The sequence below is a fragment of the Choloepus didactylus genome, chromosome Y (genome assembly GCF_015220235.1).
Source record: "Choloepus didactylus isolate mChoDid1 chromosome Y, mChoDid1.pri, whole genome shotgun sequence".
Classification (NCBI taxonomy): domain Eukaryota; kingdom Metazoa; phylum Chordata; class Mammalia; order Pilosa; family Megalonychidae; genus Choloepus; species Choloepus didactylus.
This window is the reverse complement of record NC_051335.1, coordinates 6,934,988-7,007,076: the sequence shown is the minus strand read 5'-3', so window position 1 is coordinate 7,007,076 and position 72,089 is coordinate 6,934,988. Positions and strand designations below refer to the sequence as shown.

At 39.5% G+C, this 72,089-nt stretch overlaps 1 protein-coding gene, 1 non-coding gene and 1 pseudogene across 2 annotated transcripts; all 3 read right to left on the bottom strand.

The window, feature by feature from the left end:
- Positions 1-8,809: 8,809 nt before the first annotated feature.
- Positions 8,810-25,524, bottom strand: LOC119523997 (B-cell CLL/lymphoma 7 protein family member A-like). Its single transcript, XM_037822690.1, has 4 exons — positions 25,429-25,524; positions 24,369-24,461; positions 15,608-15,776; positions 8,810-9,405 (listed from the first exon to the last, which is right to left on the bottom strand). Exons 1-4 carry the CDS (start codon positions 25,522-25,524, stop codon positions 8,810-8,812), a joined length of 954 nt encoding a protein of 317 aa, XP_037678618.1.
- Positions 14,454-14,556, bottom strand: LOC119524339. The gene has a single exon (XR_005214792.1). It is a non-coding gene; the product is annotated as a U6 spliceosomal RNA (small nuclear RNA).
- Positions 25,525-45,979: 20,455 nt separating the features above from the next.
- LOC119523996 lies at positions 45,980-46,723 on the bottom strand (annotated as a pseudogene).
- Positions 46,724-72,089: the final 25,366 nt, after the last annotated feature.

Genomic DNA, 72,089 nt, shown 5'->3' with positions numbered 1-72,089 from the left:
ATCACATGATTCTTCTTCTCTTTCCCCCTACCATAATTTGTATCTCCCTTTTCCCACAGTGAGAACCCTGACTCCCTGCAACATCATTTGCTCAGTCCCATAATACACACAAAATAGCTTCAGAATTGCTATGGTAATGTTCAAGATTTCTTTGCTATTCTTTTATATCTATATAATATATCCCACAGAGGGTGTACAGTGAGAGTACTATATCAAAAAATTATTTAATTAGTTCTTTTTATCCTGCTGTATGTTAATTTTTTCCATTTGTATTGACTTTTCATTTTGTTCTTCCTTGTTGGTTTAATTTTCTTTTTGAATATGTAAAATATTAATGTGCTCTAAAGACAAAATATATATAAAAAATATTCCTTATCCCTTGCATCCCATTCTCACCTATCCCCTTTAGGTAGCCAATGTCCTTAATTTCTGGTTTATTCTTCCTGCAAAATATGTTTTGCAGATATTTGCCCATACATATTTCCCCTCATTTCTTACACAAAAGGTAGCATACTATATATAGTATAATATTGCATCTTGCCTTTTTCATTTAACACAATATGGTGTTTGCTGATTTTAAACAAGCTTACTAGAAAGTCCTTTTTAGATTGGTCTGTTATCTCCATTTCCTCAGTTATTACATGTACTGACCACTTTTCATGATGCTCAACTTCACCACACGTTTTATAGTTTTGTTTGGTTGCTAATCTTCTGTGGGGATTTTCTTCTGTATGATCTTTCCTGGGGAGGTGGTTTCCCAGTTTGTGGGAAACTGAGTCTTCCATGTTGCCTGAGGCATATCTGGGGTGGTGACTTGGAATGCTGAGCCGCAGGCCTGCATAGAATGCCATGCAGGCCCACCCTGTAAAGAGGCGTGTCTTGTGGCTACCATTATCGTAAACCTAGATTGGATACATCTGATCTTCTGAAATAAATAGCTGGAGCAAGGCTGCATTGTCGTCCACTTAGCACGAGATGCAAGTGGGCCCCCTGCTCCCTTAATTCTTAGCTTTGTGTCCGTGTCTCATTCCTGCGTCGCCCTGTCAGCAATACCAGTTGCCTTACTCATGGGTCCTCATGTTGCCAGCAGCTCGGCTCCAAGCTTCTTCCTTCCTGTACCCACATGTTATGAATCCAAGGATAGGTCTCATGTTTGAGTTCTCTGCTTCAGTTGTCACCTCAGGCCACAAGGGGATCATGGTCCAACCCTGGTGGGCAGGCAGAACTCTTTCAGCCACTGCTTCCAGGCAGAAAGCGTGGTCTTAGGTCCTGGCTTCAGACTGGGAACCTGGTTCCAGTCCCCTACCATACACTGAGGTTTGTTTGGCCCCATTCCCCGTTGGGCTTGAGGCCCTGTTCCCAACTGCTCATGGTTTACCACGGTAGTTTCTCTCTCTGTTTTGGTCCATGCCAGTTTTCCTCACATTTGATGTTATGTACTTCCAAACAGATTTTTTGAAGACTTTATAGATCTTTCCTATGTGTTTAAAATAGAGTGGGAAGAATTATACATATGCTCACTTCACCATCTTGACATGGAAATTTTCATTCATTTATTCAACAAATAATTTCTGAGACCTATTATGTGCCAAGCACTGGTCTAGTTTCTTAGGATACCCAAATAAAAAAATTTTTAAAGCAGTTTTATTGACATACATTACAATCCAGCCAACATGTACAATCAATGGCTCTCAGTATCATTCATTCTTTCAACACATATTTATCAAGCAACTGCTCTGTGTTCAGCACTGTGCTGGAGAGTGAAGACACGAGCAAACAAGACAGATGTAGTCCTTGTCCTTTTAAAATAAATAGATGCTCAATAAATATTCACTGAATGATTGTTTGGGGAGCCTGTTTGTTTGGCACAGGTTATTTCTTTGGTTTGCTTTGATACCCAAATAAATTAAAGACATTGTCATAGCTAGTCAAAGCTCAAGTTTCTTTCTCTTTTTGCTTTGTTTATTAAAATTGTGCAATTCACCTTCATAATACAATTAAACCTTTAAAACATATTAGAATTGCTAGGCTATCTTGAAGGGGTGTCTACCTTGCCCACTTCCCCCTTCCCCCACTTCTAGCTGGATATGTACTCCCAAATAAAAGATTCTTTTCTATAGAAAATAAAAGCTCACTCCTAAAAGAATGCTTTTCTTTTATTCCTTTAATCCTTCCCTTCAATTGCTCTGTTTTAAGTTTTAAGTGCTAAAGTAGACAATACGTAACTGCTTCTAGAAAAAAATCCTGCCACCTACTCCACACTCTGTATTACTCCCTAGGACCTCTTCTTGTGTAGATGGAAGCCTTGAATTTTTTTATGCGAAATTATTTTAAAGAATTCACTTGTGATGATGAGTTCTGGTTTCCGCGGAGACCTCTCACTTCTGCTGCCACCCTCCTGGCATTTCTCCTCTGACAAACGTGTACTTAGGCTGTGCATAACATTTGTCCTGATTATTGTGTTTCATATCTTTTTATCCTCCTCTGGAAATGCTAAAATAAGATGCATTTTCAGTCCCTGGTTCAATGCTTAGGCAAAAGTCCTCCTCTGCTCTTTGGTATTTAGCAGGCTGATGTGCTCAGTAATTCTGCAGTAGCTTTCCCTATTAGTTCAGTTGTTAAATATAGCCATGGCCATGGTTTCTGATAAAAGTAAGTTAATTAAACATTGCTTTTTATCCATTAATGTTTCAGTTATTCACTGCTTAAAAACAAACAATAAAGTTATAGGAAAAGTAATTCAAAACAAAAGCACATACGAAGTCAGAATATTTAAATATAATATTCAACCATTTTTCTGTTGCTTCAGAACTGAAAGCCACTGATAACTGTAAAACTTTTTTTTTTAAATGAGGTCATACACATCCTAGGTTTAATGTTCCCATTTTAGAATTATGGGAGCTGAGGAAGGCCAGAGAGAACTAGCTATCTTAGGCTTTGAAAGTTTGTTCTCTTTGGGGTTAAATTATTTTAATGTAATTATTTTCTTAGTCCAGATAGCCACATGCAGACTTCTACCATATATGTTCATGGTACTAATATTCACAGCTCCTCTTGGCCTGAGTTAAAGTTGTTCTTGGAGCCAGCTGAATATTAACAGCAGTTGAATTCTAAAGAACTAGATAATTCATGGTGATTACTGACGAATGATTTGGGCAATACTGAACAAAGGTGGAGGCAAATGAATCCTTGACATGTTTTCCAGACTGGAATGATTCAGTAGTGAGAGCCATTTTTGGTGAAGAGCTGTAGAGGTTAGGCATTTATTTGGGAATGGTGTAAGAAGTGCTTCTCTATTAAACTTTTTATGATGTTAAGTAGGAAGCAGAACATAATGAATGAAATTACCATCAGTTTCAGGAATCACTTTTTCTTTTCTGCTCCCCCCACAAAAAAAAAAATCTCTTAGCCTAACTAGAACTTAGTTAATTGCTGTGAATTCAATGCACATGTAAAAGTTGTAATTCTGTTTGCTTGTTTTTTTAACAAGGCAGGAATAAAGAAATAAATAATTGTTGTCAACATTTGTTGACCACCATGTGCCTGGAGTTGTTTTAAATGCTTTACATGTATGAGCTCATTCCACCATTATAGCAATTCTATGAAGGAGGTACTATATTAACCCCATTTTATAGATGAGGAAACTAAAGCCTCAGAGGGGTTAAGCAACTTGCCAAAGGTCACACAGTTATTTTTTTTTTAATCATCATTTTATTGAGATATATTCACATACCACGCAGTCATACAAAACAAATTGTACTTTCGATTGTTTACAGTACCATTACATAGTTGTACATTCATCACCTAAATCAATCCCTGACACCTTCATTAGCACACACACAAAAATAACAAGAATAATAATTAGAGTGAAAAAGAGCAATTGAAGTAAAAAAGAACACTAGGTACCTTTGTCTGTTTGTTTGCTTCCCCTACTTTTCTACACATCCATCCATAAACTAGACAAAGAGGTCACACAGTTATTAAGAGGGGTAGATGGTATTTCAGCCCAGGCACTCGGACTCCATTATGCTTGAATAGACAAACTTCTCATATATATGTTCCTGACCACTGCATGTTAAAAATTTTAACAGAGACATTGAATCATGATTTGTCATTGAATTACATAATTGTTTGGGGAAATTTTTGACTAGAGATTGGTGAGATTCCCTTTTCCCTGCCACTTTTTTTTTTTATGGTGAAACATACATAACATAAAATTTGCCATTTTAATCATTTTTAAGTGTACAGTTCAGGGACATTAATCACATTCATAATATTGTGCTACCATCACCATCTATGATAAAAATTTTCATCACTCCAAAAAGAAACTCTGTACTCATTAAGCAACAACTCCCATTTCATCCCTCCCCCAGCCCTGGTATCCTGTAATCTATTTTTTGTCTCTGTGAATTACCCTATTTTGGATATTTCATATGAGTGGAATTATACAATATTTGTCTCTTTGTGTATAGCTTATTTCATTCAACATTATGTCTTCAAGGTTCATCCACATCATAGCATGTATCAGAACTTCATGCCTTCTTATGGCTGAATAATATTCCATTGTATGTATATAACACATTTTGTTTATCCATTCATCAGTTGATGGACACTGGGTGTGTTCCCACCTTTTGGCAATTGTGAATAATGCTGCTATAAACATTGTCTCTACCTCTTTTTATAAGTCAGTGAATGGAAGATTCAGAACTCTAAGAGAGACCACAGCCAGAAGGGGTTCTCAATAGACAGAGCACCTTTATTTTCTACTCAGGATAACATTTAGTGATCATTAGATAGGACCTACTATTAGTAGGTTTCTGCCCTAATTACTGAACTGTTTCAAAGGTCTAAGCAGATTTCAGAAGCCAACCCCCTCCTCCATGCTCCCCCAACCTATCCACCAATGGCCAGAATACAAGAGGCGTGTCCACAACCAAACACTGAAGCACCACTTGGTCACTGCTTCTCCTCCTTGAGAAGACTTGTTTCTATCTTTTATACCCAAAAGGCTGGACACTGATGATATCTGTGAAGCCATGTTTTTTTAATCCACTCTGTGGGTGCAGACCTATTGTGGGTGGGACCTTTTGATTAGGTTGTTTCCATGGAAATGTGACCTAGCCCATTCAAAGTGGGTCTTAGTTCCCTTGCTGGAGTCATTTATGAGAGGATAAAAGGCAGAGACATTTTGGAGAGAGTTCACAGAAGCTAAGATATGTAATCCAGAGTTTCCCCTGGGAGAAGCTAAGAGAGAAGCTACAAGAATCCCAGAGACATTTTAGAGAAAGCCATGGAAATGAGACGCTAACCCTGGGAGAGGCCCAGCAGACTACAGCCCTGTGCCTTCCCATGTGACAGAGGAACCCCAGATGCCAATGGCCTTTCATCAGAGAAGGTATCATCCTGTTGATTTAATTGGGACATTTTCATGGCCTTAGAACTGCAAATTTGTGAACCAATAAACCCCCATTGTAAAAGCCAATCTATTTCTGGTATGTTGCATTTCAACAGCTTTAGCAAATGAAAGAACATCCAATTACAACTTTTCATTTTTCATTTGTGGTATTGAGTTTCAGGCTTGCTCTCTTCTTCCTAGAGGTATTACAGCATTCTCATGACACCACAAAAGATACAAAGACTAGAGAACACTGTGAGCTTGCTTTCCTTCCCCTTGTTTTATTCTAGGAAAATTATCTTTTGCAAATGGGGCATTCCTAAGCCCTGCCATACCAGGTCCCCGCTAGTGACAGCCTGCTTCCAGAGGAATATCCAGGGACCCTGACCCCATAATCAACTGGTAAATGAATTAGTAAATATTTATTCAGTTACTACAATATGCCCAGCACTGTCTGCTGTGGAAAACAGAGGCAGTATAAAGGCAAAACTTCCAGTAGCTTTTTTTTTTTCATTATTTGATTTTTTTATTTTCTGAAATGGAACCATTGCACATTGTACAAACCATATCTACTGACGGAATATATAACTGAAAAATTATATGCTGTACAACATACCAAAAAAAAAAAAAACCGTAAGAGAAAAAAAATTTTGGTAAAAGTGAAAAAAGGTCTTTATATCTCTACCAGGTCCTTAGTGACGATGAACATTCCAAACCATTACACTGCTCAATAATGAGCCTGACCACCCTCCATGAACCAATCGACTGCCTTTCTTGTCATGGGTGGAAATGCCAGCATGTTGTGGAACATAGTAGCCACAGCTTCCCCAGTGTCAGACGCATGGGAGGGCCTTTGCCCTGGGAGCCCTTTTGGCCATGGGGCCTGGTGTTCGCGGAAGGCATTCGCTGGGGTCCCCTGCCCCTGGCTAGGCTGGCTGGGAGGTCTCAGATTCTGTGGTAAGGAGGCAGCGAGGGGAGCAGCCTGAGGTCCAGTGGATCCGAGAAGGGGACAGTGTCAGAGAAGGAAGCACGTGTGGGAATTTGCAGTCTCATCATTCTGTGTGGACAGTCTTCTAGACCAGCACTGAGTGCAGGGCCATGGACACTTTGCCTGGCGTGGCCAGGGCAGGGGTCAGTGGGGCCTGACCACTGGCCCAGTCCTACCTTCAGGCACTTCAGAGAAAAACTGACGGTCTTGGTACTGTGGGTGGCGGCATCATCCTCAACCGTGTCAACTCCCCTTGCCTGTCCACAGAGGCCACCCCAGGTGACCCTTGGTGACATTCTCTTTCTGTGGACATGTGTATTAGATTCTCCTTCAGCTCTCTAGGTTGCAACTTCTGGTTTCCCAAAAAGAAAAGGAAATAAATATCCAAATTCAGCTCTCATCAATTAGAGTTTTGCTGCAAAGAAAAGATCCTCTAGCACTACAGAATCTGGAGATAAAGCCACCTGGAGATGTGTCAAGAGGTAATGCATCTGTGTGGTGTTTGTCCTCGTCAAGGCGCAGGACAGTTCTCAACAGAACTGACTGCTGGGGGTGGGGGTGGGGGATTTATAAGTACAAAGATTTGTTGTTGTTGTTTAAGACAGAAACTTTCAGCATTTCAACATTAAGATTTTCAAAGTTCTTTGTTTGTTTGTTTTTCTTTCCCTTATTTTGGGAGATGTTTTGCATGAAGTATTTGAAATTCAGGAATATTTTGATTCTTCTTACAGTGCAGGAAATATTTAGGCTCCCTTCTGAAAAAAGAGCCTCACCCCCAGAAACTCTTAGAAATTGAAAATGGAATCTGCCAGACACTTCCAGCAGTGGTCAGGAGAAAGAGCCATATGTTCAAGCTGTTACCTGAATAATTCACCAATTAGCCAAAAAACAAAAACAAAATTAAAAAAAAAGCAAAAAACCAAAAATCTCCCAAACACAATGAAACCTACAACCCCCCTCAATAACACACAACTGAAAGGGAGTTAGAACTCCAGTGCAGTAAAGAATGCTTGGGGAAAGTTTTAAGGACCAAGGAGTCCATATATTAATTAAGAGCAAACCAGGCTCAGAACCACAGCTGGGCAGCTCATCCAGGAGGCATCTCCATTCTACTAAGAAGTTGTCCCAGCACAGGAGGGGATGGTGGTAGGTGTGTCAGGGTGGAGTTGGGGGGGGGGGTAGAGGTGGGACCCTAGCACCTCCCAAGAATGAGACTCAATCCATTTTTTTTGGCTCTGAGAGTCAGAAACTAAGCAAACCCAAGTTGATCTCCACCACCTGCCATCTTGGCAGGCAGAGTGCAGCATGTCACTTTGGATCTGAAATCCAAGCAACGTCCTATGACAGTTTAGCACCAGCGACTCCTGCAATGGACTCCTCCCACCCCCACCCCCAGCCCTGCATCCTTAGAAGGAGGCCAATTTGCAATCAGCCACAAGAGCTGTTGCTTCTTCGGAGGTCTGAGAGAAAGGGGTGACAAAGGTAGTGGTGATGGCCGGGGTGGAGGGTGGGAGTGCCAGAAGAAATCTCAGGGCTCTGCATGAAGATCCGGGCAGCTGTGGACTTGGAGACCCCAGCTGCCCACACCCCGAGGACGTGAGGGCATATTGAATGCTCAGCCTGAACCAAGACCAGCCCTTGACGACTACTCCCTGACATCCAGGATACCTTGGACCCTGGAGGCTGGGACTGACTCCCCACCACCACCACCCACCAGGGCTCCAGGCAGGCTGAGCCCCACCCCCACCCCAGTCCCCAGATCCAGGCAGGCCAAGAAATTCCTGCTCTTCAAAGGCACCTCCCTTCTCCCCGTCTGCTCTGCTCCATTGGAAGTCCTGGGGCAGGGAGGAGAGAGATGCAAGGGAGCTGTTGCCGCCTGAACAAAACTGAGAAGGCACTTCACAAAGGGAGATGCAAAACAACCAGGAAAACATGCCAGAGGGCACCTCAAAAGCACAAGGCACAAAAAAAGAAAGCAGACGGAATTGGTGAACAGTGAAAAAGCCTTGAGGAAAAACCAATTCCTGATTGGTACCACCCTCCAATAGCTTATATTGTTAAATGGAGAAGTGGAAAAAAAATAGAGCAGCAACACAAATGGGATCTTGGCTTCTGAGGCAGTGTGCAGACACTCCTGAACTGTCGATTCCCCAATCCCTGGACGGGAACTTAAATGTTCGAGTATTTTGCTTTACAACAGAACGTTCTTCAGTGTCTGAGAAGTTATGTTGTTCTAGGTCTTCTTGGATTTGCACTTGGTAAACTCGCCAAGTTAGTAGTTCTGTCAGCACCCGAGAGGCACTGCTCTGGCCAGATTGTTCTAGAGTTATACCTGCTGACGTACCTCCCATAAACATGGATCCAGGGTTTTAACTAGTGTCTACATCTTTTCGGAATTTTGTTGAGAAGCCTCCAGTTTCATCTCTTTAGACGGCGGCACTCCGAAATCCTGAGATTGACGGCATCTCTGCAGCTAGACCCGCATCTCCAGATGACTGCTTTTCTACTTTCTCTGAACTCTTCGAGTTTTGCATCGAAGACTGTGAATTCTGCTCGTCATTAGCGTCCGCAGCCCCGGGGTGGTCCTTCCCATCGGCCTGGACCTCGTCCACCTTGGCTTTGGAGGGTGCAGCTGAGGTGGGCTCCGGGGCCGGGCTCGAGTTGCTGCTGTTCTGTTTGATGGGGGAGGCGTCTGCGATGGAGCTCTGGTTGCTGTTACCGTCCTGCCTGTCCACCGTTCCCGGGGAGGAGCTGTTCTCCGAAGTGATCACCTCTGAGCTGCATTTCTCATCTTTGCCCTTTTTCTTGTTCTTATTTTTATCGTCAACCTTTGGCTCCGTTACTGGGACCCACTTGTAGATTCGCAGGGATGTGTCACCCACGGTCACCCATTTCTTCTCCCATTTGCACACGTTCTCGATAGGCGCCATGACCTTCTTGATTTCATCTTTGGCCCGGCTGGCTCCTGATCTCTGCTCAAACCGACGAACCCACGTGGTGCCGGTGGATCGGGAGAGAGAGGCTGGGGGAGAGCGGCCACACTCTCCCTCGCTCACTCACTCACACAGACATTCACACACACACACACACACACACACACACACACACACACACACACACACACACACACACACACACACACACACACACACACACACCTTCCAGTGGCTTTTAAAGCAGAATGAAATTCAAATCTCCTGCCGTGGCCTACAAAGCCTTGTAGTTCTTACCAGTCTCCTCCTCTTCCCTATGCCCCAGTCACACTGGCCTTTCCTCATTGAACAAAGCTTGCTTCCACTGCAGGGCCTTTGTATTCTCTTTTCCCTTTGCCTAGAACAGTCTTCCCCCACATCTTCATTTGGCTGGCTCCATGTCATCAAGTAGTCAGTAACCACCCTACCTAACGTAGCATCCACTTCTATGTCACTAGCATATGATCTTGTTTTTATATTTCATAATACTTGTAGCTGTAAGAACTGATCTTGTTTATTGTTTACTTATCTCTTTTTCCCATTAGAATGTAAGCTTCACAAGGGATTTTTGCCTCTTTTATTCCCTGTGCTACCCCAAGTGCCTAAAAGAGCACCCATCACCTAGTAAGTGCTCAAGTAAGTATTTATCGAATGAATGAATACGTTGCTAAACTTACTTGTTTACCTGGGCATATAGGCAAATCCAAGAAGGGGAGAGAAATGAAAGAAAATTTTATGAAGAAGGTCAGACCTGAACTAGGAGATAGGTAAAACCTGATATTTCAGAACACATTTCATTGATTTAAATGTTATTGATCTTTATTTAGCTGTGGCTCCTTTAGTTCCTCCCTCAGTTAATTATATTTAAAAAGTCTAAATACATCAACGGGGATGCCATTAGAGCAAAAAAAAAAAATCCTTTTATAATTTAGAATCATCAGCCCTTCCCTAACTTTATCTGTTTTATAAAGAATACTCTTGGCGTTTGATTCAAAACACATTTAGAAATTGATCATTAATCAGCTGTGAGTTACTTTGGGCAGTAATGATTTCTTCAAACCTCAGTCTCAAAACCCCAGGATGGGATTGCACTAGCTCAGGAGTCACAGACTAAAAGGCCTCCTGGGGCCAAGAAGATCATACAACTGAAGGAAATGGACCAGAGGAGAACCTTGGCAAACTGGGGTGTCCATGTCCCCAACATGAGCCATGCTGTACTTTGGGCCTGAGGAAGCCAGATTTACCCAATTTTCCAAGGAAATCCAGAAATCCAGATTTTTTTTTTATGTGAAACCGCCTGATTTTTAGATCTTGGCAACAAATTTAAATAGTTTAAAAATACCATAGGGGCCAAATAAAACATGTCTACAGGCTGAACTTGGCTCATGGACCTCTGCCCTGACTTTTAAGGTTCTGGCCAACTTCTCAAATGCCTTGAGTCTATGAAATTTCTTTTTTAAAAGCTGACACAAAACTTGGGTAAACATTTTAAAACCCTGATTAGCATAGAAACCTTTTTTAAGATCAAAAGAAAATATTGTTTCAAGGAAAATAAATTAATTTTCCCTGGGTGCTTGAGTTCTGACCAATATGTTAGATTTACTGAGAAAATTTTCACCATTCAATTAAGTGTAAGGCAAGAGTAACCACCAATATAAAGGGAGGAGGGTATGCTAGCTGTGATGGTTTAAGGCCAAGATGGAGAAGAAATGGAAGGATTAACTTCTCTAAGTGAGGGATTTGGTATGAATTTACCTAGTACAAAAGCCAAAATTCATCCAGGACTTTAACAACACAGTCCTGATGTTGGTTGTTCAGAAACATTCCAATTCATTGGGTCCAATCTTTTGTTCATTAAAGAAAGGGAGAGATTATCAACAGCAACCAGAAACTCTGTGTACTTTAGAGAAAGAACTGTAACAATAGAAATATCCACTCACCCAAAAAGCATATTAAATACTTTAGCTATTATCAGACAGTTTTCTGGAAAAACCAAAGTAAGCAGTTTCACATTAACTTTTTTCAGATAGGGTGGGATTGGCTTGGAATTTTTTATGATCATGTTAAATCCATTAGTGAAGTAAATTGTTTCCACATTACCAAAACATATTAATGGGATAACTTTTTAAGTTTATTATGGTGCAGGCCATTTTAAAATATTGGGACCCCTGAAAAAACAACCTAAGAATATTAACAATCTTTGTTGTTAATATTCCTTTTATTTGAAAGGTTATGGTCACAATCTGAAATGAAATTTAAAAAACAATTATATTTCCAATAGCACAAAAATAAAATAGAATAAAAGATTTTAAAAATATAAAATAGAAAAATATTTTTAAATGAGGTGCAAAACTTACACTCTGAGAATTAAAAAAAAACATTGTGCACTAATGGCAACAATACATAGGAGAAAGTGAGGACTGCTCCCAAAGAGGTACCAGATGTTACGACGGGGGAAAGAGTTTTTCTTAATGGAGGAGATGTTATTTGGGGCTTTGAAGGATAATTGGATTTTGACAGGTATGGTGCCATGAGAAAGGCATCTTAGCTATGTGTAAGGGTAAGGGCAGGGTTGGGAGTAACAACGCACAGCAGAAACAATGGCTGCAAAATGAAAATCACCTATTTTGGCTGGGAAATGTCAAGTACCCATTTGGCCTGGGGGGGAAGACTGTGGTATAGTGACCTCCTGAGGCAGGTTAAGCTAGATCCTGGAGTGCACTGAATGACATGAGGAGTTTAGACTTCCCTCTCTAGGCAAGAGAAGAGCAAGAAGGTTTTCAAGGAGGGGAGTTACATGATCAGAACCGTGCTTTAGTCACACAATGACCACAAATCTCGTCCTCAAAGCAAGAGATCTGAATAAATAGACCAGAGAGGCTCTTGATTTAAAGACATCAGACACAGAAGAAGCTGAAATATCAGAGCAACAGGGATTAAGAGAAGGTCCTGAAATCTTTCAGAAAGTCAGGCACATATAATAAAAAGGAGAATCAGAACAATATCAGATTTCTCAAGAGCAACACTACATGCTAGAAGATACCCAGCAATGCCATAAAAAATCTGAGGGAAAATAATTTTCAACCCAGAATTCTATTTCCAGCTAAACTACTAATCAAATGTGACGACAAAGACATGCAAGTGGTCATGAATTTGGACATGTAAGGGGTCATAATTTTTTTCTCTCAAGCATCCTTTCTTAGACAACTGTTGGAGGATATGTACTAGCAAATTGAGGGAGCAAAACAAGATGGAGAAGACATGGCATTCAGAAAACTGGATCCAACACAGAATAGTGGCATGTGTGGCACGTCTAAAGAACCAGTCTAGATTGGAGCAGGAAGATGGTAGACCTCCTTCCTCCTTAGGAACAAAAAGGATGTGGTAGAATATCTAACATTATGGAGAAGTTATAAAGAATTTAGGATAGGTAGATGAAAGATAAGGCGAGAGAAAATAAAAGGTGATTAGAAATCCCAGGAAAAATATATTACAAGAAAGGAAAAACAATGATAGTATTTTACTTGACTCCACAATAAACAATGGTACCAGAGTTGCAATAGTGTAAACCACTATTGTTTTATTTTAAAATAAAATTAAGATGTGATACAACTGTATTGGGAGAATAAGAGTGGAAGATTGTTAGATCTTCATCTATTTAGTGTTCTGCTAGTATAACAAGAAGTCAATAGATGATGTGTGAAACTGATGAATCTAGCAATATGAATAAAATCATAGTAACGACTTCTGGCTGTAACTACTGGAAGAAACAGCTGAAAATAAGCGGTTGCTTCTGCAGAGCAGAATTAGATGGTGGTTTTTTCATTATATGTCTTCTGGTATTGAATGATTTGGGTATTTTTTCATTTTTTATTGTGGAATATAACATGTACATAAAAGTGATAACATTCAAAGTGTGATTGAACAAGTAGAGAGCGAATTTCAAACAATTGTTATGGGTTCCATTTCCACAGTTTCAGTTGTTTCTTTATTGTGAAATATAAAATATGCACAGAAAGGTGAAGACTTTCAAGGTAAAATTTAACTAGTAGTTATACAGGAAATTTCAAAGAATGCTATAGGTTATAGTAACATAGTTTCAGTTATTTCCTTATTGTGATATATAAAATATATACAGAAAAGTGATAACTTTCAAAGTATGAGTTATAGAGAAAACAAGTAGTTATAGAGAAAACTTTAAAGAATATTATAGGTTACAACTCCACCATTTCAATTCTTTCCTTCTAGCTATTCTAATATCCTAGCAATTAAGAAAAAATATATAAAGATACAGTATTCATAATCATTTCTTAAATTCTGTCTTGTCTGTTGCTACCCCTTCCTCTAGTTTAATCACTTTTCTGATCTTCCGGGATGTCTAGGCAGTGACCACCCTAACTTGTTCATGTTGAAAAGGGATGTTGACATTATGGTGAAGGGGGCTGCATCTGGTTGATGTTCTTGAAGAGGCTGTTGCTCTGGGTTTGGGGACTTATTTGGCATAAAAATACTCTGGAGGTTTTAAGTTTCTGAAAAATAAACTTAGTGAGTGAAACTTTTTATAGAGTCTCAGATAGGAACCAGGGTATTCTATAGGGTTTTCAGAACTACTGTTGATTTCAGCTTGGCATACTGTGTGGCCATTTGGCATATCTGGCTGAAGCTTGCATAGGAGTAAGCTCCAAGACAGCCTCTGGACTCTTTGAATCTCTTACCCACTGAATCCTTATTTTGTTGCCTTTCTTTCCCCCCTTTTTGGTCAAAAAGGCATTCTCAATCCCTCAATGCCAGCATCAGGCTCATTCCTGGGATCCGTTTCCCACATCACCAGGGAGACTCACCCACCTGGGAGTCTTGTCCCACATTAGAGGGAGGGTGATGAATTTATCCACAGAGTTGGGCTTAGAGAGAGAAAGGCCACACATGAGCGAAAAAAGAGGTTCTCTGGAGGTAACACTTAGGCACAATTATTAGTAGGCTTAGCTTCTCCTTTACAGCCATAAGTTTTACAAGAGCAAGCCTCAAGATAAACGGATTGACTTATTAAGTAGTTGAGTTCCTAATTTCATATAGCATACATTCTGTCCAAGATAAACACAAAAATACGGAACATTTCATGAATTTGCATGTCATTCTTGCACAGGGGCCATGCAAATCTTCTCTGTATCATTCCGATATTAGTATATGTGCTGCCAAAGCAAGCAGGTGAATGATTTGTTTTTAATACTGTTAATATATGTAATACTGATACATATTTTTAATTGCATAATTATATAAAAAAAGAAATCCAATTCTGGATATGCTGTGAAGGTTGACCTGGAGAGGGTAGGAAATTAATAAGAAGGATAGTGCAATAGTCCTGATAAGAGCTAATGAGGGAGGAAGAGATAAGATGGTGGCATAGAGATGCATGGAATTTAATTAGTCCCCTGAAACAACTAATAAACAACAAGGAACAACTAGTAAATAATCTGGAACAACTGCTGGGGAACAACCGTGACAGTACACACATTGTACACCAACCTGGATTGGGTGGAAAGGCTGAGATTGCAGCATAAAATCTGTAAGTAAAAACATGGAACCGTGCCGGGAGCCCCCTCCCCCCATGGGAGGCTGAGCTACAAGCCCTCACTGTAGGAGAAAGCAGCATTCCCCAAGTGAGTGAATATAGCACAACCTAGTTCCACTAGGTTTTTAATTGTTTTAATTAACAAATGTACACTGCTGAATACAAGCTACAAACACAGACAAGCACAAAGTAACCTGAAGTTGCTCCCAGTGGAGAGGAGGTGGGGCTGATGGAAAGGAAAAAAATTAATTAAAAAAATAAAAAAATACTGAGTTTTAGAGACTGACCTTAGGGAGCCATAAAACACCTGTGCCATGAGAGGGGGAGCCCAGAAGAGCAGGTGCTCTATCTGACTGATAGGCAAATTTGGGGGGCTTGGACTGGTTCTGAAAGGGGGCTTTCTCTCCTTTTTTCTCTGTCTCAACTGACTGGCCTCAGACATTTTCAGTTCACAGTGCCATGACCCAGACAGGGGTGGAGCTGACAGAGCCAGAGAGACAAAGAAACTATTGAAATGCAGAAGATAGCTCCCTAGGGGGTGTATCTTCCCTAAGAGAAAGGAGGTGGGACCCAGCTCAAGGGCATGCCTCCCCTCAGAACTCAGACCCCAGGGCCTGGGGGAAAACAGTCAAAACAGAAACAAACTAAGCTAAAAATTAAAGGGGCCGCAGTCCGGCCCATACCCCTCCCCACCGGCTCCCTGAGGCCCTGCCAGGTCAGGCTGCAGGTGGCTGGCCACGGACTGCCGGACAGACAGGCACCGGCAAGGACAGATGCACAGATGCACGGAGGGCCATGGTACACACGGCCCAGGCCAGTGCTCCGAGGCCCGCTCTGGAGGGCTGGAGAGCCCTGCTCAGAGTCACAGATACTGCTTATACTACAATGGTTTGTTGCCTACATTCAACTTTGAAGAAAAAGATAATTTTCATTTAGAAGTTAGTGACAATAAAGAGAATTTTGATTGGCTGCTACCCTGAAATATAGGCCCTAAAAATGCCTGCTTGTTTGGACTTACAAGATGACCTCAGTAAATGATAAAAATTAAGAAAGACATTTTGATTTTCTTATTTTCCATTGGCATATGCTTCTGGAATAATATTCATCATGGTTTTGGATGACCTTCCAAACTTAGAAGACATCTATACTTCCTTGGGTCCATAAACAGTAGAAGACTCAGAGACGGAATTTGACTCTGGACTAAAAGATGATGACACAAAAAGTGACAGTATTTTGGAGGATTCCACAATCTTTTTGGCATTCAAAGGAAATATAGATGATAAAGACTTCAAATGGAAATTGGACACAATATTGGAGATTGTGCCCAATTTGTTACACATGGAATCCAGCAAGTTAAAGGTGCAGAAGGTGGAGCCCTGGAGCAGTGTGCATGTGACATTCAGCATCCCCCAGGAAGCAGCAGAGCGGCTGAGGATCCTGGCTCAGAGCAACAACCAGCAACTTTGGGATCTGGGGATTCTCTCCGTTCAGATTGAAGGTCTTTATTTTGCCATGTGCCCATCTGGACTGAAATTATAACAACAATAGATTATAGCATGATTTCCTATGCTGCTTGTTCTGTTCTTTTCTCTTGTTACAGAATACCAGGTGACTTACATAACCTGTGCTTCACATTGCAGCACCTTTGGATAAAGAGGAATTCAGGCTATTAAGGCTGTTACTGAGTCCTGATGCTCTTAAGCATCTGTAGTCTCAGACTCCATACCTTCCTTGGCTGATTTTGGCCATCTGTCTGTCAGATTTTGATTTTACTGGCATCTTGACCAGGAACTGATTTGTCTTTCAAAAAATACCCAATTTCAATTGCTTCCTTCCACCAAGTAAGCCTTAGTACATTTTTCTTTATTCATCTAATGGAGATCAAGAGGCCCTGAGCAGTCCTCTTAAAGCAATTATTCATTTTTTCGAACACTTTTAGCCACACTGATTTTTTCAGAATGAAAATCAGCTCAACATACATTTGCACATCTGCATCCAGCTTAAAATCCTGATATTGCTTGCCATTGTTCACAGGATAAAGACCATAAGCCATACATGGTCTGACTTCTGCCTTCCTCATCTTGCCCTATCTTGCACAACTCAACTCCCTTGCTGTCTGTGGTCCAGCCTTTCCACAATTCTTTTGGTTTCTTGATCATGCAATTCTTCCTTCTGCCACCGGGATCTTTGCATTGATGTCTTCTCTATATAGAATGCTTTCCCCTACTTAACTTCTACTCAGTCTTCAAATATCAGCTTAAATGTTCTGGAGGATACATTTTCTGAGCCTTCAAGCTTAGTCAGAGTCCTTTGTTATACATGCCCACAAAATTCTGTTTCTTTCCCTCACATCATTTATCTCACATTTTTAGTAGAGCAATTATTTGATTATTGGTTTATTCTCTCAATAGACTGTAAGCTTCAGTAGGTCTAGGACCATGTCTGGTTTTGCTTTCTTTGTGTCCGTGGCTTGCCTGGTACCTGTTATGTTCTTAGTAAACATCTGTTGAATGAAAGGAAGGGAAACACATGTATAATTATACTGCTCTGCTTCAGCACTTGGAATACAAAGATGAATAAAATATGGTCCTTGCCTTTATGAATTCAAAAGGAGATCATGACCTTGTGAAAAATGTAAGTACCTAGTGTGGGGATACAAAAAAAGGCGTTCTATCTTTGGGAGCCCAGAGAGCTTGAACCCCCATACCCCCTCTTGTGTTGATGCAGAAAATGTGTCAACCAGGGATTCCAGCCTTCCCTTTCACTGGTGGTCTAAGCCTTCCTGACCCTGTGCTTACTTGGATTCCAAGTGTGCCACAAAACTCGGCAGAAGAGGAGGTTATCATTTCACATATAGGAGTGAGACAAATTTTATGCAGTCTAGGATTATAGGTGGCTGTACCCCCAAAGGGGCAATATAAATAGATAAGTACTTACTTATTTGTTTATTTAGAAGAGTTACAGGTAGTTTGAGAATGGAGTTAAATCTTTCGAAAACAAGAGACTGGTGGCTTAAACAATCACTAGTTTATTATAAAGAATTTGTGTGATCTAAAAGGTTGATATAAAAACATAAAATTAATCCATAATAATCCATAGGACGAACTGTTGGAAAAAGTGGGAACCAAACAATTATTGGATAAAATAGCAACATACAGGCTGTTTATACTTTTTGTAACATACAAGTGGTTTCTTTAAAACCCCAGATGTTTAATAGACTTCATTAATTACTTAACCGAGTTAAAAGGGATTTGGGACCTTAATTGGAAGGTGTTTTCAGTTGGAGGAAGGAATCACCCAATTTCTTCTCTTAATCAGACCTGCTTCCTCCAAGTTCTTAAAAGAGTTAAATGTCATTTCCCCTTTATTGTTACAGCTATAAATTAAAACATAAGTACCAGTGAGGAAGCAAAATAGATAGCATTTTAAGAAATTATAAAATTCACATATGACAGTGATAATCACAATACATTAAGAGGTTTTTTGTTGTTGTTTGTTTTTTTAACTTTTAGGATATACACATCTCTCCCAGGAGATCTCCTTTTCTCTCTCTCCACACAGGAGTGAAAGTGGTGACAGCAGCTGTTGTTTTGTGAAAGTGGTGATAGGCTGGCACCTTTGTAAGGTGTTTCCACTGTCATATCCGCTGCAAGGGAGGAAGGACAGGTTCCCCCAATGTTTTGTTCTTCATTGAAGAAGATTTCCTGTACCTTTCCTTTTTTGAGTTTTGGTCAGGGAGTTGGGGACACATCTTTTTTGAGGACATTTTGTGACCTTTCAGTAAAATCATGGAAATTTGAAGCATAGGTCTGCAAACTTTTTCAGTAAAGGGCCACATAGTAAATATTTTTGACTTTTTTGGGGCCATAGATTCTCAGTTACAAATACTCATCTCTGCCATTACAGAGTAGAAACAGCCATAGACAGTACATAAATGAATGTGCATGGATGTGTTCCAGTTAAACTTCATATAAACAGCAAGCAAGCTGGACTTGGCCCACTGACCATAGTTTGCTTTGTCCTAATTGGCAAGTTTGGGAGCTAATACAACGTTCTCTATAATGTCTCTTTGGCACCAATTAGCTTATATGCAGTTGCTAAATAAGGGACTGATATCAGTATAATGTGGAAATTGTGTTTGTCCATTTGTGCTTTCCTTGGCAGGGGGATCAGGAATAGTGGGAATAGAATTATAATTATCAAAGAAAAAGCTTTTTGCTCAGCTACTGAATAGGTGGTAATTCTTTTCAGCTCTATTTTAAGAAAATTAAGAGTGACAACTTGTGCTCAGGTACCTTCTTCAGTTACCTTCCCAGCCTTGTGTAGCTCTCATTTTGTGACAGGTTGCACTTCCTCCTGTGCCCACCTTAATGGCAGCCCCACTGGCTCAAAGTTCCACTGCATCTGCATTGTCTCAGCACTTTAACCAGCCATTTCCACTTTATTCCTTCAGGATTTGTTGCCTCCACCAATTATTGTTTATGTTAGTGCTCTGGTTACAAAGCTGTGTAGGTTTTGAATCTGCCACAGTGCTGTTTTTCTCATAAAGCCTACTATTTCAAGTGTGGGATATTACAGATTGTGAGGTTTTTCAGGAATGCATTTCTCATTTAGAAAAATACCTGTGATTATTTATGATAATATGAGTATTCATCAAATAGTCCATAAATAGCTAGGGGAGCCTACCATGTGCCATCACTATTCTATGTATAAAGAATATATTTAGAATTGTCATGTGATTTATCCTCTAATTAAGACACTTCAGAGAGTGAAAGGGGTGCTAATAATAATTACATGGGGCAACATGTGTAAACCAGGCTGTCCTAGGAAGACTAAGGCAGACTGTACTTACCTGGTAGTGATGGGGGAGGTAGACAAAACAAGTGAATGAATAAGGAATTACAAAATGGAATGCACTGAATAAAATAACAACATGATCTCATAAGGGTGACCTAACCTTGGATCAGAGTTTTTTGGGTATGTGACACTTAAGCAAGCTTACATGAAATTTAAGAGGTTAGCTATGTGACGAGTGCAGGAGAACTGTTCTAGGGAGAGGAAGCAACATGTGCCAAGGCCTTGAGGTAAGAAGCAACTTTATGTACCTAAGAAACTAAAAAATGTAACTGAGTCTGAATCCTTGTTAATGAGGGAGAAAATAACATGAGATAAGGTTGGCAAGGTAGGCAAAGGCTAAATCTGCCCTGTCCAGTATGATAGCCCTGAGCTGCATGTGGCTATGAGCACTGGAAATGTGGCCAGTCCAAAATGATAAGCACTGTATGTGTAAAATATATACTTAGTATCCCCCCCAAAGAATGTAAAATATCTCATTAATGATTTTATATTAATTGCATGTTGAAATAATATATTGGTTGTATTGGATTAAATAAAATATACATGTTGCAATTGAAAAAAAAAAAGAATTAAAGGGGCCACACCTCCTTACACCAGCAAACAGGCTGACAGGCACCACCTGCTGCGCAGGTAATGAAAAGCACAATGGCTAGAGGCCTCACAGAGAAGTCTGTCAATCTTCTAAGACACACCCTCCAGGAAACTTGACTCTGAATATAGCCCCACTCTGAGACCTGAACCCAGTCTGGTCTGGGAAAATCTGATTGGTGTAACAAAGGAAACCAGATGCCTAGACAACAGAAAACTACAAATTACATTAGGAAAAATTAAGATATGGCCCAGTCAAAGGAACACACTAACACCTCAGTTGAGATACAGTGGAGATATTGTTTCACTTTAAGGAAACAATCAATTAAAGATCTTCAGATAAATATGGTAAATCAATTGAAAACCTAAGTCAATGAGTTCAGTGAAGATGTGGTAAAAGAGATGAAGGATATAAAGAAAACACTGGGTGAACATAAGGTAGAAATTGAAAGTTTGAAAAAACTACTGACAGAATCTATGGAAATGAAAGACAAGAGATGAAAGACACAATGGATACATACAACAGCAGAGTTCAGGAGGCAGAAGAAAACACTCAGAAACTGGAGAATAAGACACCTGAAATCCTACACACAAAAGGACAGAGAGGAAAAAGAATGGAAAAATATGAGCAATGCCTCAAGGAATTGAATGATAACATGAAATGTATGAATGTACGGGCCATGGGTGTCCCAGAAGGCAAAGAGAAGGGAAAAGGGGCAGAAGCAATAATGGAGGAAATAATCAATGAAAATTTCCCATCTCTTATGAAAGATATAAAATTACAGATCCAAAAAGCACAGCATACCCCAAACAGAATAAATCTGAATAGACCTATGCCAAGACAATAATCAGATTATCAAACATCAAAGATAAAGAGAGAATCCTGAAAGCAGCAAAAGAAAAATGATCAATCACATAGAGAGGAAGCTTGATAAGACTATGTGTGGATTTCTCAGTAGAAATCATGGAGACAAGAAGGAATTGGAGTGATATATTTAAGATACTGAAAGAGAAAAACCGCCAACCAAGAATCCTGTATCTGTTCTTCTTTTCTGGAATAATGGATGCACAGCTGAATGATGATACTGTGGGCAATTGATTGTGCCCACTGGATGATTGTATGGTATGTGAACAATCTCAAATATGAGGGAGAGCTTAAAATATTCTCTGACAAACAGACAATGACAGAGTTTGTGAACAAGATACCTGCTCTACAGGAAACACTAAAGAGAGCACTAAAAGACAGATAGCAAAAGACAGGAGTGAGAGGTTTGGAACACAGTTTTGAGTGATGGTAGTTCAGCAATGTAAGTACACTGAACAAAGATAACTGTGAGTATGGTTGAAAGAGAAAGGTTAGGAGCATGTGAGACACCAGAAGGAAAGAGGAAAGATAAAGATTGGCACTGGATAACTCAGTGAAACCTGCAGTGCTCAACAATTGTGCTAAAATGTACAAATATGTTTTTACATGAGGGAGAACAGATGAATGTCAACCTAGCAAGGTGTTAAAAATGGGGTGGTATTGGGGAAAAAAATACAATCGATGCAAACTAGAGACTATAGTTAACAGAAACATTGTATTATGCTTTCTTTAATGTAACAAAAGCAATATACCAAAGCTAAATGCAAATAAGAGGGGGACATAAGGGAGGGGTATGGTTTTCTTGGCATTGGTGGTGTTGTCTGACTCTTTTGTTCTACTTTAGCTTAATTCTATCTTTCCTTTTGTTGCCTTTTAGCTGCCATGTTTTTTTTTTAATTTCTTTCTTTTTCTTTTTCTTTTGTCTCTCTACCTTCTTTGACTCTTCTTCCTCCTTTGTGAAAGTAATAGAAATGTCCTTATATAGATAGTGATGATGGTGGTGAATGCATAAATATGTGATTATACAGGGAACCATCAATTGTTTACTAAGGATGGTGGGTGAACAAAACTGTCTTAAAAAAAACAAAAATAAAACACGGGATGATGACGAAACCTTGAGTGCACTATATTGAGTGAAATAAGTCATACACAAAAGGACAAATATTGTATGGACTCACTGATATGGACTAATTGTAATAGTAAACTCATAGTCATGAAATATAAGTTCAGGATATAGAAAAAGGCTAAAGAATGGGAAGCAGTTGCATATTATGAGCAGAATGTTTAACTAGGTTGAACGTAAGTGTTTAGAAATGGACAGAAGTGATGGTAGCACGTTGTTGTGAGAATAACTAACAGTGCTGAATGGTGTGTGAATGTGGTGGAAAGGGGAAGCTTAGAGTCATGTAGGTCACCAGAAGGAAAGTTGAAGGTTAAAGATGGGAATGTATAAAACAGTGAGTCTTGTGGAGGACAATGTCCATGATTAACTGTACAAATATTAGAAATCTCTTTCATGAACTAGAACCAATGTATGACACTATAACTAGAAGTTAATAATAGAGGAGTATATAGGGAAAAACATACCTATTGCAAAGTATGTACTACAGTTATCAGTATTTTAACATTCTTTCATCAACAATAACATGTACTATACCAATACCATCAGTCAATAATGGAGGGTGGCTGGTTAGGGGTATGGGAGGATTTGAGTTTTCATTTATGTTTTTCTTTCTTTTCTGGAATAACGGATGCACAGCTGTATGATGATACTGTGGGCAATTGATTGTGCCCACTGGATGATTGTATGGTATGTGAACAATCTCAATAAAATTGAATTAAAAAAAGAGCTAATGAGGGTCTGAACTAGGCTGGTCAGTTTTTTAAAAAACTTATGTGAGCCAGAATAGTATCAACTGTTTTATTGCTTAAGAGGTGCTCCAAAAAGCATCATATATTCAACCAGATTTATTCCATTCACATTTATGGAGGCATCTTTCCGTTAGGAGTCTCATAAGAATTTAATCTCCTTCAGAGCAGGACCTTGTCTATTTTGTTAACTGCTGTATCCCCAACACCTAGCACAGTGTCTGGCACCTAGCAGAAGCTTGATAAATATTTGAGTGAATTAATGAATAATCTTAGCACATTTCCGTGAGGCCAAATTGCATTCTTTCTGATTTCTAAGGTAATTCATTTATAAAATGAATTCTTCCTTAGATGGCAGCAAACAATAGCCAAATAATTCTTGTCTCTCCTTTACCAAAAAAGACAGAATAGTGTGAGACCCACTTAATGTTATGGAAAAATGGGGTGATAACTCACTTCAGAAGCACAGACAACATCTGGAATGCTACTGCCCATATTCACAGGTAAAGAGTTGGAGGAGATGGTGGGCAGGGCTTGTTTTATTTGAACCTAAGAGTTTACAGATTTCAAAGATTCCACCCTCTTTATTTTTTCAGAAATAGACCCTAATGAAATGTATATAGTTGAAAACCAAAATCTGAATATTTTCAAACAAGGTGTTTAACATCAGGACTTTGAACAGAATTGCCACAGGCTTAGTTGGAATTTGAGAAAGCAATAGTTCAAGGGGCTAAGTGCCCAAGAAGTATTATAGCAAGCTATTATACAACTGTCTATAAGCAGAGCTAAAGGATTTCTGAATCAACATATTGGAAAATGAGAAGGAGATATCAGTTACTTACTAGATGAAAACAACTGAACATATATTAATTTGCAAGCCCGCTTCCTGAATCCTCTTGGAACTCTAGAGATTTAGCTTTTAAGTCAATGTTCAAGTGGTAAAGGACACAATCAAGGCTAGATTCTATATAAACCTGCCATCTCAGCAACTGCCAGGTAGGTTATACACAAAATAATTCATCCATACATAGCAGTTGCACTCCCTAGACATTTAAGTGTAGGGTCTAAATATTTAATATTACATAATATTGGATCCATAAAATAAGAAAAACTGGTTAACTGCATGAAGATATGTTAACAAGACAAGAAACCAGATGCAGAGGAAGAAAAGAACCATGTTAGTGGAAGTGCAGTGCAAAGTGGGAACTTGACTTAGTCCCCATACCTCCCTTCCCATATCCCCAACCAGATGCATACCACTATACCTTCAGCAGCTGTTCCTCCTCAAAGAGCACCTCCTTCAAAATATGGGACTCTTCCAGTTTGCTCCAACTTGTAAGAGTTAACCCTGTTAATTCCTGTTAACCATTGGAATTTAAAGCTGGTCAATATAGCCTGTATTATATGATTGATTTAGTTGCTACTTTTATAACATGAAACAAGCTTTTAAAATTAATAGTTGGGAGAGTGCTGGAACACAGGCCATTTGCATTTTCACAGTGCACACAAGGATTTAAATATTTTCTCAACATTGCAGCTGCTAAGTAACACAAATACTTTTCCAGTCTCCTCAACATTTACTTATGCACTTCTACATTCCTATGATACCATTCAAAAGCTGTGCTTAAGTCCTCTGTGATTTAAGTGCACAACAGGAATTGGAAAGATAACTTCTTATTTATCCTTATTCCTTTAGAATCAGCAGCCAATACCATGGCAATTCTAGATTAGAGAGTTAAAAACAGGCAGTGTGTATGCAGGAAGTGGGGACCCAGGCATTTTGTCTTAAACACAAAAGCAATGCTATGTCATTCATCCAGTACCAGGGCCTGTACTGGGTACTGGGGACATGGAAGTGAACAAGACAGCCCTCATGGAGTTCACAGTCTAGTAGGGAAAGCCAGGCTATAAATAAGAAAACAGGAGCATTGCAGGTTGTGATTACTGCAATGATGGAAATAAACCAAGTGGTGGGGTTAAGAATCACTGAGAAATGTTATAAAATGATAACAATAATTATCATTATTTTTAATAACAATAAAACATTTTTCATACGAATAAAGTAGCCTTGCCCTCAGGAGTTTTCAGTCTAGAGAGGGAGACAGACTAAAAACAAGTGGATAGATCCTGCCCCAGTCAAGATGTTAGAATGAGACAGATGCTTCAGGGCTGTTTCCCCCACACACAGAAGCTTTGAACAACCAGCAAGAACTAGTAGAAACATCTTCCCCAAAGTTCCAGAAAATAGTTAAAGGACTGCGGGAACAGAAAGAGTGCTAAATCAAGAAAAAGGCTACTTAAAAGTGGTAGGATCTACCCCCTTACCCATCCCCTCATTGGTTCAGCATGGAACTGTCCCATGCTTCCAGTGCAGGTACCTGGTCCTGGATCTAGCAGGAGCAAAGTAACCCTTGGGCGCATACTGGGAGCATGCATGTCTGGGCCCAATCTGTCTAGGGGTGGCCCAAGGGACTCGCTGTCCTAGAGCTTGCCCTCTGTGTATAAGGTAGCTCACAGAGCTCTCCTACAGAACAATGCGGACAAAGTAGTTCTTCCTGGGGCAAGGGATTGCTGGCTGTAGAACATACAGTTCAGTGCTCAGGACTATCAGGAAATGGTCTCCTAGGGAAGAGGGGTCATTTGGAACCATGTAAATAGGAGAATTCCTAGGGTGACATGTGCATGCCCAAGATAAGCCTCATGCACAGAAAGGATCAGGGAGACTCCTACACTTTAGCCTGGAGCTATTTTCTAAACTCATTGTATGGATAACCCCTGAAGGAGAGCACTTGTATAAGTCAATCTACAAAGACTGGGAAAGGTATTTTCTTTTTTTCTTCTTTTTTTTTTGTTAGCTCTTATCATTTAAGGAAAGCTCTGTCATAACACTAGTTGCATACAAGCTTAAGGAACACATGTCTCAGAGCCTCAATTCCAGTGATAACACATTAAAATATCAAAATGTCCAGGTTTCAACAAAAGGTTATAAAACATACAAAGAAACAGGAAGTGATGGCCCAGACAAAGGGCAAGATTAAAACGTGAGAAACCATCAATAAGGAGTATCAGACTTGGGACATACCAGATAAAGATTTGTTTAAAAATTTGTCCTAAATATGCTCAATGAGCTAAAAGGAAACATGGACAAGGAACTAAAGAAAGTCAGGAAAATGATAGATGAACACAGCATTTCAATAGAGAGATGGAAATTATGAAAAGGAACAAATCAGAGATGAAGAACAGAGTAGCAGAAATTTAAAATTCCCTAGAGGGGTTCAACATCAGAATGGGGCTGGCAGAAGAAGGAATCAGTGAACTTGAAGTTAAGACATTTGAAATTATTCAGTCTGAGGAGCAGAAGGAAGAAAGACTGAAGAAAATTTACATAGCCTAAGGAAGCTATGGGACACCAACAAGTGGACCAATATATACATTGTAGGAATTCCAGAAGGAGAAGAACAAGAGAAAGGGGCAGACTACTTTGCCCACAATGTTCTGTAGGAGAGCTCTGTGAGCTGCCTTATATGCAGAGGGCAAGTTGTGGGACAGTGATTAAAAGGCAACTAAAAGGCAAAAGCACAAAATGTAACAATATTTTGAGAATATTTGAAGAAATAATGACTGAAAAACTTCCCAAATTTAACAAAAGACAGGCATATATACATCCAAGACACTCAACGAACTCCAAACAGAATAAATTCAAATAGACTCCTCCAACAACATATTATAGTCAAACTATTGAATGCCAAAGATTGAGAATTCTGAAAGCTGCAAGAGAGAAGCAACATGTTATGCACAAGGAAACCTCAATAAGATTAAGTGCCAATTTCTTACAGGAAACCACAGAAGCAAGAAGGCAGTGGGATGACACATATAAAGTGCCAAAAGCAAAATACTGCCAATCAAGAATCCTGTACCAGGCAAAACTGTCTTTCAAAACTAAGGGAGAGATTAAGACATTCCCACACAAAAGAAAGCCAAAGGAGTTCATCAACACTAAATCAGCCCCACAAGAGATGCTAAAGAGAGTTCTGCAGGTTGAAGGGAAAGGACAATAGACAGCAGATCAAAGCTGCATGAAGAAATAAAAATCTCTGGTAAGGGTAATGACTTGGGAAAATATAAATCTCAGCACTATTGTCTTGTATTTTTGGTTTGCAGCTCCACTATTTACTTCCTACAGCAACTAAAAGACAAAAGCACAAAATGTAATGATGAATCAGTGGCTTTGAACTCATGTATAAAAATGTGATTTGTGTCAAGAGCTACATAAAGTTAGGGGGTGGAGGGGTATAGGAACTCATTTTTTTGTATACTATTGAAGTTAAGTTGGTATCAAAGCAAAGGAGATTTTTATAGGTTTAAGATGTTAAATTTAAGCCACATGGAACTACAAAGAAAATATCAGAGAATATGTGAGTTCATAGAGACAGAAATTAGAGTACAGATTTCCAGGGGTGGGGACAGGGGGAATTGGGAGTTAATGCTTAGTGAGTATAGGATTTCTGTTTGGCGACATGGGAAAGTTTCAGTAAGCAAAGGTAGTGACAGTACTGAAATATTGTGAATGTGATTAATCCCATGGAATGGTATGATTGGAGTGGTTGAGATGGGAAAGTTTATGTTGTTTACATGTTCCCACAATTGAACAAAAAGAAAGAGAAACTAAAGAGACAATGGCAGTTAAATGCAGTATGTGTTTCTGGATGGGTTCTAGTAAGGGAGGAGAAAGATTCTAAAGGGCATTATTCAGACATAAAAAATTGAAATGTAGACTGTAAGCTTTATATCAATGTTAAATTTCTTGAACTTGATAACTGCACTTAAGGTGGTTACATAACTGAATGTCCTGTTTTTAGGAAATGGACATGTCAATATTAAGTGTCAAAGGAGCATGATATATACAACATACACTCAAGGGTTCAGAAAATGGATTGATAAATGGATAGATAGCTGGATGGATGGATGGATGGATGGGTGGATACATTGATGGACAGAATTATATGGTATGGCAAATGTGACCAAAGGTTAAACTTGATGGATCGGGATATCCTGGGACTGAGCATAGGTATATTGGAGTTCTCTGTATGCAGTTTGTATTATTTTATTGCTGTCCTGTAACTCTGAAAGTATTTTAAAATAACAAGTAAACACACAAACAGCCAACAACAACAAAAAACCCCAAGTAGACAAATAAATTACCTAATGTCATATTATGATGAAAGAAACAAATAAAGGGTGATCAGAAAATGCCTACCCCAGGAGGTGCTATTTCAGGGAGGCCTCATAGATGAGAAGCCCAGGGCTGGAGAAGGAGCATTCTAAGAGATGGGAACAGAAAATCTAAAGTCCTTAAGATGGAAAAATGCTGGACATGTCTACTGTGCCACAGTGAACAAGAGGGAGAATAGAAAGAAATGAAAGAGGTTGGAGAGATAGACAAGGGCCTGCTCCTATTGAGCCTTCCAACCCGTGGTGAGGAGAGTGATTCTTATTCTAAGCACTGAGAAAATGACAAAGTTGTTTACAATCTGCTGTTCCTTGGTCTTCTCTTTCAGAATGGCTTCTCTCTGTAAACTCTCATTGGAAAGATGGGTATGGGATGTCAGGGAGAAATTTCTGAAAGCATAATAAATTAACTTCGGCTTTAAACATTTCAGAGATATTCAACTGAATATTTGAATACAATAGTTATATGTAGGCCCATTCTTGAAGATTGTGACAGCCAAGTAAACTGGTAAGACAAGTGGTGCTTGAGTCTATTCCTGCTTCACTTTCTCAAAAATGATTAACATGGAAAGAGTTATAAGGTTTCCAACATGGGGTCTTATTTGTTATGTTCACACTACATTCCTCTGTTAGTAAAATAAGTAACTAAGGTACTGGTTTAATCTGTTATGTCCTGCCTACTTCCAAAGAGGGTGTGAAGTGGGTCACATAAACCCATGAGATATAACAGGATAAAAAATACTCAATAGATAAAAATCATGACCAACATGAGTAGGAAAATAAAATGAAACAAGATGTAGAGTTAAAACAATATGCTGAAATGCTACAGGTGAGTCAAAAATCTGGCTCTGGGATTCCTAGTGGCCAAAGGGAAGGGAAAAAAAAAAGGCCAAGTTCATGTTTTCTTATGCTGAAACACGGTTTTTTGAAACTCAGAGCTACAGCTCAGTAGCTATGAATGTCAGTATTACCTCATATAGCAACTGTTTAAAAAGCTGAAAAAGAGTTCAGACTTCAATTAGAGATACGAATGAAGCAGATCTGGTTAAGACTAGGGCAAATCAGGCCAAAGGGTAGAGGTTGAGACTGTGTGTTAAAACTTCAACTTCCATGTGAGACCAAGGGAAGAGATGTTTATTTGGTGCAGGATCTATATTTTCTAAACCATATAACTTCTACAGTCAGTTTGTTCAAACACCAAGATTGCATGGAGCTTTGAGTCGGAAGTGAGATATGGTAGATTTGTACAGGTTAGAGTGAAATAGCAACACATCCCAAAGTAATTTGGGTGGAGAACAAAAATATATATTCGGTGCCCTGCTGAGGAGCAGGGGAAGGATGAGGAGGTGTTGGACTTCCTCACCTGGTTTGTTGCTGATGTTCTCAACAACTCTGGGGACTTACGGCTTGACATGCTGAGCCCTCTGTCTTGGGGCTGACCCCTATGAAGCTTGTTACTGGAAAGGAGAGGCTGAACCTGCTTATAATTGTGCCTAGGAGTGTCTCCCGAGTGCCTCTTTGTTGCTCAGATGTGGCCTCTCTCTCTAACTAAGCCACCGTGGCGGGTGATCTCACTGCCCTCCCCCCTACGTGGGACCTGACTCCCAGGGGTGTAAATCTCCCTGCAACGCAGGATATGACTCCTGGGGATGAATCTGGACCCGGCATCACGGGATTGAGAACATCTTCTTGACCAAAAGGGGGAAGAGAAATGAAACAAAATAAAATTTCAGTGGCTGAGAGATTTCAAATGGAGTTGAGAGGTCACTCTGGAGAGCATTCTTATGCGCTATATAGATATCCCTTTTTAGTTTTTTAGTGTATTGTAATAGCTAGAAAGAAATACCTGAAACTGCGGAAATGCAACCCAGTAGCATTGATTCTTGAAGATGATTGCATACTACGCAGCTTACATGGTGTGACTGTGTGATTGTGAAAACCTTGTGGCTCACACTCCCTTTATCCATTGAATGGACAGATGAGTAGAAAAATGGGGACAAAGACCAAATGAAAAATAGGGTGGTGTTGGGGACGATTAAGGTAGCATGTGTAAAATCCACCCTCAGCGATGCCGGAGATATGCAACATGACAGCTGGGGCTAATGTAACAACAGTTTAAGTTGCCCTCAGCCTTCTATGGAAGTGATAGCCGTTTGCGCCTAAGATTCACATCTAGGGTGCTAGCTTTACTACCTGCCTTCTACCCGGCAACAGCATCTACCAATCCTGTGTTAGCCTTACATCTGCCATCCGCCCTAGCAACAGCAGCAGCCAATCCTAGGCCGCCACCCGTTCGTACTAGCCACTCCCTCTACCTTAGGGTATATATACCCTGCCTCTTCAATAAAGTTTTGCAGCTTGATCAGAAACCTGTCTTGCTGTCATTCCTCGTGTCTCTTGTCCCATACCATTCCCCTCTCACAGGATTTGGAGCTTCCGTTGAACGTCCCGCCGGCCGGGACAGGGTGGGATGGGGGGTGATGGAATGCTTTGGCTGTTCTTTTTTCTTTTCTTTTTACTTGTATTTTTATTCTTTTTGGAGTAAGGAAAATATTCAAAATTGATTGGGGTTGATGAATGCACAACTATTTGATGGTACTGTGAACAGTTGATTGTACACTGTGAATGATTGTATGGGATGTGAATATATCTCAATAATTTAAAATAAAAAATAAAAATAAAAAAATGAAGAAAACAAAAAACGTGGTTTTAATCAGGATAAGTGCAGCTTCCCTGGCATAGAAGCCTAAGAGAAATTTCTCTTGTGGGTCTTCTTAAATTGAGGATATTGTTCTCAAGTAGACCTATGTTGGTTTGTTATTTTTAAATGGATTTATTGAGGTATCATTTACATACCATAGAATTCACCCGTTTTATGTGTACAATTCCTGATGTCCTTATAAAGACTTCTACATTAAAAAAAAATCTAAGGGGTTGTATTAGTCAGGGTTCTCTAGGGAAACAGAAACAACAGGAGGTATCTGTAAATATTATACAATTTTATAAAAGTGTTTCATGCAACTGTGGGGATGCACACAAGTCCAAATTCCATAGGGCAGGCTGCAAGCTAGCAACTCTGATGAGGGTTTTTGATGACTTCCCCAGGAGAAGCTGCATGACTGTAGTAGAGATGAAAGTTCTCTCATCTGACTACCGAATTCATCGCTTCTTTTAAAGCCTTCAACTGATTGGATTAAATGTCTCTCATTGCTGAAGACACTCTCCTTAGTTGATTGTAGATGTAATCAGTCTTAGATGCAATCAGCTGGTGATTTAAGACCATGAAATGTCCTCGCAGTAGCAGTTAGGCCAGTGCTTTCTTGACCAGACAACTGGGCACCATTACCTGATAAAGTTGACACATGAACCTAACCATCACAGGAGTTTTTATAATCAGAGGACAGAATCATTATCTTTCTTTCAAGAGATAAAATTCATTGGGTAATCAGAATTTCTCCTAGCAAAAAAAATGCTCTAAAATTGTTAGCATATTCTTTCTAATTACTAATCTTATAGACTATAGTATTAATTTCATTTGTAAGATGGAGAGCCTCAGGATCAGAGAAGTTGAGCAATTAAGCTTGTCAGACATTGACCTAGGGCTAGACTTCAAAACTGGAATGTTACACAAGCCATATTCTGGTTCTAATTGCTTAATATGGGTTGATTTTCTCTGTTTACAGAATGCTACTGTTGTAGTGTGTTTATCTCACTCAGTTAAAGTCCGGAAATGTGAAAGGGGTCCAGGAATTCAAACCACTCTTAAGGCCCCATTTCAGATTGCAAAACACAGATTAAGTATGAGCAATACACTCCAACACTATAAATGAAGAAATAAGACATTTGCTTTTTTATTTTTAGAGAAACATATGAAAAACTTATTTTGAAACTCAAAAAAGTAGGTAGAACATTCCATTATATTGGTCCAGAGATCAGTTTTATCCATTGTCTGATTGTTGGTTAATGACATCTGGCCAAACAGGAATGTATAGGTAATAGCTCATGGGCAGGTGAAATATGAAGATATTATTGCAAAAGATTTTGCTATTTTCCAGAATTATATTAACAGAAGTACAACATGCAGTCCAAAAGATTTTTCAATTCATCTTTTTTTGTTTATCCAGCATTTTTAACCCCTTGTGAATTTGTATTACAGAGCCAGGCAAAGATTTGACTCTTCTGGGGTCCATTGTCCTGGAGTGAGATGCACTTATGATCTCTCCAGACCCCAGCCAGCATAAACTAAATAAATTTTTCAAATGTTTCTCCAAAAATATTTTAAGAATTAGAGAGGGGCAGGGAGGCCACAAGATGATTGCTTGGATCATCTAAGAACCTAGCACAGTGCTATGAACATAGTAGTTGCTCAGTAAACGGATTTTAATCTGAAGACATTAGGGTGGGGAAATGTTTTTTATTATTTTTTGTATTTTAGAAAATCCTTTAGTGCTTATAAGTGTACGGCTCAGTGAATTTTCATAACCTGACCACACCTGTTTAACCAGTACCCATTTCCAATTGGGGGTTTTAATGAGGGAATGAGCAAAAATGAGTAAGACCTGTCTTCTGCCCTGAAAGAAGGTAGTATAGTCCAGTAGGGGAGACAGACAACAAATTTAATGATTACATTATAATCAGTATGCTGAGTACTCTAACAAAAGTATACACTTGGTGCCTAGGGACACAGTGGAGGAAGTGGCTCATTTTACCTTGATTGTTGACGAAGACTTCACAGAGTTAAGGACATCTGGGATGGGTCTTAATGGATGAGTAAGAGCTTATCAGGTGGAGAAGGATGGAGGTAGATCTTTGCATGCGGAAAGACTGGTATGGACAAAGGCAAGTTTGGGAGAACTGTGAGAAGGACAGTGTGGCTGGAACAATGGGGGCATGACCATCCCTCCCTTGACCCCACAACCCACTCCAGCAGATTCTCTTTATCCCTTTCCTCTTCACAGACAAACTTCTCCAAAGAATCATCTACTTAAACTGTCCCTTCCTCCTCGTCTCCCATCCACTCCTCAACCCATTCCAATCTATCTTCCAGAGAAGGCAGCCAATTTCTATATCAATAAATTGAAGGAACACTCTCAGTCATCATCTTTTTTAGCCTCTCAGCACTTTCCAAAAGTCAGTCATTCTCTCTTTCTTAGGACAATCTCTTTTCTTGGTTTCTGTGATATACCACAACTTGACTTTCCTCAAGCTTCTCCTTCAGTATCTTTTGCTGATGCTCCCTCTTCCTCTGTTCATGCAAAGAATAAATAATACATGAAAAGTGCTTGGCATTTATCTATTATTATTTATTATGAATTATCAATAAGTATTATCTATTATTATTTATGGTCTTTAGGTGGCACATTTCTTATCTTTCCATTCCTGATATCAATTTATTCTGATATTTAAGTTATTACCCAATCTCTAAATGTTGTTCTTCCTCAGAACTCATGTCATAATTACTGTCCACAGAATGATGACTCCCAAATTTCTATTGCTAGCCTTTACTTGTCCACTGATCCCTTTTTAGCATATAGCAGCCAAAGTATTCTTTTAAAGACTCATGTATCATCATACTTAATGATGAAATATTGAGCTCATTTCCCCTAGGATTGGTAACATTGCTTTTATTCAACATTGTACTGGATGTCCTAGCCAGTGCAAACCAGTGCAATAAGGCAAGAAAAAGAATGGAAAGGCATACAGATTGTAAAGGAAGAAGTCAAACTGCTTTTTTTGTTTCAGATAACATATTCATGTAGATAAAAACATCTGAGATAACTACAAAAATCCACTGGAGCTAAAAAGTGAATTTATCAAGGTCATGGGATACAAAGTAGAGACACAAAAATTAATTGTATTTCTGTATATTAGCAGTGAAAATTGAGACATGAAAAATGTAAATCACAGTACCATTTGTTATAGCATCAAAACTGCTCAAATATCCACAACAAATGCTAATGAAAGATGTTTAAGAGCTCTAGACCAAAAATTTAAAAACGTATTTTGCTGTAAGAAACTAGAGATCTAAATAAATGGAAGAATATATCATGTTGATAGATTGGAAAAAGCATTATTGTTAGGATGTCACTTCTCCCCAAACAGATCTATGGATTTAATGCAATCCCATTTATAATATCAGCACATTTCTTTTGTAGTAATTGACAAGCTGATTCTAAAATTGATATGGAAATGGAAAGCAGCTAGCCAAAAAATCTTGAAAAATAAAAATGTTAGAGAACTCATGCTATCTGAATTCAATACTTACTCTAAAGCTATATGTAATACTAACCTAAACGTAGACAAATAGATCAATGGAACTGGATAGAGAATCCAGAGATAAACCCACACATGCATGATCTATCAATAATTTCCAACAAAGGTGTAAAGACAATTCAATGGGGGAAAGGACTATCTCTCCAACAAATGGTGCTTGGAACAGCTAGATATCCTTATGGGAAACAAAAATGAACCTTGACCACTTACTTCATTGCTTACTTAAAAATTAATTTGAGGCAGACCATATACCTAAAAATAAAAGCTATAAAGCTTCTAGACAAATACATTTAAGAATATCTTCATGACCTGAAAATAGGCAAAGTTTTCTTAGACAAGACGCAAAAAGTACTGACTATAAAAGAGAAAATAATACATCAGACTCCATCAAAATTAAAAATTTCTCCTCATCAAAAGATACCATTAAAAAATGAACACTCAAACCATAGACTGGGAAAAATAATTTGCAATACATATAACTGTAAAGGACAAAAGACAAAAATCCTAATAGAAAAATGGGCAAAAGTCTTGAATAGATACTTTAAAAAAGAAGCTATATGAAGGATCAATTAGCACATGAAAAGGTTCTCAACATTATTATTCATCAGGGAAATGCAAAATAAAACTGCAATGAAATACCATTTCATATCCTCTAGAATGACCAAAATAAAAAAGATTGCTAGCATAAAATGTTGACAAGGATGTGAAACAATGAGGAATCTCACTCATTGCCAGTGGGACTATAAAATTATATAACCACCTTGGAAACTGTTTTTGCAGTTCTTTATAAAGTTAAACATATCTCTTCCCTATGACCCAATAGTTACACACCTAGATATGTATCCAGTTACACACCTAGGTATGTATCCAAGATAAACATAAGCAAATGTCCATGAAAAGACTCATATAAGAATGTTCATAGCAGCCTGAATCATATAGTAAAAAGCTAACCAGGGTCATACATCAACAGGAAGATAGGTAAACAACTTATTGTGTATTCATATAATAAAATATTACTCGCCAGTAAAAGGAACAAATGACTTATATATATGCAACAACATGTGTGAATCTCAAGAATATTATGTTGAGAAAAAGAAGCCAGACACAAGTGTATATACCATATGATTCCATTTATATGAAGTGCAAGAACAGACAAAACTAATCTGTAGGACAGAAATCAGATATTGAGTCGGAAGGGGGTGATCTCCTGCAAAAGAGCATGAAAGAACTTCCTGTAGTGATGGAAATGTTTTATGGCTTGATTGGGGTGTTGGTCTCACATGAGTATATAATTATCTAAATTCATTAACTGAACACTTAAGATGTACAAATTTGTGCTGTATATAAATTAAAACCCATTTCAAAAATCAAAAATAAGGACTAAAATTCCTGAAACAATAACAACAAAAAGACCTCTTAAATCCAGCTACTTAATTGACATCACTTCTTAGATGATTAAATAGGCATCTCAAGTGGAACTCAGATATTGAGTGGCAGTCTCAACATTCTTTCACACCATGAAGAAAATAAGATAATGTGACAGTGACTTGATGAGGGGCTATTTTAGATAGGGTAATCAGCAAGCCATGCAGTGAGCTGAGGGAAGAATGTTCCAGACAGAGGAAAGAGCAAAAATGCAAAGACTCTAAGATAGGAATGTCCTGGGCATGTGCCTGAACATTAGTGAGGAAAGGAAAAGTCGTAGGAAATGATATCAGTAAGATAGCCCAGCGCCAGAGCACGTAGGGCCATTATAGGCTGTGGTGAGGAGCTTGGATTTTATTTTGAGCATGATGAGAAGCCATTGTAGGAGTTTCAACAGGGAACTGGCATAACTTGATTTACATTTTAAAGGCTCACTCTGATTTTTCTGAGGAGAATATATTTTGGGGAATGGGAAACAGTGGAAGCCTAGTGACCCATCAGGTGTGTTGGTTATTCTCCTTAAGCCCCTAACCTCTTACGCCATTACATCCTCTGTCCTTCTCTGCTCCTGAAGACTGACCCCTGTAGACAGCATCCCCCAGGCTCCTGTGCTGACTGGTTTCTGGTTGAGCTTTAGTCAATGGGAGGCTCCAGCAGGAGATCAGAAAGTAGAAGAAGAGAGATGTCAGGTACACATTACCACTCCTCCTCCCAACTTCCTTCCTCAGCCTGGTCCTGGCTGTGTCTGTGTGTGTTCCTACAGCTACCACTCCTGTTATTTGTTCCCAGTCCTGGTGCTTTGTCCTCTTTTGGTTGTTTCCTTAACCTTGCCCACATCTTCATAAAAAGTCTTGCCATTGAACTCTCTTCAGTTAATCTCTTTTGAGTGTGACGTCTGTTTCCAGCTGGTGCCCTGAATGGCACAGGTAGCTGTTGCAAGCAAAAAGATGATGATGCCTTGGACTATAGTGGTAGTGTTAGAGGTGGTGAGAAGAGGAGAGCTTTGAGATATATTTTGGAGGTAGAAATCACAGGATGTTCCTTATGGATTGGATGTGGAGGATGGGGAAAGAAAGGAATTGAGGACAATTCCTAGGCTTTGGGCTTGACAGTTTCACTGTGCCGTTTACCGAGGCAGGGAAGTCTGAGGCAGATGAAGGCTTATAGGGGTAGAAAGGGGGGAATCAAGAATATGTTGTCAGCCATGATAAGTTTGAGTTGTCTGTTAGACGCTCAAATAGAGATGTCATGTAGGCAACCAGACATATGGGTCTGGAACTCAGTAAAGATGTTTGGCTAGAGATAGAAATTTGGGAGCCATCATTATGTCATGTATTTAAATTCAGGGGTTGGTGAGATCACTTGGGGAGACAGTGTGTTGGGAAATCTCCCACTATATGTGAGCCATGGTGGGAGATGGGGCTTGCCTTCCACTGAGGAAACTGAAAAGGCCAGAGCCTCACTTTCCCTGACAGCTGACAGCCTGGGCAAGTGCATATGACCTAGGCCCAGCCAACCTAGAACTTCTGTCTAGGACTTTGAATCTGGGGCCAGTGTTGCAAAGAAGCAAGGGTCAGCTTAGAATTCATTCTGATGGCAGCAGCTGTGGCATCAAGTGTTCATTTGTAGTGATGACAGGCTTGGTATCCATGATTAATGTTGATGGGGCCAGTCTCATCATTCAGTGCCCAGAGGGAGTGGCAGAGGCCCCTAATCAGTCTGTTTCTGTGGGTGAGCTAGGCTGGAACTCTGACTCCTGAGCTGCCCTCAGTCTCAGACCATTTCCCAAGCCTGGCTCACTGGCACTCCCATCAATTCTGTTTGCCACCTTATTTCCTTCCAGTAAATTCCTTTTCTCCTCAGACTAATCAGAGTTGGTGTCTGTTGATTGCAATGAAAAATTCTTTTAGCACAATGCCTTGAACTTGGTAGGAATTCAACAAACATCTGCTGAATAAGTGTCTGTCCTCTTTCCCCCTAATTCTAAATCACTCATTAAGAAACCCCCATGCTTATCCACTGTGCCTGCAGTGGTCTAATGGCAAGTGTTCTTTTTCATCAATTGACAGCTTTCCTTGGAGTTTTTGAAGGGCAAGGAACAAGGGGTCTGCAGCTGAAGTAACTGTCATTCCAATCTAATAGGAATAAACATATTGACTCATGGATGAAGTCAGTTTCCTTCTAAAACTGGCATGTGGGAATTATTATTCATGGGAAAGGATTCTTCTCTGCATCTCTGGTATTTAATGATGCTACAGATCAACCACCCACCATTCCCCATTTTAAACACAAGTTCTAGAAACCCATAAACTCCTGGTTTAAAGATGTCTATCCACAATGAGAGCAAGGATACCATTTGTCCTTGGCCACTAGAATGAAGAGCTCAAGTTTCACTTTGCAAAACTTCTCAAGGTAATTCAATTCCTCCCTCCCCTCCAGTGCCTTTAAATGAAAGTCAACTGTTGTCTTTGAAGAGACTTAAAGAAATAATTGAAACAGCTGGAGTCTAAATCTGCTTTAGCCCAAACACAAAAACTATGTGCAATTATCCTACACTGTTTTATTTTACATTTTATTGATTTTGAGCCGCCTGAGGGGCCATCTGTTGGGGTTCCTGAAAAGAAGTCAACTTTCTGTCTACAGACAGTTCCATACCCAGAGAAAAGGCCAGCTCCTCAGCTGCAGGGTGAACCAAGCCCAGGAGAGTGAGTGGTCAGTTGGAGCTCTAGTTTCCAACAAAATGGAGATGTAGCAGATGGGGAAATTGGGTCATTTTTTTTAAAGGATTCATAAATGTGATGCTAAATCCTGTCAGTTTTTCCTTAACAACTCTCCCATATCTATACCTTCCTTCTGGCCCCATTTAGTCTTGGCCAACACTTTGTCGAATTTTAATATGGACGCCAATCACCTGGAGATCTTGTTACAATGCAGCTTCTTATTCAGCAGGTGTGAGGTGGGGAGTGTGATTCTGCATGTCTTAGCAAGCTCCCAGGTGATGCACATACTGCTGGTCCAGGCCTCTGTCCCATCTCTTACCTGGATACTTCCAGTCATTTTCTAACTGGTCTCTCTGCCTTCAGGCTTGAGCTCACTTTCAGTCAATTCTTCACAGAAAAGATAGAAATGATTGATTTAGAAGACAATCCTGAATGTCTGTGACTTTTTCCTCTCCAGTCTCCAGGTAAAGCGCACACACACATACACACACACAGCCAATGGCTTACCATTTCATTCCTGTTCTTAGAATAAAATTCAGACCCCTTACCACAGCCCCAAATGCCTCTGGCCCTGGGAAGCTTCCAGTTTGCTAAAGCTGCTGGAATGCAAAATACCAGAAATGGATTGGCTTTGACAATGGGGGTTTATTAGGTTACAAATTTACAGTTTTAAGGCCATAAAAGTGTCCAAACTAAGGCATCAACAAGAGGATATTTTCACTGAAGAAAGGCTGATGGCATCCAGAACACCACTGTCAGCTGGGAAGGCACATGGCTGGCGTCTTCTGGTCCTTTGCTCATAGGTCGCATTTCAAATTGGCTTTCTGCAAAATGTCTCTGGGCTTCTGTCTCTCTTAGTTTCTCTCTTTCAGCTCCTGTACATCCTTGCTTGTTCTCCCAGGGCATTTCTGTCTAAGCATCTGGGGGTCTTCTCTTAGCTTCTCCAGGGCAAACTCTGGGCTTCATCTCTTAGCTTAGCATAACCAAACATCTTTCTGTCTGCATCTCCAAGCATCTGGGTCTGTGTCGGCTTTCTTAAGGACTCCAGAGAACTAATTAAGACCCACATTGAATGGGCAGGGTCACATCTTCATAGAGATAATCTAATCAAAAGGTCCCACCCAAAATTGGGTGGGTCACATCTCCATGGAAATATTCAATCAAAAGTTTTCACCTACAGTAAGTCTGCACCCACAAGACTGGATCAAAATAACATGGCTTTTCGGGGGTACATAATAGATTCAAACCAGAATGCTGGCACTTCTCCATGTGCACCCTGTGCTCCTGACCTCCCACATTGCCATGCTGTCCCACAGCTCTGTGTCTTTGCACATCTTGTTACCACTTCTTCCATCGGGCCTGCTGTCCTCTATTCAGCCCTTCAGGACTCTCTCCTAAGCCTTTCCTTTCCCTCCACAGCTCTTGCCCTCTTCACAGAGAGGATCTCTTCCCTGTGTGTTCCTACTGGACCCCGGAAATATCTCTACCACCAATTTGACCATACTACATTTAAATTGTTTACATGAGCATTCCTTAGCACTTAATTGTAAGCTCCTTGAAAGCATATTCTGGTCTTCTCACCCTCCCCTTCTTTCCTCTCCCCTCTTCTACCTTCCTCCCTTCTTTCCCTCCTTCCTTCTTCTCTTCCTTCCTTTGTTACTTTCTGTGGCACGGAACTGTCTGAAATTTCTGAAATCTCTGGTCTATGGTCCTCAGCAACACTTTTATCCTCCCACCTTCTAGGCCTGGAAAGTCCTATTCATTCTACAAGATTCAGTTCAGATGTGACTGTCTTCAAGAAGCCTTTCTTAGTAATTCTTATTCCACTCCACTCCCAGCCAGACTAGAGGACCCATAATACCCCATATAAACACATCATAGCACTGATCACAGTGTATTGTAATTAAATGTTTACTTCTCTCCTCAGCTAGGCTGTGAACTCATTCAATCAGCAAACATAAATTGAGCATCTATTGTTCTAGGCACCAGGAATACAGCAGTGAAGAAAAGAGACAAAATCCCTGCTCATTTGGAGCTTACTTTCTAAATAAGGGGGACATACAATGCACACATGTATGTCATATGTATATATGTGTATATATATATATGTCATATACATATGTCAAGTGGTGATAAAGCCTTTAAATAAAAACAAAGCAGGTCAATGCGATAGAGAGGGATGGGGAGATGTGCTGTTTAGGGTAGTGAGGAAAGACCTCTGGATAAGATGGTACATTTGGGCTGAGACTTAAATGAAGTAAGGAAATTAGCCGTGCCAATATCTGGGAGTGTTCCAGACAGAGGGGACAGCAAGTGCAAAGGCTGTGGAAACAGGGTGTGCTGGACAAGGTGGAGGAACAGCACGGAAGCCAGAGTGACTGGAACAGTGTGAGCAAGGAGGAGAGGGGTGGGAGGCATTGCTGAGACTTGGAGCGGGACCGCCTTCAAAAATAAACTCAGGATGCTAGGGAGCTTCTCTTCTGTTCAACACCTGAGGTTTAGTGAGTCTCAAGAGCTTCTGTTTTTTGCACCCCTTAGGTGGTGTCAGGCACCAAAGGCTCATTATCTCTAGTGCCCGCAATAAGCCTGCAAGGGAAGTGGTGTTAACCTAATTGTACAGAAGAAGCAACTACAACTTAACGATTTGCTAATAGACGGTACAGGAAGGACTGTGACCCAGAGCTGTCTGACTGTAAAGCCTGTACCATTTCTAATGCATGTCATGATGTATCCCCATAGTTAAAAACAAACAAACAAAAAACCCAACATTATTGAATAATGTCAAACTGTGTTTTGGATGAGATAAGCCATTTTCAGAGCACAATGGTAGAAAAGTCTCAGGTGTACAGCTTAAAACTTAGAAGTCTAAGAAATAGCAAGAACTTAATGCCACGATGTCCAAAGCGGGTCCTGGGCTCTAGGGAACACACATTCTGAATGGGAAGTGATAGTTGGGGACGTGAAATTGAGAGATTCGCAGTCCTACCATGACCATTTCAGCCACATTTGGGTCCCAACATTTCTCTCCAATCCTAGTCCTTCCCAAATGCCTCATACCCAAAAAAGTGGAAATGGAAAACAAAGTCAAATTAATTACGTGTCCTTGAACTAGGATATTATAAAGCATATTCAGCAGGTTTGTATTCAGACAATTGTGTGATTGTCCCTTACTCCAGACAGCCACTGGGATGATGTAATGGTTTGAAGCTGTATGTACTCCATGTATGATTAGCTTTAAGATCATGTTCTTAAAGCTAATCCATTCCTGTGGGTGTAGATCTATTGTGAGTGGGACCTTTTGATTAGGTTATTTCAGTTGAGACATAGCTTAGGTGGGTTTTAATCCTCTTACTGGGGTCCTTTATAAGAGATGAAATTTGGAGAAGTTCACAGAGAAGCTGGGAGATAAAAAACAGGGAAGCTGGGAGAGAAGCAGCCGGAAGCTGGAAGCACCAAAACCCAGGAGAGAAGGACCAGCAGATGCCGGCCATGTGCCTTGCTATGTGAAAAAGGAGTCCCAGATCATTGATAGCTGGTCTTTGGGGAGAAAGCATCACCTGTTGATGCCTTGATTTGGACATTTCCATGGCCTCAGAACTGTAAATTCATGAACTAATAAACCCCCTTGTAAAAGCCAACCCATTTCTGGTATATTGCATTTCAGCAGCTTTAGTAAACCAAAACAGGTGGTATTCAAAAGAGTTAACAATGGTGACTTAACTGACATGGTGCAGATACCACTCATCAGAATGGAGACCACAATCCATCAGAATGGTGCCTGGCATAAGCAATGGGTACCACTGCACTGGAGTCTACTGGCAGAATATCAGTAGTAATGGCTTTTTGGTTTTCACAGTATTTTTATGCTTTGTACCATTTGATTTTCACAACAATTCTGTGAGTATATGTTATCTCATGGATGAGCAAACCAAGTCAGAGAAGTTAGCTGACTTGCCTGAGATCAGAAGCTGTGCATGTCAGAGGCAGGCCTTCCCATCCCTAGTCCAGGGCACCTTCCACTTTACTAGTCTGCTAGGGTAGACTTGGTTTACTTTGCAAAGAAAATAGCTGTAGAATCTCAGGGCTGAACATCTCATCAGGAAGCAGAGTGGAGGAGCCAGGGCCATGGTCAAAAACCAAAATGCCTTCAGGAGCCAAGTTAAGCTAAATGAGTGAAACCACCCCGGGGTTGGACAGAGCGGGCCTGGGGCCCACGTTGATCTGGAGAATGCGTATCTTGCCTAAAGGTGTTTGAAATAAAAAATTTCATAACATGATCCAAACAAAACACATCTGCTGGCCTTATTCAGCCCACGGGGCACCTGTGATTCTCCGACCATCTTAAATACAGAAGATAAAATAGAGACTCAGAGAAGTCAAGTAATTCACCCTACTGACAGAACTGCAATTAAAACTGAGCTCTACTGACTCCTGCCCAGTACTTTTCCTGCCCTATCCCAGGGCTGCTGTTTCTCCCATAGTGCCCTGATAGGCCTGCCACCCTCAGACCGTGGCAGACTTTTCCTATCCCTGTGGCCCCATACCCCTTTGCCCTTCCTAATCAAAATTCCCAATTCTCCCTGTTCCCTATGGATCCTGCTCCATGTTTGGCCTAACCAGAAAAAGGAATTCATGCTAAGGTAGGAATGAGAGGCAATGGCTTAATGTGGTTCAGTATAGCCAGTTCATTAGGTCTGTTGCTTATACCAAGTGAGGGATTAAATCCCTTTATTGCAAAGTCATTAGGGAAGGTAAACAAGTCAGTTTTATTTCTTCCTTTCTGATCTGTGTTTGTTTAATTTCTTTTCTTCTTACTTGGTTGTGTTGGCTAGACCTTCCAGTACTATATTGAATAAGAAGGTGACAGTGGACATTCTTGCCTTTTTTTCCCAATCTTAAGGGAGAAAATTCAGCCTATAACCATTAAATTTGATATTAGCTGTTGGGCTTTTGTAGATGCTTGTTATCAAGTTGAGGAAGTTACCCTCTCTTCCTATTTTTCCTAGAGGTTTTATCATGAATGAGTGTTGAATTTTGTTAGATACTTTTATTGTGCAATTGATCTGATCATGTGATTTTTCTTCTTTATACTGTTGATTTGGTGAATTACATTGATTGATTTTCAAATGTTGACTCAGCCTTGCAGACTAGGATTAAATCACACTTGGTCATGTATAATTCTTTTCATACATTGTTGGATTAAATTTACTAGTATTTTGTGAAGGATTTTGGGGTCTGTCATGAGTAGTATCATTTCATATTGTATGTGTATGTGTGTACACACACATATGCACTATCTGGTTTGGGTATCAGGTATCAGATGTCAGGTATTAGCTTCATAAAATGAATTGGGAAATATCCTATTTTTCTGGAAGAATCTATGTAAAATGGATGTTAATTCTTTAAACATTTGGTAGAATTCTCCAGCAAAACCATCTGGGCCTGGGCATTTCTTTTCAGGGCATTGTAAAATTATTAATTCTGATTTTCTTAGTAGTTAAAAGGCTATTCAAATTATCTACTTCATATTGGCTGAGATGTGGTAGTTGTGATTTTTGAGGAATCGGTCCATTTCATCAAGTACAATTTATATGTGTAGAATTGTTTGTAATATTCCCTTGTTGTCCTTTTGATGTTTATAGTGTCTGCTTCATTCCTGATACTGGTAATTTGTGTCTTCTTTTTTTCCTTTGTCAATCTTGCTAGAGATTTGTCGGTTTTATTGATCTTTTCAAAGAACCAGCTCTCTATTTAATTGATTAGCTCCATTGTTTTCCTATTTTCAATCAGTGATTTCTGTCCTTCATTGCTTCCATCCCTATGCTTACTTTGGGTTTATTTGGCTCCTTTTTCTAGTTTCTTGAAGTAGGAGCTTTCATTATCAATTTGAGTCTTTTCTTGTTTTTTCAGTGCATGGATTTAGAGTTATGAATTTCTCTGTCAGCACTACTTCAGCTGTGTCCCTCAAATTTTAATATGTTGTATTTTCATTTTCATCCAGTTCAATATATTATTTCACTTCTCTTGAGACTCACTCTTTGACCCATGAATTATTTGCAAGTGTGTTGTTCAGTTTCCAAGTGTTTGGAATTTCCTGTTATCTTTCTGTTGCTGGTTTCTAGTCTAATTCTATTGTGGTCAAAGAACACACTGAATGATTTCAGTTCTTTTAATTTTTTTGACGTTTATTTTATAGCTAAGGATATAGTCTATTGTGGAGAATGTTCCATGGGTGCTTGAAAAGAATGTGTATTCTGCTGTTGTGGGCAGAGTGTTGTATAAATCTGATTACATCCTGTTGGTTGATAGTGTTATTGAGTTCTTCTGTAACTTGCTGATTTTTGGTCTAATTGTTTTATCATCTGCTGAGAGTGGGGTGTTGGGATCCCCAACTATAATTGTGGATTTTCTGCCTTTCAGTTATATCAATATTGCTCCCACATTTTTTTAAAATAAATTATTTTTAATAAAATACATCATTCTGGTAACATAAGCTAAACAATCTAAACCTTTTAGATATTAGATAGCACAGGTAGAGGGGAACATTTGATTCAATAAAATGTGAGTGTTAATGAAAAACAGATTTTAATCTAAACTTTCATAGTGAAAAATCATAAATCTGGATTCACGTACTTCATAAGACTATCATTAAACAAGATCAACCTAGAGGGCACAAAAAACTCCCAAACTCAGGAAAAAATTAATTCTAAAATTTGTGAAATTTTTACAATTTAAGAAAAACACTTGGTTCCATATAAGTTAGTTCATTTAACTAAACTTTAAATTTGTTTCTTGATTCTCTTACATATAAAATTATTATATAAGGAGACAAAATGTGAAAAAGGGTGCATAAGGGGTGTTTATAGTAAAAGTTATTATTCTATATAACTTCTTAGATTACTTTCTTTTTACCTTGCACCTTATTAAAGTATTTCACTCAATGTCAGTTTTACTACATCTCTTATATTTCTTTGTTATGCATTGCATTTCTCTTTTAAATATTAATTATACAAGTAATACAGTCTGTATGTAAAAGAGACAGGGAGTCTGCTTTAACCTCTCCAAAGGTAGTCACTTTTAACATTTTAGAATGTGTTTTTCTCTAAAAAGTTATATGCATTTTTGAACAAAGATCTATGACGTGATTGGTGAATGATTTTTTTTGAGTCATTAATTATATTTTCATGCCTCAGCATAATTTTCCAATTGCCCAAAAACATGTTGATGTGCTAGATTTTGTCTGTAAACAGATATAACTTTTCAAATATGTAGTCAATTCCCCAACTTTTATGTCATTCTTCAAAAGCATCAACTTTCTCAAGGCAATTAATATCACATTTTATGCCAAAAAAACCTGTTAATTTCAGTGTCTGGAATATAAAATGGTGGGCCTGCATGTTTAGTTGGATCATAAGAAACAACAGATGCGAGGTAGTGGAACCCTTTTCTTGTTAGGGACAACATTATATCAACATAGCATTCTCGATCACCTGGATTAACAGTGACTAAGGCTCCTCTATCCCAAATCCTGTCAAATTTGTCAATATTTACTCTGGAGAAATAAAAAAAATGCTGCCACAGTACTATGAAATGTTCCTTGAAGAACTCTTCAATAGTTTGGCTCCAGGAATTTCAGCACTTGGTTCTTCTGATTAAGAAAGATTCTGCCCTGTAAAAAATTCTCAGATCCCAAATTCACTGATCTCCACACCAAGTATGCTGTGTCCCAGGTCTGCAAACCACCTCATCTCAACTGCTTTTCCACAAAGAAGAAAAAATATCCTGAGTCCACTCTCGCCATTAAGAAAAATATCCAAATGCTTCTTTAATAGCTGATGTCCTTGTTTGGGATGAAATGCAATGTTGCAGCTCACCCACTTTTCTTGTGTTTCTTCCAGAGTTAGTACTTGGATTTTCTGTACCTCTTTATTGGGTCACTCTTTAATTTTGAGTAAAGTTCTTGTATCATTCATAGTTTGTAGCCACCTTTGCCTCACAAGCAGATACCTCCAATGCCTCTTCAGCTGCCTGCTGCCTGCCGCTCTGCTCCATGTATTTTGAAGCTCCATTGTTTGATAAATACACATGTAGTATCACTATGCCTTCCTGGGGAATTGATCCTTTTTCATTATGTACATTCTCTGTTTTTCCTGGTAATTTTTTTTGTTTTGGTTTGAAGTCTACTTTATATGATATTAATACAGCCACTCCAGCTTTTTTCTTATTAATTATTGCATGATATATCTTTTCCTGTCCTTTTATTTTCATCTTAGCTATGTTATTATGTTTGAAGTAATTTTCTTGTACAGAACATATTGCATATGCTCTGTAATTCACTCTGACATTCTCCTTCTTTTGGTATTAGACAATTTACGTTTAATGTAATTATTGATATGCTAGTAATTAAGTCTGCCATTTTATTACTTGCTTTCTCTTTGTTCCCTCTGTTTCTCTTTTCCTGCCTTCTTGTGGGTTACTTGAATGTGGTTGAGAACTGCATTTTGATTCATCTGTCTTTGAAAAATGGGGAGGGTAAAATGACCTACCAATATTTTGCTTATGACGATATATCTATTTTCTAAAATGATACATGCTTTCTCTACCATGCTCCTCACTTCCTCCTGAGCCCTTGTTGGCGTTATGTTTAACATCCATATTTCTGCCAATAGTCCCATTCAAGACAATTTGCCCTCTCCCCTACGTGGGACATGACTCCCAGGGGTGTAAATCTCCCTGGCAACAGGGATGAGTCTGGCCCTGACATTATGGGATTGAGAAAGACTTCTTAGACTAAAAGGGGGCAGATAAATGAAACAAAACAGACTTTCAGCGGCAAAGATATTTCAAGTTGAGTTGAGTTGAGAGGTCATTCTGGAGGTTATTCTGGAGTTCATCTGGAGGTCATTCTGGAGGTTATTCCTACGCATTATATAGATATCCCTTTTTAGTATTTTATGTATTATATTAGCTAGAAGTACATACCTGAAACTGTTGAACTATAATCCAGTAGCCTTGATTCTTGAAGGTGATTGTATAACTATATAGCTTTTATGGTGTGACTGCATAATTGTGAAAACCTTGTGACTGACATTCTCTTTATCCAGTGTATGAACAGATGAGTAAGAAAATAAATACAATAAATAAATAAATAAATAAATAAATAAATAAATAAATAATGGGGGGAGGGGTAAGGGGTATGGGATGTTTGGGGTGTTCTTTTTTATTTTAATTTTTATTTAAAAATTTAGTAATGAAAATGTTCAAAAATTTATTGTGATGAATTCACAACTATATGATGATACCATGAACCATTCATTGTACACTTTGGATGATTATCTGGTATGTGAATATATCTCAATAAAATTGCATTAAAAAATCATCCTGCCTTCTACCCATTATCCAATCCCAAGCCACTTCTACATACAGTATTGGATATTTGTTTCAGCAACACCCTACTCCTGGTACCAAAATATATATTTGTCATTGTTCAACCAGAGAAACAGAACCAGCAGGAGATATATAGGAGATTTATGGCAAGGAATTGGTTTATGAGATTGTGGGACTGGCTAGGCAAGTCCAAAATTTGCAGGGTTAGGCCACCAGGAAGGGCAAGCTGGAACTGTTCGACATGAGCTGAAGCTGCTGTCCACAGGCAGAATCTTCTCTTTCAGGGAAGACTCAGCTCTACTTCTAAGGCATTTTGACTCATTAAATTATGTCCTCCCAGATTATTTAGAGTAATCTCCCTTATTTAAAATCAACTGATGTTTTATTCTAATCATATCTACAAAATACCTTCATAGTAACACCTAGATTAGTGTTTTATTGAATAACTGGGGACTGTAGCCTAGACATGTAGACACATAAAACCAATCATTATGAAATTGCCACAATTACTTTTTAAAACTGTTTGGCAGTCTGACTTTCAGGGGTGTAAATCTCCTTGGCAACGCAGGATATGACTCCCGAGGATGAATCTGGACCTGACATTGTGGGATTGAGAACATCTTCTTGACCAAAAGGGGGATGTGATATGAAACAAAATAAAGTTTCAGTGGCTGAGAGAGTTCAAATGTAGTCAAGAGGTCACTCTGGTGGGCATTCTTATGCACTATATAGATAACCCGTTTTAGGTTTTAGTGTATCGGAATAGCTAGAAGTAAATACCTGAGCTATCAAACTGGAACCCAGGAGCCTTGACTCTTAAGGATGATTGTATAACAACATAGTTTACACGGTGAGACTGTGTGATTGTTAAAACCTTGTGGCTCACACTCCTTTTATTCAGTATGTGGACAGATGAGAAGAAAAATGGGGACAAAGACTAAATGAAAAATAGGGTCGGATGGAGGGTGATTTGGGTGTTCTTTTTTACTTTTATTTTTTATTCTTATTCTGATTCTTTCTGGTATAAGGAAAATGTTCAAAAAATAGATTGAGGTGATAAATGCACAACTGTATGATGGTACTGTGAACAGTTGATTGTACACCACAGACGATTGTATGGTATGTGAATATATCTCAGTAAAACTGAATTTAAAATAAAAAAAAATGTTTGGCAGTATATACTGAAGCTAAACATATTCTATGACCCAGCAAATGTCCTTCCAGGTGTATATCCAATACAAATACCTGTATTCACAAAAAGACACATATAAGAATGTTCATAACAGAATTGTTTGTATCATCGTGAAATTGGAAACAATCCAAATATACATCAGTAGAAAAATGGATCAATAAATTGTGGTACTTTCATTCAATGGAATACTACTAAGCAATAAAAAAAGAAAAAAACTACTACTTTATGCAACAATATGGATGATCTCACACACATAATGATGAGCAAACAAAAACCAGACATGAACAAGTACATCCCATATGATTCCATTTAAATGAAGTTTGAAAATAAGCAAAACTAATCTACGGTGTTAGAAGTAAGGATAATGGTTACCTTGGAGTTATTGACTGGAAAGGGGCACAAAGGATTCTTCAAAGGAGCTGGTAATATTCTGTTTCTTGATATGGTTGGTGGTTTCAGGGGTATACATGCACACACACATATCTAGCTGTACATTTAAGATGTGCACTTTATATGTTACATCCTAGTTTTAAAACATAATGAAATACATCTCAATAAAATTGTATTAAAATATATATGTTATGAAGGGATCCAGACAGGCTGGAAGGATGACTTGAAACCAACAAGGTGATCTTTAGTATCTAACCATTTTAAAGTAGAGCATGAGGCAAACCTGATTTGGCAGCGTGGAGAAAGTCTTGGGGTCTTTAGTTGACTACAAGCTCTGTGAGTCAGTCATATTACATGGCAACTTTAACAGTGCACGTAATTTAAGCTGCTTTAGCAGGTGTGAAGTCTCTGTTACGTTTCATCTTATTGGTTCCAGCCCTTCATTTTCACATTCTTTGGATCTTAATTCTGTCATATAGGACCAAAATGGGTTGTAGGAAAAGAAGATAAAGTCTTGGAAATACCTTTCTAATCAAGAAAAAAGTATTTAATATTGAGAGAAGGTTTAATGGGCTTGTTTTCTTTGTGACTGGACTTAGGTTTAGAGACCAGATGCAACACTCTTCAAAAGTTGTTGACAACCTTAATTTAAAAGAGTCCACAGGCTGAGGGGTAGGATGGTAATGAGTAAAGTAACCTTGCCACATAGGCAAGAGCTTGAGAGAAAAAACTAAAGAGGGACATGGAAGTTTGTTTTATTTTAATACTGGAAGGGCTGGCAAATGGAAGAGGGAGTAGACTTCTCTGTTCACTCCAGAGGCCAGAGCTAAGCTCTATAGGTAGATGTGATGGTGACGCAGATTTGAATTCTGTATTAACAAGGAAACTTCTAATGCTTCAGATCATGCAAAAGGAAGAGAGATGGCCCTCATGGCAAGAGTTTAAGCAGTCACCGAATGTCCACAGGCTAGATAGTGCTCAGAGGACTCCTACTGGATTATGCTCCAGATGTGAAGAAGCAAAGAATTCCACCTAGGGGAGGAAGGTAGAATCTTAAAGGTAATAAGAAAGGGAAAATGCTATTAACTATGTTCAATCATTATTATCCATTTGCAATCTGTTGAAGTGATCAGAGGGGATGCCTGTGAAGGTAAAGCAACAAGCATTTTAAACTAGAAACAGACCAGAATTAGAAGGCAAGTTTGTTGCAACTTCCCTGAGGGTCCTTTGTAAAATGGAGAACACCAATTGTTATATTTTCAAGACGTTTCAAAATCGTGCACTATCAACCACTGTAAAAACACTTTATGATGATCCTTTTTTTAATCTTCATTTTATTGAGATATATTCACATACCACGCAGTCATACAAAACAAATCGTACTTTCGATTGTTCACAGTACCATTACATAGTTGTACATTCATCACCCAAATCAATCCCTGACACCTTCATTAGCACACACACAAGAATAACAAGAATAATAATTAGAGTGAAAAAGAGCAACTGAAATAAAAAAGAACACTGGGTACCTTTGTCTGTTTGTTTCCTTCCCCTATTTTTCTGCTCATCCCTCCATAAACTAGACAAAGTGGAGTGTGGTCCTTATGGCTTTCCCGATCCCATTGTCGCCCCTCATAAGCTACATTTTTATACAACTGTCTTCGAGATTCATGGGTTCTGGTTTGTAGTTTGATAGTTTCAGGTATCCACCACCAGCTACCCCAATTCTTTAGAAATTAAAAGGGTTGTCTAAAGTGTGCATAAGAGTGCCCACCAGAGTGACCTCTCAGCTCCTTTTGGAATCTCTCTGCCACTGCAGCTTATTTCATTTCCTTTCACATCCCCCTTTTGGTCAAGAAGATGTTCTCCATCCCACGATGCCAGGTCTACATTCCTCCCCGGGAGTTATATTCCACATTGCCAGGGAGATTCACTCCCCTGGCTGTCTGATCCCACGTAGCGGGGAGGGCAGTGATTTCACCTTTCAAGTTGGCTTAGCTAGAGAGAGAGGGCCACATCTGAGCAACAAAGAGGCATTCGGGAGGAGACTCTTAGGCACAAATATAGGGAGGCCTAGCCTCTCCTTTGCAGCAACCGTCTTCCCAAGGGTAAAACTTATGGTAGAGGGCTCAACCCATCAAACCACCAGTCCCCTATGTCTGTGGTCATGTTAGCAACCACGGAGGTGGGGTAGGCGAATACCCCTGCATTCTCCACAGGCTCCTCAAGGGGGCACTACATCTTTTTTTTTTTTCCTTGTTTGTCTTTTTTCTTTTTTTTTTTTTTAACTTTCCCTTCTTTTTTAAATCAACTGTACGAAAAAAAAAGTTAAAAAGAGAACAAACATACAATAAAAAAACATTTCAAAGAGACCATAACAAGGGAGTAAGAAAAAGACAACTAACCTAAGATAACTGCTTAACTTCCAACATGTTCCTAGTTTACCCAAAGAAAGTTACCTAATATAGCAACACTTCTGTGAACTTGTTCCTACTATATCCATCAGAAATTAACAGTCGTTCCTGGGCATCCCCAGAATGTTAAATAGCTTATCTGTTGTTCTTGGATTATTGTTCCCCCTTCCTTAATTGCTCTCTATTGCTAGTTCCCCTACATTCTACATTATAAACCATTTGTTTTACATTTTTTAAAGTTCACATTAGTGGTAGCATATAATATTTCTCTTTTTGTGCCTGGCTTATTTCGCTCAGCATTATGTCTTCAAGGTTCATCCATGTTGTCATATGTTTCACGAGATCGTTCCTTCTTACTGCCGTGTAGTATTCCATTGTGTGTATATACATTTTATTTATCCACTCATCTGTTGAAGGACATTTGGGTTGTTTCCATCTCTTGACAATTGTGAATAATGCTGCTATGAACATTGGCGTGCAGATATCTGTTCGTGTCACTGCTTTCCGATCTTCCGGGTATATACCGAGAAGTGCAATCGCTGGATCGAATGGTAACTCTATATCTAGTTTTCTAAGGAACTGCCAGACTGACTTCCAGAGAGGCTGAACCATTATACAGTCCCACCAACAATGAACAAGAGTTCCAATTTCTCCACATCCCCTCCAGCATTTGTAGTTTCCTGTTTGTTTAATGGCAGCCATCCTAACCGGTGTTAGATGGTATCTCATTGTGGTCTTAATTTGCATCTCTCTAATAGCTAGCAAAGCTGAACATTTTTTCATGTGTTTCTTGGCCATTTGTATTTCCTCTTCAGAGAACTGTCTTTTCATATCTTTTGCCCATTTTATAATTGGGCTGTCTGTACTATTGTCATTGAGTTGTAGGATTTCTTTATATATGCAAGATATCAGTCTTTTGTCAGATATGTGGTTTCCAAAAATTTTTTCCCATTGAGTTGGCTGCCTCTTTACAATTTTTGAGAAATTCCTTTGAGGTGCAGAAACTTCTAAGCTTGAGGAGTTCCCATTTATCTATTTTTTCTTTTGTTGCTTGTGCTTTGGGTGTAAAGTCTAGGAAGTGGCCGCCTAATACAAGGTCTTGAAGATGTTTTCCTACATTATCTTCTAGGAGTTTTATGGTACTTTCTTTTATATTGAGATCTTTGGTCCATTTTGAGTTAATTTTTGTGTAGGGGGTGAGGTAGGGGTCCTCTTTCATTCTTTTGGATATGGATATCCAACTCTCCCAGCCCCATTTGTTGAAAAGACCATTATGATTCAGTTCAGTGACGTTGGGGGCCTTATCAAAGATCAGTCGGCCATAGATCTGAGGGTCTATCTCTGAATTCTCAATTCGATTCCATTGATCTATATGTCTATCTTTGTGCCAGTACCATGCTGTTTAGGCAACTGTGGCTTTATAATAAGCTTCAAAGTCCGGGAGTGTACGTCCTCCCAGTTCGTTTTTCGTTTTTAGAGTGTCTTTAGCAATTCGAGGCATCTTCCCTTTCCAAATAAATTTGATAACTAGCTTTTCCAAGTCTGCTAAGTAGGTTGTTGGAATTTTGATTGGGATCGCATTGAATCTGTAGATGAGTTTGGGTAGAATTAACATCTTAATGACATTTAGTCTTCCTATCCATGAACATGGAATATTTTTCCATCTTTTAAGGTCCCCTTCTATTTCTTTTAGTAGAGTTATGTAGTTTTCTTTGTATAGGTCTTTTACATCTTTGGTTAAGTTTATTCCTAGGTACTTGATTTTTTTAGTTGCTATTGAAAATGGTATCTTTTTCTTGAGTGTCTCGTCAGTTTGTTCATTTCTAGCATATAGAAACATTACTGACTTATGTGCATTAATCTTGTATCCCGCTACTTTGCTAAATTTGTTTATTAGCTCTAGTAGCTGTATCATTGATTTCTCAGGGTTTTCTAGATACAAGATCATATCATCTGCAAACAATGACAGTTTTACTTCTTCTTTTCCAATTTGGATGCCTTTTATTTCTTTGTCTTGCCGGATTGCCCTGGCTAGCACTTCCAGCACAATGTTGAATAACAGTGGTGACAGCGGGCATCCTTGTCTTGTTCCTGATCTTAGAGGGAAGGCTTTCAGTCTCTCAATGTTGAGTATTATGCTGGCTGTGGGTTTTTCATATATGCTCTTTATCATGTTGAGGAAGTTTCCTTCAATTCCTACCTCTTGAAGTGTTTTTATCAAAAACAGATGTTGGATTTTGTCAAATGCTTTTTCAGCATCTACTGAGATGATCAATTGATTTTTCCCTTTTGACTTGTTAATGTGTTGTAACACATTGATTGATTTTCTTATGTTGAACCATCCTTGCATGCCTGGAATGAACCCCACTTGGTCATGGTGTATGATTTTTTTAATGTGTCTTTGGATTCGATTTGCAAGTATTTTGTTGAGGATTTTTGCATTTATATTCGTTAGGGAGATTGGCCGGTAGTTTTCCATTTTTGTAGCATCTTTGCCTGGTTTTGGTATTAGATTGATGTTAGCTTCATAAAATGAGTTAGGTAGTGTTCCATTTTCTTCAATGTTTTGAAAGAGTTTGAGTAAGATTGGTGTCAGTTCTTTCTGGAAAGTTTGGTAGAATTCCCCTGTGAAGCCATCTGGCCCTGGGCATTTATTTGTGGGAAGATTTTTGATGACTGATTGGATCTCTTTGCTTGTGATGGGTTGGTTGAGGTCTTCTATTTCCTCTCTGGTCAGTCTAGGTTGTTCACATGTTTCCAGGAAATTGTCCATTTCTTCTACATTATCCAGTTTGTTGCCATACAGTTGTTCATAGTATCCTCTTATAATTTTTTTAATTTCTTCAGGATCTGCAGTTATGTCACCTTTTTCATTCATTATTTTGTTTATATGGGTCTTCTCTCTTTTTGATTTTGTCAGTCTAGCTAGGGGCTTGTCAATCTTGTTGATCTTCTCAAAGAACCAACTTTTGGTGATATTTATCCTCTCTATTGTTTTTTTGTTCTCTCTGTCATTTATTTCTGCTTTAATCCTTGTTATTTCTTTTCTTCTACTTGGTTTAGGATTGGTTTGCTGTTCATTTTCTAGCTTCTTCAGTTGATCCATTAGTTCTTTGATTTTGGCTCTTTCTTCCTTTTTAATATATGCTTTTAGTGCTATAAATTTCCCCCTTAGCACTGCTTTTGCTGCATCCCATAGGTTTTGGTATGTTGTGTTCTCATTTTCATTCGTCTCTATATATTTAGCAATTTCTCTTGCTATTTCTTCTTTAACCCACTGATTGTTTAGGAGTGTGTTGTTTAACCTCCAGGTATTTGTGTATTTTCTAAGTCTCTGATGGTTATTGACTTCTAATTGTATTCCATTGTGGTCAGAGAATGTGCTTTGAATAATTTCAATCTTTTTAAGTTTATTGAGGCTTGTTTTATGTCCCAGCATATGATCTATTCTGGAGAAAGTTCCGTGAGCACTAGAAAAGTATGTGTATCCTGGTGATTTGGGATGTAATGTCCTGTAGATGTCTGTTAAATCTAATTCATTTATCAGATTGTTTAGGTTTTCAATTTCCTTATTGGTCTTCTGTCTGGTTGATCTATCTATAGGAGAGAGTGATGTGTTGAAGTCTCCCACAATTATTGTGGAAACATCAATTGCTTCCTTTAGTTTTGTCAATGTTTCTCTCATGTATTTTGTGGCACCTTGATTGGGTGCATAGACATTTACGATTGTTATTTCTTCTTGCTGAATTGCCCCTTTTATTAGTATGTAGTGGCCTTCTTTGTCTCTCAAAACATCCCTGCATTTAAAGTCTATTTTATCTGAGATTAATATTGCTACACCTGCTTTCTTTTGGCTGTAGCTTGCATGAAATATTTTTTTCCATCCTTTCACTTTCAGTTTCTTTGTGTCCCTGTGTCTAAGATGAGTTTCTTGTATGCAACATATTGATGGTTCATTTTTTTTCATCCATTCTGTGAATCTATATCTTTTAATTGGGGAGTTTAATCCATTTGCATTCAATGTTATAACCGTGAAGGCATTTCTTGAATCAGCCATCTTATCCTTTGGTTTATGTTTGTCGTATTTTTCCCCTCTCTCTATTAATATCCTTTATTGTACCCATACCACATCTCTTTAGTACTGAACCTTTCTCCAAGTCTCTCTGTCCTGTCTTTGTTTCTCTGTCTGTAGGGCTCCCTTTAGTATCTCCAGTAGGGCATGTCTCTTGTTAGCAAATTCTCTCAGCATTTGTTTGTCTGTGAAAATTTTAAGCTCTCCCTCAAATTTGAAGGAGAGCTTTGCTGGATAAAGTATTCTTGGCTGGAAATTTTTCTCAGTCAGAATTTTAAATATATCGTGCCACTGCCTTCTCGCCTCCATGGTGGCTGCTGAGTAGTCACTACTTAGTCTTATGCTGTTTCCTTTGTATGTGGTGAATTGCTTTTCTCTTGCTGCTTTCAGACCTTGCTCCTTCTCTTCTGTGTTTGACAGTGTGATCAGAATATGTCTCGGAGTGAGTTTATTTGGATTTATTCTATTTGGAGTTCACTGAGCATTTATGATTTGTGTATTTATGTTGTTCAGAAGATTTGGGAAGTTTTCCCCAACAATTTCTTTGAATACTCTTCCTAGACCTTTACCATTTTCTTCCCCTTCTGGAACACCAATGGGTCTTATATTCGGATGTTTCATATTATCTATCATATCCTTGAGGTCCATTTCGATTTTTTCAATTTTTTTCCCCATTCTTTCTTTTATGCTTTCATTTTCCATTCTGTCATCTTCCAGGTCACTGATTCGTTGTTCAACTTCCTCTAGTCTTGTACTATGAGTGTCCAGAATCTTTTTAATTTGGTCAACAGTTTCTTTAATTTCCATAAGATCATCCATTTTTTTATTTAGTCTTGCAATGTCTTCTTTATGTTCTTCTAGGGTCTTCTTGATATCCTTTGTATCCCGTACTATGGTCTCATTGTTCATCTTTAGTTCTTCGAGTAGCTGCTCTAGGTGCTGTGTCTCCTCTGATCTTTTGATTTGGGTGCTTGGGCTTGGGTTATCCATATCGTCTGGTTTTTTCATATGCTTTATAATTTTCTGTTGTTTTTTGCCTCTTGGCATTTGCTGAACTTGATAGGGTTCTTTTAGGATTTGTAGACCAATTGAAGTCCTTATCTCTAATTTTTCAGATCTACAGCTTTGTGGAGTACAATTTCTCTAACTAACCAGCAGGTGGCGTCCACGAGCCACCTGTTCTCCACAAGCCAGTTCTCCCCTGCTTAGCCTTTTTGGTGAGTGGGGGAGTGAGTCTTGCGGGGTCCAATTGGTGTACCAAGCTTGCGTGTGTAGTTGGTGATGCCTGCCCTGTTTATGGGGCATGTTTCTGGGCAGTCGGGAAGGGGGGGTGGCTGTAACAATCAAATCTCCGTGGTGGTCCTAGAGTTTTAAAGCTGCTGCAATAGTCTAATCCTTCAGTTCAGTCCTGCCACAGTTTGTCTCTGCCACTGACCCACAAGTCCTTGGTATTGGAGTATGGCTCCTGAGACTTGCAAGTGGGCCCCTCTTCCAGGCTGTGCACCCCGGGTCCTCTGTTGAGGGATGACTGTGCTATGTCACAGGTGAGTGCCGTCCTCACAGGGCAGTTCTGGGCTGCTGGGCTGTGAAGGGAGGCTCCCAGTCTGCTCAAATAATGGCTGAATGGGGCTTTGTTAATTCACACTGCTCCACCTTCCCAACTCTGGGACAATCAGCTGAGGTTGCAGGGAAGGCTAATGTCCACGCCCAGTTTTGTGGTGTGTGCCTCTTATTTGAAGCGCTTCCTTCACACTGGGTTGTCTGGGGCAGCTCTGGGCTATGGGGCTGGCGATGGGCAGGAGTGTTTCCTGTCCACCAGGATGATGGCTGTGAGCGGACACCCCCCTTTTCTTGGGAAGTTGTGGTGTTTAGTGAATTTTCTCAGTCACTGGATTATTGCCTTTTGTCTCAGAGCTCTCTTAGTTCTGCTCTTGTCTTGACCTGCCCAAATTGCAAGTCTTTTAAGCTTTCTGTATTGGGCTTCTTAGAGTATTGTTTTAGAAAAAGAAAAAAGGTTTAAAAAAAAGGGCCCTCCTCAGAGATCTAATGGGCTATTGAAATGCTAAGAGACAAAGCAATTAGGGCCGTTAAGAAAAGATCCACAGGGCAGAGAGATCAGCTTTTCTTCGGGATTTGCATATGAGCCTGAGGGCCTGAGCTCTGCCCTTCCCCTTTCTATGTTCACCAGAACTCCAAAAATCCTCCGCTTTTATTTTGGAGTTTTTCGTGTTGTTTTTTTCTATGCCTGTCTCCCCTCTGCTGGGCTGGCTGCTCTCAGATTCTCTGGTGTCTGGTCTCAGTCTATCTATGGTTGGAGTTTGAATCAGTGGAACGAGTTTCCGATAAGGGCTGCCACTGCAGTTCTCCCTTTTCCTTCCTGGAGCTGACAGCCCCTCCTTTCACGGGACTGAGCCTGGCAGGGAAGGGTGCGGGTCCCCTGGTCGCAAAAACTTACAGATTTCGCTGATCTCAGCAGTTCCACATTTTCATGAGTGTTATATGAAGTATGCCCAAAGTCAGATTGCTCTGTGGTGTCCAGTCCATGCAGTTCCTGGCTTTCTACCTACTTTCCTGGAGGAGTAACTAAAACATACAGCTCACCAGTCTGCCATCTTGCCTGATCGTCTGATCCTTTTTAAAACATCCTCCTCAGCGCCACAGCCCCTGCCCTGCCAAAACTGTAGCCCATTAGATTCTTATGCTCTCAAATAAAAGTGTTTTTGCTTTAACTGTATTTAATTTTGTAGAGGTGACATCAAATATTAAAGTTTATGCCACGATGTGTTGTCAATCTGTCCCTGTCCAGAATGCAATTCTTACCTGATTATATGGCTGCAAAAATATTGTCACAAATGTCTATGGCTATCTATAAAATACATAAAGATATTAAAACACATTGTCTTACTAAAGTGGCACATCGTCTTATTAAAGTAGCAGAAAAAATTACACAAACAAATAAAGCTAAAAGCAAGCATATTTAATTTGCTTAAATAACTCTGAAGCCACTGAAGCAAAGCTTCTGATGGGCTGGCAGGCAACAGCAAGATAATTTCAGTGACTATATGACATGATAAATTACACATTTTTCACTTCAGAAAGTAATTTCTTACATTGTTCTTTTTCAATGAAGCATGTGTCAGTTCCCTTATCTCTGGAGCTGGAGCAGGACCAAGTTTGTCCTTTGTGGCTGTTGCTCCAAAGATGCAGAAACACTAAAAAAAAAATCTCCCCATAGAGCACAGCCTATTTTGGACAACTTCTAAACCATTAATATCTTTGTTTCAGTCCCATTTGCCTGTTTGCATTGAGAGTCTGGACATACCCATAAAATAATACTCTTTTGAGGCAAGGAAACTGGAAGCAAGGCAGGAGCAGCAAAACAGTGTCCTTATGGGAGCTTCATTTGGAGTTCTAGCACTTAACCATCTATGTGAGTTTGGGCAATTCACTTATTCTTTGGTTTCTTCATCTGGAAAATGGGGATAATAATAAGACTTCTTAGGATTGCTATGATAACTAATAACATGGATGTGAAGCATCTAGCCATGCAGTTTGTGTCTAATTGGTACCTGGTAATATTATTCAATTATTTAACAAATATCTATCTATTGAGCACCTATTTGCCAAACACTGTTTCTGGATGCTGGGAATAGAGCAATAAATAAAGTAAACAGAACTCCACTAATCTTGTATTCTACTGAGTGTAGAAACAATAAACCAAATAAAGAAGTAAAATATGTAGTTTGTCGGATGGTGATAATTGTTATGGGGAAAAATAAATCAGGGAAGGAGAATAGGGAGTTCTGGGATTGAGTGTGGGGTTGCAATTTTAGATGGGGTGGTTACCTGAGATGGTGACATGTAAGCAAAGACCTGAAGGAAGTGATTGAGTGAGACGTGAGCCAGGAGGATATCTGGGGGAAGAATGTTTCAGGCAGAGGAAATAGTAACTCAAAGGCCTTGAAGTAGAAGCACACTTTGGGTTTCAAGAAACAGCAGGAAGGTCAGTGTAGAGTGGTACCAGCAATGGGGAGAACAGTAGGAAATGAGGTCAGAGAAGTAATGGGGGCCAGATCACATAAAACCTTTTAGTGCCTGGAATTGAGCAAGTGCTTTATATGTGATAGCTATTGTTTTAACTAGCATCATCATTCCCTGACTTAGCTTTTTAAAAAATCACTTTCTGCTAGGTTGAAAATAAGCTATAAAACAGACAAGGGTGGTAGCAGAGAGATCATTGAAATTACCACATGAGATGACAGTGGCTTGGACAAGAATAATGGCAGTGGAGGTTGTGAGACATGACCAGATTCTGTGTGGTATGGGAGAAAGAAAGACTCTAAGATGTGGTGCTTGAGCAACTGGAAGGATGGGGTTGTCATCAACTGAGATGAAGACTATACAGGTAGAGCAAGTTTTAGGAGATCAGCAGCTCAGTTTTGAACACATTAAGTTTGAGATGTTTGTTAGACATTCATGTGGACAGGTTGAATAGAGTAGGCAGTTGAATATCCTAGTTTAGAGTTTAGGGGATAGGTTCAGGCTGGTGTTACTGTGTATGGATTGTATATAAAGCTGCAGAACTGGAAGAGATAGCAAAGGAGTGAGTATTGGGAAATAGGAAAAGGAACTGACACCTGGGGCACTCCAATGTTAAGAAGTCAGGGAGAAGAATAGATAAATCCGTAGACAGAAAGTAGATTTGGAGTTTTGGGATCATGGGAGAGGGTAGGTGTGGAGTGGCTGCTAATGGGTATGGGGTTACTTCTTGGGTGATGAAAATGTTTTGAAATTAGATCCTGATGATGGTTGCATAATTCTTTGAATATACTAAAAGTCCCTGAAGTTTATACTTCAAATTTTAAAGTATGTGAATTATATATATTTAAAAGGTCAAGGAAGTAGAGCTAAGATGGTGACATAGAGGAGTGAAATTTAGTTAGTCCCCTGAAACAGCTAATAAACAACCAGGAACAACTAGTAAATAATCTGGAACAACTGCTGGGGAACAACCGTGACTGTCCACACATAGTACACCAATCTGGATTAGGTGGAATGGCTGAGATTGCAGCATAAAATCTGCAAGTAAAAACTGTGGAACTGTGCCAGGAGCCCCCTCCCCCCATGGGAGGCTGAGCTGCAAAACCTCAGTGTGGGAGAAACCATAATTCTCAGAGTACTCAGCCCAGCTTCAACTAGGGTTTTAATTAACAAATGTGCACTGCTGAATATAAGCTACAAACATAGACAAGCACAAAGTACCCTGAGGTTGCTCCCAGTGGAGAGGAGATGGGGCTGATAGAGAGGAAAAAAATTAATTAAAAAAAGAAAATAAATAAAGAGACTTATAGAGACTGACCTTAGAGAGCTGGAAAACACCTGTGCCAGCAGAAGGGAAGCCCAGAAGACCAGGTGCTGTATCTGAACAACAGGCAAAATTGGGGGGATCATGGACTGGCTCTGAAGGGGTGCTTTCTTTCTCTTTTTCTTCCTCTCAACCTGAATGACTAAGGGGAGCCTCAGCCATTGTCAGTTCACAGCTGCTCTGACCTAGACAGGGGTGGAGTTGACAGAGTCAGAGAGACAAAAAAACTATTGAAATGCAGAAGATATCTTCCTAGAGGGTGTATCTTACCTAAAACGAAGGAGGTGGGGCCCAGCTCAAGGGCCTGCCTCCCCTCAGAACTCAGACCCCAGGGCCTGGGGGAAAACAGTCAAAACAAAAACAACCTAAATTAAGAACTAAAGAGACCACACCTCTTTACACCAGTCAGGAGCAACAGGCTGACAGGCGCCACCTGCTGTGCGGGTTAGGAAAAGAACAACAGCTAGATACCTCACAGGAAAGTCTGTCCATTTCTAAGACACACCCTCAGGGAGACTTGAAACTGCATATAACCTCATTCTGACACCTGAACCCGGTCTGGTCTGCGAAAATCTGATTGGGGTAACTGGGGAAGCCAGATGCCTAGATAATGGAAAAGTACAGTCTACACTAGGAAAAAACAAAGATATGGCCCAATCAAAGGAAAAAACTTAAACTTCAATCAAGATTAGTTGAGATATTGTTTCATTTTAATGAAACAATCTATCAAAGACATTCAAAGAAATATGCTAAATCAAATCAAAAACCAAATCAATGAGTTCAGGGAAAATTTGGCAAAAGAGATGAAGGATATAAAGAAAACCTTGTACAAACATAAGATAGAAATCAAAAGTTTGAAAAAACTACTGACAGAATCTATGGAAATGAAAGACACAACACAAGACATGAAAGACACAATGGATACATACAACAGCAGAGTTCAAGAGGCAGAAGAAAACACTCAGGAACTGGAGAACAAGGCACCTGAAATCCTACAAACAAAAGAACAGATAGGAAAAAGAATGGAAAAATATGAGCAATGTCTCAGGGAATTGAATAACAACATGAAGCATACAAATGTACGTGTCATGGGTGTCCCAGAAGGAGAAGAGAAGGGAAAGGGGCAGAAGCAATAATAAAGGAAATAATCAATGAAAATTTCCCATCTCTTATGAAAGATATAAAATTACAGATCCAAGAAGTGCAGCGTACCCTAAACAGAATAGATCTAAACAGATCTATGTGAAGACATTTAATAACCAGATTATCAAATGTCTAAGACAGAGAGAATCCTGAAAGTAGCAAGAGAAAAGCAATCCATCACATACAAAGGAAGATTGATAAGACTATGTGCGTATTTCTCAATAGAAACCATATTTAAGATACTGAAAGAGAAAAACCACCAACCAAGAACCCTATATCTGGGAAAACTGTCCTTCAAATATGAGGGAATGCTTAAAATATTCTCTGACAAACAGACAATGACAGAGTTTGTGAACAAGATACCTGCTCTACAGGAAACACTTAAGGGAGCACTAAAGACGGATAGCAAAAGACAGGAGTGAGAGATTTGGAACACAATTTTGGGTGGCAGTAGCACCATAATGTAAGTACATTGAACAAAGATGACTGTGATACAGTTGAAAGAGAAAGGTTAGGAGCATGTGTGACACCAGAAGGAAAGAGGAAAGATAAAGACTGGGAATATATAACTCAGTGAAACCCAGAGTGCTCAACAATTGTGATAAAATGTACAAGTATGATTTACATGATGGAGAACAAATGAACGTCAACCTTGCAAGGTGCTAAAATGGGAAGTATTCATGAAAAAATACAATCAATGTGAACTAGAGACTATAGTTAACAGAAACATTGTGCTATGCTTCCTTAAATGTAACAATATACCAAAGCTAAATGCCTATAAGAGGGGGATATAAGGGAGGGTATGGGACTCTTCGCATTGGTGATGTTGTCTCACTCTTTGATTGTTTAGTTTAATTCTATCTTTCCTTTTGCTGCTTTTTAGCTATCATTTTTTATCTTTATTTTTCTTTTTCTTTTGTCTCTCTACCTTCTTTGAATCTTCCTCCTCCTTTGTGGAAGAAATGGAGATGTCCTTATATAGACAATGGTGATGGTGGTGAATGCATAAATATGTGATTATACAGGGAGCCATTGATTGTTTGCTAAGGATAGAATGTATGGTGGGTGAACAAAACCATCTTAAAAAAAAAACAAAAATAAAACATGGGATGATGATGAAACCTTGAGTGCACTATGTTGAATGAAATAGTCATACACAAAAGGACAAATATTGTATGGACTCACTGATATGGACTAATTGTAATAGTAAACTCATAGTCATGAAATGTAAGTTCAGAATATAGAACAAGGGTAAAGAATGGGAAGCAGTTGCATATTATGAGCAGAATGTTTAACTAGGTTGAACTTAAGTGTTTGGAAATGGACAGAAGTGACAGTAGCATGTTGTTGTGAGAATAACTAACAGTGCTTAATAGTGTGTGAATGTGGTGGAAAGGGGAAGCTCAGAGTCATCTATGTCACCTGAAGGAAAGTTGGGGGTTAAAATACGGGAATGTATAAAACAGTGAAACTTGTGGTGGACAATGTCTGTGATTAACTGAACAAATATTAGAAATCTCTTTCATGAACTAGAACAAACTTATGACACTATAACTAGAAGCTAATAATAGAGGGGTATATAGGGAAAAAATACCTATCACTATATATTACAGTTAGTAATATTTTAACATTCTTTCATCAACAGTAACAAATATACTATACCAACACCATGAGTCAATAATGGAGGGGGTGGGGTTAGGGGTATGGGAGGATTTGAGTTTTCTTTATTGTTTTTATTTCTTTTCTTGAATAATGGAAGCACAGCTGTATGATAGTACCATGAGCAATTGATTGTGCACACTGGATGATTGTATGGTATGTGAACAATCTCAATAAAATTGAGTTTTTAAAAAAAGTCAAGGAAAGGAGAAGAAATCAAGGAAAGAAATTGGGAAGGAGTGGTCTGTGAGGGGGAAAATACTAGGGGAGTGGCTTTTTCTAGCTGGAAAGTGAAAAGGAATGTATCAACAGGAAGGAGAAATCGAAGTTTCAAGTGCTACCGAGATTTCAAATTGAGGATGGAGGATATATCACTTGATTTAGCATAATGATCATTAATGCCCTTAACAAGGGCCATTCAGGTAGAATATTGGGGGTGAAAGCCTGGAGTGAAAATCGGGAAGAAAAAAAACCCAATGGTCACAGTGATGGTTAGGCTCATGTGTCAACTTGGCCAAGTGATGGTGCCCAGGTGTCTAGTCAAGCAAGCACTGAACTAACCATTACTGCAAGGACCTTTGTGGCTGGTTAATAAACCAGAAATCTGGTTTATCAAATCAGCAGTCAACTGGCTGAAGCTCTAACTGATTACATCAATGAAGGGTGTGCCTTCAACAATGAGAGAATTCAATCAGCTGGATTTAATCCAATCAGTTGAAGACTTTTAAGCAAAACAGATAGAGGACCTTCACTTCTTCTTTGGCTAGCCAGTGAAGTGTTTCCTGAGGAGTTCATCAGACACCCTCATCAGAGTTGCCAGGTTGCTGCCTGAGGAGTTCATTGAACACCTTCATTGGAGTTGCCAGTTTGCTGCCTGCCCTATGGCATTTGGACTCATGCATGCCCACAGTTGTGTGAGACACTTTTATAAAATCTTATCTTTAGGAGGGGTGGGGCAAGATGGCAGACTGGTGAGCTGTATGTTTTAGTTACTCCTCCAGGAAAGTAGGTAGAGAGCTAGGAGCTGCATGGACTGGACACCACAGAGCAGTCTGTCTGTGGGCATACTTCATACAACACTCATGAAAATGTTGAACTGCTGAGATCAGCGAAATCTGTAAGTTTTTGCGACCAGGGGACCTGCGCCCCTCCCTGCCAGGCTCAGTCCCGTGGGAGGAGGGGCTATCAGCTCCGGGAAGGAGAAGGGAGAATTGCAGTGACAGCCCTTATTGGAAACTCGTTCTACTGATCCAAATTCCAACCATAGATAGACTGAGACCAGACACCAGAGAATCTGAGAGCAGCCAGCCCAGCAGAGAGGAGACAGGCATAGAAAAAAAAACAACAACACGAAAAACTCCAAAATAAAAGCAGAGGATTTTTGGAGTTCTGGTGAACACAGAAAGGGGAAGGGCGGAGCTCAGGCCTTGAGGCTTTTTCCCGAAGGAAAGCTCATCTCTCTGCCCTGTGGACCTTTCCTTAATGGCCCTGGTTGCTTTGTCACTTAGCATTTCAATAACCCATTAGATCTCTGAGGAGGGCCCTTTTTTTTTTTTTAATCCTTTTTTCTTTTTCTAAAACAATTACTCTAAGAAGCCCAATACAGAAAGCTTCAAAGACTTTCAATTTGGGCATGTCAAGTCAAGAGCAGAACTAAGAGAGCTCTGAGACAAAAGGCAATAATCCAGTGACTGAGAAAATTCACTAAACACCACAACTTCCCAAGAAAAGGGGGGTGTCCGCTCACAGCCATCATCCTGGTGGACAGGAAACACTCCTGCCCATCGCCAGCCCCATAGCTCAGAGCTGCCCCAGACAACCCAGTGTGACGGAAGCGCTTCAAATAACAGGCACACACCACAAAACTGGGCGTGGACATTAGCCTTCCCTGCAACCTCAGCTGATTGTCCCAGAGTTGGGAAGGTGGAGCAGTGTGAATTAACAAAGCCCCATTCAGCCATTATTTGAGCAGACTGGGAGCCTCCCTACACAGCCCAGCAGCCCAGAACTGCCCGGGGGGACGGCACTCACCTGTGACATAGCACAGTCATCCCTCAACAGAGGACCTGGGGTGCACGGCCTGGAAGAGGGGCCCACTTGCAAGTCTCAGAAGCCATACGCCACTACCAAGGACTTGTGGGTCAGTGGCAGAGACAAACTGTGGCACGACTGAACTGAAGGATTAGATTATTGCAGCAGCTTTAAAACTCTAGGATCACCAGGGAGATTTGATTGTTAGAGCCACCCTCCCTCCCTGACTGCCCAGAAACACGCCCCATATACAGGGCAGGCAACACCAACTACACACGCAAGCTTGGTACACCAATTGGGCCCCACAAGACTCACTCCCCCACTCACCAAAAAGGCTAAGCAGGGGAGAACTGGCTTGTGGAGGACAGGTGGCTCGTGGACGCCACCTGCTGGTTAGTTAGAGAAAGTGTACTCCACGAAGCTGTAGATTTGATAAATTAGAGATAAAGACTTCAATAGGTCTACAAACCCTAAAAGAACCCTATCAAGTTCAGCAAATGCCACGAGGCCAAAAACAACAGAAAATTATAAAGCATATGAAAAAACCAGACGATATGGATAACCCAAGCCCAAGCACCCAAATCAAAAGACCAGAAGAGACACAGCACCTAGAGCAGCTACTCAAAGAACTAAAGATGAACAATGAGACCATAGTACGGGATATAAAGGAAATGAAGAAGACTCTAGAAGAGCATAAAGAAGACATTGCGGAGGCGAGGCAAGATGGCAGACTGGTGAGCTGTAAGTTTTAGTTACTCCTCCAGGAAAGTAGGTAAAAAGCCAGGAACTGCGTGGACTGGACACCACAGAGCGATCTGTCTTTGGGCATACTTCATACAACACTCATGAAAACGTGGAACTGCTGAGATCAGCGAAATCTGTAAGTTTTTGCGGCCAGGGGACCCGCGCCCCTCCCTGCCAGGCTCAGTCCCGGTGGAGGAGGGGCTGTCAGCTCCGGGAAGGAGAAGGGAGAAGTGCAGTGGCTGCTCTTATCGGAAACTCATTCTACTGATTCAAACTCCAACCATAGATAGACTGAGACCAGACACCAGAGACTCTGAGAGCAGCCAGCCCAGCAGAGAGGAGACAGGCATAGAACAAAAACAACACGAAAAACTCCAAAATAAAAGCAGAGGATTTTTGGAGTTCTGGTGAACACAGAAAGGGGAAGGGCGGAGCACAGGCCTTGAGGCGCATATGCAAATCCCGAAGCAAAGCTGATCTCTCTGCCCTGTGGACCTTTCCTTAATGGCCCTGGTTGCTTTGTCTATTAGCATTTCAATAACCCATTAGATCTCTGAGGAGGGGCATTTTTTTTTTTTTAAATCCTTTTTTCTTTTTCTAAAACAATTACTCTAAGAAGCCCAATACAGAAAGCTTCAAAGAATTGCAATTTGGGCACGTCAAGTCAAGAGCAGAACTAAGAGAGCTCTGAGTCAAAAGGCATTAATCCAGTGACTGAGAAAATTCACTAAACAACACAACTTCCCAAGAAAAGGGGGGTGTCCGCTCACAGCCACCATTCTGGTGAACAGGAAAGACTCCTGCCCATCACCAGCCCCATAGCCCAGAGCTGCCCCAGACAACCCAGTGTGACGGAAGTGCTTCAAATAACAGGCACACTCCACAAAACTGGGCGTGGACATTAGCCTTCCCTGCAACCTCAGCTGAATGTCCCAGAGCTGGGAAGGTGGAGAAGTGTGAATTAACAAAGCCCCATTCAGCCATCATTTGAGCAGACTGGGAGCCTCCCTACACAGCCCAGCAGCCCAGAACTGCCCTGGGGGGACGGCACTCACCTGTGACATAGCACAGTCATCCCTCAACAGAGGACCCGGGGTGCACGGCCTGGAAGAGGGGCCCACTTGCAAGTCTCAGGAGCCATACGCCAACACCAAAGACTTGTGGGTCAGTGGCAGAGACAAACTGTGGCACGACTGAACTGAAGGATTAGACTATTGCAGCAGCTTTAAAACTCTAGGATCATCAGGGAGATTTGATTGTTAGGGCCACCCCTCCCTCCTGACCGCCCAGAAACACGCACCATATACAGGGCAGTCAACACCAACTACACATGCAAGCTTGGTACACCAATTGGGCCCCACAAGACTCACTCCCCCACTCACCAAAAAGGCTAAGCAGGGGAGAACTGGCTTGTGGAGAACAGGTGGCTCGTGGATGCCACCTGCTGGTTAGTTAGAGAAAGTGTACTCCACGAAGCTGTAGATCTGATAAATTAGAGATAAGCACTTCAATAGGTCTACAAACCCTAAAAGAACCCTATCAAGTTCAGCAAATGCCACGAGGCCAAAAACAACAGAAAATTATAAAGCATATGAAAAAACCAGACGATATGGATAACCCAAGCCCAAGCACCCAAATCAAAAGACCAGAAGAGACACAGCACCTAGAGCAGCTACTCAAAGAACTAAAGATAAACAATGAGACCATAGTATGGGATATGAAGGAAATCAAGAAGACCCTAGAAGAGCATAAAGAAGACATTGCAAGACTAAATAAAAAAATGGATGATCTTATGGAAATTAAAGAAACTGTTGACCAAATTAAAAAGATTCTGGACACTCATAGTACAAGACTAGAGGAAGTTGAACAACGAATCAGTGACCTGGAAGATGACAGAATGGAAAATGAAAGCATAAAAGAAACAATGGGGAAAAAAATTGAAAAACTCGAAATGGACCTCAGGGATATGATAGATAATATGAAACGTCTGAATATAAGACTCATTGGTGTCCCAGAAGGGGAAGAAAAGGGTAAAGGTCTAGGAAGAATATTCAAAGAAATTGTTGGGGAAAACTTCCCAAATCTTCTAAACAACATAAATACACAAATCATAAATGCTCAGCGAACTCCAAATAGAATAAATCCAAAAAAAACCCACTCCGACACATATACTGATCACACTGTCAAACATAGAAGAGAAGGAGCAAGTTCTGAAAGCAGCAAGAGGAAAGCAATTCACCACATACAAAGGAAACAGCATAAGACTAAGTAGTGACTACTCAGCAGCCACCATGGAGGCAAGAAGGCAGTGGCACGATATATTTAAAATTCTGAGTGAGAGGAATTTCCAGCCAAGAATACTTTATCCAGCAAAGCTCTCCTTCAAAGTTGAGGGAGAGCTTAAAATTTTCACAGACAAACAAATGCTGAGAGAATTTGCTAACAAGAGACCTGCCCTACTGGAGATACTAAAGGGAGCCCTACAGACAGAAAAACAAAGACAGGACAGAGAGACTTGGAGAAAGGTTCAGTACTAAAGAGATTCGGTATGGGTACAATAAAGGATATTAATAGAGAGAGGGAAAAATATGGCAAACATAAACCAAAGGATAAGATGGCCGATTCAAGAAATGCCTTCACAGTTTTAACGCTGAATGTAAATGGATTAAACTCCCCAATTAAAAGATATAGATTCGCAGAATGGATCAAAAAAAATGAACCATCAATATGTTGCATACAAGAGACTCATCTTAGACACAGGGACACAAAGAAACTGAAAGTGAAAGGATGGAAAAAAATATTTCATGCAAGCTACAGCCAAAAGAAAGCAGGTATAGCAATATTAATCTCAGATAAAATAGACTTCAAATGCAGGGATGTTTTGAGAGACAAAGAAGGCCACTACATACTAATAAAAGGGGCAATTCAGCAAGAAGAAATAACAATCGTAAATGTCTATGCACCCAACCAAGGTGCCACAAAATACATGAGAGAAACACTGGCAAAACTAAAGGAAGCAATTGATGTTTCCACAATAATTGTGGGAGACTTCAACACATCACTCTCTCCTATAGATAGATCAACCAGACAGAAGACCAATAAGGAAATTGAAAGCCTAAACAATCTGATAAATGAATTAGAATTAACAGACATATACAAGACATTTCATCCCAAATCACCAGGATTCACATACTTTTCTAGTGCTCACGGAACTTTCTCCAGAATAGATCATATGCTGGGTCATAAAACAAGCCTCAATAAATTTGAAAAGATTGAAATTATTCAAAGCACATTCTCTGACCACAATAGAATACAATTAGAAGTCAATAACCATCAGAGACTTAGAAAATTCACAAATACCTGGAGGTTAAACAACACACTCCTAAACAATCAGTGGGTTAAAGAAGAAATAGCAAGAGAAATTGCTAAATATATAGAGACGAATGAAAATGAGAACACAACATACCAAAACCTATGTAATGCAGCAAAAGCAGTGCTAAGGGGGAAATTTATAGCACTAAACGCATATATTAAAAAGGAAGAAAGAGCCAAAATCAAAGAACTAATGGATCAACTGAAGAAGCTAGAAAATGAACAGCAAACCATCCTAAACCAAGTAGAAGAAAAGAAATAACAAGGATTAAAGCAGAAATAAATGACAGAGAGAACAAAAAAACAATAGAGAGGATAAATATCACCAAAAGTTGGTTCTTTGAGAAAATCAACAAGATTGACAAGCCCCTAGCTAGACTGACAAAATCAAAAAGAGAGAAGACCCATATAAACAAAATAATGAATGAAAAAGGTGACACAACTGCAGATCCTGAAGAAATTAAAAAAATTATAAGAGGATATTATGAACAACTGTATGGCAACAAACTGGATAATGTAGAAGAAATGGACAATTTCCTGGAAACATATGAACAACCTAGACTGACCAGAGAAGAAATAGAAGACCTCAACCAACCCATCACAAGCAAAGAGATCCAATCAGTCATCAAAAATCTTCCCACAAATAAATGCCCAGGGCCAGATGGCTTCACAGGGGAATTCTACCAAACTTTCCAGAAAGAACTGACACCAATCTTACTCAAACTCTTTCAAAACATTGAAAAAAATTGAACACTACCTAACTCATTTTATGAAGCTAACATCAATCTAATACCAAAACCAGGCAAAGATGCTACAAAAAAGGAAAACTACCAGCCAATCTCCCTAATGAATATAGATGCAAAAATCCTCAACAAAATACTTGCAAATCGAATGCAAAGACACATTAAAAAAATCATACACCATGACCAAGTGGGGTTCATTCCAGGCATGCAAGGATGGTTCAACATAAGAAAAACAATCAATGTACTACAACACATTAACAAGTCAAAAGGGAAAAATCAATTGATCATCTCAATAGATGCTGAAAAAGCATTTGACAAAATCCAACATCCCTTTTTCATAAAAACACTTCAAAAGGTAGGAATTGAAGGAAACTTCCTCAACATGATAAAGAGCATATATGAAAAACCCACAGCCAGCATAGTACTCAATGGTGAGAGACTGAAAGCCTTCCCTCTAAGATCAGGAACAAGACAAGGATGCCCGCTGTCACCACTGTTATTCAACATTGTGCTGGAAGTGCTAGCCGGGGCAATCCGGCCAGACAAAGAAATAAAAGGCATCCAAATTGGAAAAGAAGAAGTAAAACTGTCATTGTTTGCAGATGATATGATTTTATATGTAGAAAACCCTGAGAAATCAAAGATACAGCTACTAGAGCTAGTAAACAAATTTAGCAAAGTAGCGGGATACAAGATTAATGCACATAAGTCAGTAATGTTTCTATATGCTAGGAATGAACAAACTGAAGAGACACTCAAGAAAAAGATACCATTTTCAATAGCAACTAAAAAAATCAAGTACCTAGGAATAAACTTAACCAAAGATG

Coding starts and splice junctions, on each gene's coding strand:
- LOC119523997 (XM_037822690.1), bottom strand. CDS start 25,524: ATGCGCCCAAGGGTTACTTTGCTCCTGCTAGATCCAGGACCAGGTACC. Junction 24,462..25,428: donor CTGAACCAATGAGGGGATGG/GTAAGGGGGTAG, acceptor AATGGTTAACAG/GAATTAACAGGGTTAACTCT. Junction 15,777..24,368: donor AGGAGGAACAGCTGCTGAAG/GTATAGTGGTAT, acceptor GACTCTGAGCAG/GGCTCTCCAGCCCTCCAGAG.